At 35.8% G+C, this 72,089-nt stretch overlaps 1 long non-coding RNA gene across 1 annotated transcript; it reads right to left on the bottom strand.

The window, feature by feature from the left end:
* Positions 1–48,044: 48,044 nt before the first annotated feature.
* Positions 48,045–49,702, bottom strand: LOC131801253 (uncharacterized). Its single transcript, XR_009341751.1, has 3 exons — positions 49,335–49,702; positions 48,628–49,252; positions 48,045–48,266 (listed from the first exon to the last, which is right to left on the bottom strand). It is a non-coding gene; the product is annotated as an uncharacterized LOC131801253 (long non-coding RNA).
* Between the last annotated feature and the right edge of the window lie 22,387 nt (positions 49,703–72,089).

The raw sequence follows: 72,089 nt of genomic DNA, 5'->3' as shown, positions 1-72,089 counted from the left end.
CATGAAGACGTTCGTTCGTTCGTTCAGAAAACATCTTTGTTTTCTTCGCCTTATTTTTGTTGTTTGCAAAATACCAGCTGATGCCTGTTTTGTGTTTGAAAAGTTTCCAGTTTGAAATTTTGGTCTATTGTGTAGAGTTGTTGTTGTTGCTGTTCTATTGCCTGTTGTATACGAGCATTCATTGAAATCAAAATTGATTAAATTCTTATTGTATTGGTGGGAAATATGAAAATCTTAACCTACAGACATATTGCACAGTGGTATGAAAATGAAATTGAAATTGCGCAGAATAGAAGAAATCATATGCTGAGGACATAGCTAAATCGGCAAATTGCCAGAAAAAAAAAAAAAAAAAAAAACAAGATAAAAGGATCAGTCGGTTCAGCCGACAGTTGTATACCATCAGCCAATGTTCGATTATTTAAATCTATTCTGAATGAGCCAATATTGTCCATTTCGTATTGGACCTAAAATGTGATATAAATATTGAGAATTGCCAGATTCGGACCTTACCAACTACTTCCTTTACTTTTCTTTCACAAGCGATGACAGATGAATATATTGAAAATTGTGACCCTTGTGGGTGAGGTACCAGAAGGGGTTTGCAGATATATATCATGTTCACAACAGATCTAAAGAAGAGAGTTGGATGCTTATTTCGCTTTCTTTGGGCGTTATTTTTTCTAGAACCCTTTGTGAGGGAGTTACCAGAAGATATGGACCGATCTCTACCATCTTTTTAACAGATCCTGTGTTGATAAAAAATTTCAGCAGTGCTAAGTCTGAATGAAACTGGATGCTAATTTTGCGTTTTATGAGCTTCAGGGATATTCAGAATGTTTACTCTTTGTGGGGGAGGTACCAGAAGGAGTGTACCGATATATTCCATATTTACAAGAGACCTTGGGTTATTAAAAGTGTAGTGATTCGTGTAATTTGAAGACACATCTTATAATTATTCAAAATATTGACCCTTTTTTGGAGAGATTCTTGATGATGTGGACCGATACTGTCCATTTTCGCTCCAGGCTGATGCAAATATTAGAATTTGCAACGCTGGAGTAATATCGGATTATATTTTCTCTTTCTGTGCAGAAAAAATATTTTTTTTTTGAAAATTTAGAACTTTTGTGGGGGAGGTACCAGAAGGAGTGGACCGATATATGCCATCTTAACACCAGACCTTGGGTTAATATAAATTTTGAGATATGTGAAATTTAAAGACAATTAAACTTTTAAATCGCATTTTATGAGAGTTGTAATTATTCAAAATTTTGACCATTTATGGGGGAGGTACTTGATGGCGTGGACCGATATTGTCCATTTTCGCACCTAACCTAGCACTGACGCAAATATTAGGATATGCAAAGTTGGAGCAAAATCGGATTATACTTTCTCTTTCTGTACAAAAAATATATTTTTTGGAAATTTCGACCTTTTGTGGCGGAGGTACCAAAGGGAGTAGACCGATACTGTCCATCTTAAATTTGAAGACAATCTGAGTCTTTCATCACATTTTATGAGAGTTGTAATTGTTCAAAATTTTAACCATTTGTGGGGAAGGTACTTGATGGAGTAGACCGATATTGTCAGGTGTGAAAGCTGACCTAGCACCGACGCAAATATTGGTACTTTCAAAGTTGGAGCAAAATATTACGATGTACCATATTTGGACCAAATCGGATACTCAATTCGAGAGTTATCGTGCGCACCAACAAGACAGAAAGGCGGACGGACGGACATTGCTAGATCTACTCCAAATGTTCTGACATGGATTTGGTCCAAAGAGAACTGTTATTTCGACTAGACACGCTTTGACTGTGTCAAATGATATACCCTCTCTAGCCTTATGACTGAGAGTATAAAAAATTAGCTGCTAATTGACAGTATGAGTTCTCAAAAAAAAAAAAAAAAACGTCGGAACTAGTTCCCGATTTTCATTGCCTTGAAATTCCCGGCCACAATATTTAAAGGAAATTGTTCCAATTAGGAGTCTCGCATTCTCGTAGAATAAAAATTTAAAAAAAAAGTTTGCAATTTCGGTTTTGGCAACAACCCATATAGCGAATCCTCTCTTTGTGTGGAAAGATCTATCCGCATTATGTTTTAAATCTATCTGTGAAATATTTATATAAGTTATTTCGTGTCTTCTAAATAGAAAATGGACAGTAGGACTTTCATCGTGAAAATCCTTTTTTAATACTTTTAACCACTGTCCGGCGAGCATAGCGGAATAAGGACTCACCCTCCCCCAGTTTTTATTCTTAAGAAATGGTGTTCTCAATTTTTTTTCGTTTTTGCCATTAAAAATAAAATCAATTTGTTTTTGTATTTTACATCGCATATATCTGGAGTGTATTTATGTTATGTTCTTTCTTTTATTCTTTATGCCATAAGTTGTTTGGTTGTTTAGTGTTAGATCTCAAAACAAAACACAACACACACACAGACACATAGAGGAAAACAATACTTTGCTGACATAAAAGAAAAATAAAATCGTGTGCCACATGTCAGCATCTGTTTTGGCTCCTGACAAATATTGCTTTTATTGTTGCAAAATTTTATTTAGCGTCGACAAAATTATGGATTATTTTTAACCTTGACATAATCACCGTCGTCGTCTACGCCATCATCAGCGCCATCAGATGTTCAAACAGTTGTGCTCTTTTGTATTTCGATGGCAAAGTTGTTGTTCGATTTTCCGATATCCAATGTGGCATTTTAAAGCAATGTAAAGGAACAAAAGGATATGCGCATGACGTACTCGCTTTACACTTGATATCAAATGGAGATTTTATTATTTAAATCATATCATTTATTACTCAATTCTTTTAATGAGAATCCCATTTTTTTCATTACACAAACAGGATAAAATTTGGTGTAATGAAAAAATTCGGATTCTCATTAAAAGAAAATCAGGAAATTAAAAGACTGGCTAAAATTGCAATGGAATACACAAAAAATTTTAATCCCACATTTCAATGCAAGCCTCATAAAAGAGGAACAAAACAAACATGGAAAAAGTAGATATTTTAGAGTGAACTCCATGACATATCAACATTAGAACTCCGAACCTAATAAGTCCTAAAACTCGAAATGTTAATACAAATTTGCAATTTCGAATGGCTTGACTTTTAGATAACCATTAAGCCTAGTATTTGTATTTGATTGCATATGTCGTTGTTTTCCGAATTATTTTGATTTTCCCATTGTCCTTTCTATTGAAATAATGTCCAAATAAAAAACCAGGACTTTTTTGATACTTTTTTTTAATCAATTGTAGCACATTTACTGGACAACGAATAAATCAAACATTAATGGCCAAAGGCATCCCAAATGGGATGATATTTCAAGTGAAATTAGATCCTGAAAGGATATTGGAACAGAAAAATAGATAAAAAAAAATAAGAATGGGACTTAGTTTGACAGTAGGAAAAGGCGATGTAAACATCAAACTTAATTTATGGTAAAAAAAAAAACACTTAGTCAGAACGAGAGCCGAATATGTTTTTTTCAATTCTCATATTCTTTATTACATTAACTTCGGAATAAATCCTATTTTTCAAAGTGCGCTCCTGGTCACACCTTTCACACTTGATGAAACACAAAAAGAGTCGTATATTGATGAGTGTGCAATGTGGCTCCCAGGCAATCTTCTTTCGCCACAGATTTCAGTCTCCAAAAAGGAAAAAAAAAATCGAAATAGAATTGTTTTTTGAAAAAATGAAACATGTAAATTTAATATTGGAAATAATTTGTTTTATATCAGAAAAAAAAACTAGAAAGAACAAGTTAAAAAGTAGTAAGTTCGGCCGGGCCGAACTTTGAATACCCTCCACCATTTGGAACGAATTTGGAAATTTTCAGAAAATAAAATCATTAAAACATTCTGTTAATATTTTAAAAATGCCAAATATAGCCGTTATATTGAGGTGTATACGACGTGGGCCTACATAGGCATTGTTTGTCATAAGCCATTACCATATTCAAATTCGAAACTTAAAATAAACGGTGAATAATGTAGCTAAAATCATCAATATATCGTATATAGGGAGGTACCGTTATATCGGATCTGGCGAAGACATGGACCTGCATAGACAATTTTCTGTCACTAAAATGTCACTAAAATCGCTAAAATCATCAAAATACCGAATATCGGGAGGTACCGTTATATGGGGGCTATATTAAAACGTGGACCTACATGGCCCATTCACGAACTTAACCTGCCTACTGGAAAACTAAACATGTGTGCAAAATTTTAGCCATCTATCTCAATTCATTCGAAAGATAGCGTGATTACAACAGACAGACAGACGGACAGACAGACAGACAGGCAGACAGACGGACATCCCTAAATCGACTTAGAATTTTACGCTGATCAAGAATATATATACTTTGTTGGGTCTGACATGAGTATTTCGAGGAGTTACAAACGGAATGACAAAGTTAATATACCCTCCATAGTATGGTGGAGGGTATAATAAAAACATGAGCTTCATGGATGTACAAAATTTTGAGCGTTTGCGAGGGAGGTAACAGAAAGAGCGGACCGAAATTGTCAATTTTCGCACCAGACCTATCACCGACGCAAATATTAGGATATGCAAAGTTGGAGCAAAATCCGATTATAGGATTATAGGTAACAGGAGGTTCTGTTGATAGGGGTTACGCCAGATAGTGGAACTATCATCTAGCCTCTAAGAACTTGTGGCCCCAACTAATTATCATTATAATAATTTATATCCTCGTAATGATATATAAATATATATAACCCACTTTCCCCATTTTAACTTGACGGACAAATATAGGGTGAGATAAAAAAACTGCAACAAAGTCAAACGCCATAAATTTTACTTTTGTTCAAATGTTATTGAATGAAAGCAAAAAATGTCTGAAATAACATTATTTTTTTAGAATAAGTTTAGATTTGTTTGAATTGGCTACATTTGGCACGAATTATGGCATTCAAACAGCCAATGAAACTGTCACACGCTGCCAGAATGTTGCCCTGCGGTATTTTGGCCCATTCCCGTCGAAGCGCTTGCTTGAGATGATCGACACTATGGTATTTTTATACCCTCCACCTCCATACATAGTATGGAGGGTATATTAAGTTCGTTATTCCGTTTGTAACTCATCGAAATAATATTTTTAGACCCAATAAAGTATATATTTCCTTGATCAGCGTAAAATTCTAAGATGATTTAGCCCTGTTCGTCCGCCCGTCTGTTGTAATCACGCTATAGCCCCCATATTACGGTACCCCCGATATTTGGTATTTTGACGATTTTAGCCACAATTTTCAACGCAATTATATGACATTCTACACAAGGAGTTTTTTTGTGAGCACTTTACCGCCTGAAAAAGATTTGTCTGTATAGGTCCACGATATCGTATAGCCCCCATATAACGGTACCCCCGATATTCAGTATCCCCGGTACCCCTCAAAAATTCCACAGAAGTTTATTGTGCGTACATATTCCCTCAACGATATTCGGTATTTTTAGGATTTTAATAGACTTTTTAATGGATTCTATTTTTTTGAAAATTTCCTAATTCGTTCCAAATGGTGGAGGGTATTCAAAGTTCGGCCCGGCTGAACTTACTGGTTTTTTACTTGTTTTTTTTTTTAGCGCCAACCTTGCTTTCCAAAATACTCCAGACACAATAGCTCAACGTATTAGTATCCGGAGATTTTGGAGGCCATTTTGCGCAGGAAATGAAGCGAGGGACCTCATTTTGTAACCATTCTTGGGTGGCGCGATGGTACTGAGACCTGTTGGAATGTCCAATCGACTGTTAGGGCGGCCCACACAATCACCATGGCCGGCGCTTGATATCTGGTGACCAACCGAAGGTGCACATTCTGGCAGGTGCACCTCTTTGGCAAGTAAACACGATCATTTTGTTTGTTTACAAACTGCTGGACAACGAATGTTTTCTCATCGGAGAAAACCAAATTCGGCAGTTCACCATTTTCCGTCAAGCGAAGCAACTCTTTAGCTTTTTTGAGTCTATTTTCTTTCTGTTGCGGTGTAAGTTCTTGCACTTTTTGGAATTTCAATGACTATACCCCGAACTTATTTTTCTATATTTGAAGAAAGGAATATTGCGATATGTTCAGCTCACGAGCCATTTTTCGGCAACTGCGACTGGGTTTCGATCAAGTCGCTTCTTTACTTTTCGAACTATTTCTGCAGATTTTGTGGAATTTTTCGACCTTTAGATGTTGGTGTTTTCTTCCGTCCACTTCCTTGACGTCGGGTTACGCTGCCAGTATCACGGTAATGAGTGATGGTACGAGACACAAAAGAGTTATTCACATTTATATGCTGGAGTGCTGTAACAATAGCCACTTGTGGTTTTCCACTTGTGAATTCCATCACAAATAACTTTTTTTGGAAAATGGTTACCCTGAGCCCATTTAAATTCCATGCCATGCAAGAACTTACACCAGAAGGAAAATAAACTCAAAAGAGCTAAAGAGTTGCTTTGCTTGGCCGAAAGTGGTGAACTGCCGAATTTTGTTATTTCCGATGAGAAAAAATTAGTTTTTTTATCTCACCTTGTATATACTTTCGAAAGAGAGTATTTCAAAGAATGACAAAATTATTATAAAGATAAAATTGTGCTTAATTTTTTTCAAATTTAATAGTTTTTTTCTGAATATTGGTGTAGTATTTTAATTTGTATACTAACTATATATGTACAGAAAATGCTCATAGATTATGAATATGGTTTCTAAGTATTGTGCAAGTCAATGCGAAAAGTTTTTTTACGTTTGCTTTTTCCTTATTGTCGAGCCTAAATATACCGCAAAATGCTCTGTGAACAATAGTTCCAATGAATTACAACATCTCTTCAATTAATAAATTCCGTCTTGCAAGTCATTGTAAGAAATACGATACGAATTGTTTAATTGCGGAACACAATAAAAACAAAATGGATAATTGCTTGAGGAATAGAAAGACTGAATTTCTATCATCTAAAAATTACTCAGTTGAAACATAATCGCAATAAGACCATTTCCAAAAAGGAGCCCCAATAAAGCCGTTAGGAAATGCAAATGCAAAAGTATTGAATGAATGCCTTCAAATCAACTTGTTTTAGTCAATAAAATCTATTAAAATATTGGTTTACCTCTTTCATTGAATATGCCCACCCACCAAATGGTGTCATTGCCTCTTTGCGGCCATTGCAAACGGTGACCATCAAATTACTTGCCGTTGTTTTTGCCTTCGATTGTTGAGCTTCAATGGCCTGCCAAAAAAAATATTCGATTCTGCCCTTTTCGATATTAATAATATTTGATATCTTATGTTTTATGGTGTCTTAATTGAGTTTGGCACTTTAAGTGCTTCTTTGGTTTATTGATAAGTGCTGATTGACTGGCTGGCTGACTGACTGCGTAGCTGGCAATTGGTGCGGCTGCATGCTCCCTTGCCTTGTTCATGTAAACGGAAACAACACAAATATCGACAATTATATTTGTGCCACACTTTTTGGTGCGGCACCGCTTACTTAGTGCGATCTCGTCCAAATGTTAGTAATTCGATACTTTTTGCAAAAACGAAATGTTTCCTCTTTTATTTCGCAAAAGAATAAAGACAACAAAGACCAAGTGAATAGGCCTCAGAGGAAATATCAACAGTCAGTTGTAGTTATTCAGGCGAACACACGCTTAAATCGATACAATGGCAGCTCCTGGAAAATGGCAAGGATGTTCTAATCGCACTACATATGATTAAGTGTCGGATATACAACATTTATCCAGCCATCCATTCGGAGTCATAAAAACTGTGTTCATGTGTGTGTGTGTGTAGCAGAGAGACCATCAAATCAGAATTGAGTAAAGAAAACGTCAGTCACTCCAGACCACCGCCGCATACAGATTGCCTTTCTTTCCCCTCGGGGCATTGTGGCATTTTCATATGGACGGACGGTCGGAGGGAAACAATTGGAATGTGCACATATGGCCACTGAAGCAGTTGTGTGGTTGATTATGTTTTAAAATTTTCTTCCTACGAGTTTTCCTCTCCCGTTTGCTGTGGCAAATTCAGGTAGTGAGTTTTCCCTAAGCAGAGAACCTAAAGCCATCGTTAGTGGTGTTGGCCGCTAGGAAACCCCTAAATGTCCTGTGCCTAGTAGATTTTTTTAGAAATTTTGAAAAACCAGTTTAGAGTTCAAAGACCTTAGAATGGTTGGCTGAGCTGTGTGCATGCAACAAATTTGACATGCTGTGTCTAGGATATGAGTGAGTGAGCGAGTCTGTATGTCCGTCCATTTGATGCATTTCCTAGGTAGATGAAAATAACACACAGGAACCCAACTAGGACTCGTAATGATTTGATCGATATTGTTTTGGCTTAATGCTCGTTGTCTAATTTATGATCGAGGGAGAAGGAGCGGCGTTAAAGGAGACTTGGCAAAGGGCGCGTGCGCGCCTTTTTTCTGACCCTTGGCGCAGAGTAGAGCAGCTGTTCGTTTTTTTCCTGTTCATCAATGCAATGCGTTTTTTGTGAATTTGTGAGGTATTAACGTGTGTTTGTGTACTCTAGGCCTGGGCTGTCGAGCAACAATTTTACCTATTTAAAAATTCAAACATCTTGTGCCAAGCTGCTAAAGGTGAATCCCCTTAACATTATACGCTGGCATTTGGGAAGCTGCGACTGTTGCAGAAGATAACATATTCGATCCGTCGTCGTTTGCGATATAATTGATTGTGATAAAGAGTTTCTGAGAATAACACCTTCTTATGTTGTCATCTGATGAGAGGTAGACAATTTTTTTGAGATAGGATGTTATCGTACTAAGACGATTGAACAAGGAAACATTTTTATAGAAAAATTAAATAGAATATTTTTTTCTTGGTATTTTCTTATAGTACATGGTCTATATCCTCTAATTCTACGTCCTTTGATCGCAGATTATAAGTACTTTTATGCTCATAGCCAATTTCCCATTAGCGATTTTTATACCCTTCTGCATTCATTGTCACCTCCCGATATTCGGTATTTTGATGATTTTAGCGACATTAGGCATCGAAATTGTTTATAATTTTGTATTTGAAGTTCGTAATAAGTACTACAACTTATGACCGAAAATTGTATATGCAGGTCCAAGTCTTCGCATAGCACCACATATAACGGTACCTGCCTTTATTCAGTATTTTGATGATACTATCGAAATTATTCTCCGGAATTATTATTTTGAATTTTGTATTTGAAGTTCGGAATCGGTACTACAGCTGTGGCAGAAAAATACCAAGGCAGGACATCGTTTTCGTATAGCCCCATACAACAGTTTCATTTAAGGGATTTTTTCTTTTTTTTTGAGGGATTTTTTCAAAAAAAAAAAAAATTCAAGTCCCTTCCAAAATGTTCGGCCCGACCGAATTTAGCTTCTTTTTTACTTGCTTTATTTAAATTTTGGGAAAGAATTGCCGTTTGAGTTTGTTCAGCCGAAAACCTGTTGAATTTCTTCTACAGCGAGGAGACCCTGTATGCTCTACTATGATCATCTCCTAAAGCTCTCCTTTAGGCAGTCGACGTTTGAGAAATTCTCCAAAAGGGGTAGTTTTTAATAAAGAGAGAAGACTGTTAAGGTTTTTTAGAGAGGAGGCGTTTCTAAACTCTTCTAATGATAGAAAACTATTAAAATATAGAAACCTCTCAATCATTTAGCTCTAAACAGAGGACCTTTCAAATTTGTCCATGGAGAAAATTTATTTAAAGGTCTTCTGTGGAAGATGGAAAGGAGAATAAACAAATTACAAGTCTTCTATAGACCGGGAAACTCTCTTCCTTGGAAAAACCTCTTTGAAAGGAAAATACGTTTTTTTTATAGAAAAAGGCCTAATGCGAGAAGGCTGTTTAAAGGTCCTTTTTAGATCTCCTTTAAAATCAAAAAGACCTTTAAATTCTTCTTCTACAGACCGAAATTCATGTAAATTTCTTATATATACAGAAGATCTTCTGAAAATCTTTCATAGGGAGCGGTCTTCTATAGAGAAAAGGACTTCGAAATATAGAAACCCTTCTAGTTTTTTTACAGGGAGTATATATTTTGAATATTTTCCACAGAAAAGGGCCTTTGAAAAAGTCCTCTCAAGAGAAGGTTTTTCATAGGACTTCTAGAGAGAGAAAGAAGATTTTAAAGACCTTCTGTAGAAAGACAACCTTTCAAGGGCGTTCTATAGAAGGAAGACCTATCAAAGGATTTCCATAAAAAAATACATTCAAAGATCTTCAACAGAGAGAAGGCCTTTAAAAGATCTTTAATAAAGAGACGGTCCTCCAAAGATTCTCTATAGAGAGAAAGCCTTTGAAGATCTTCTTTGGGCAGAAGAATGTTCTATAGAGAGAAAAATTTAAAACACTTTCTGTAGAAAGAATACATTTCGAAGGTATTTTAAGGGTTTCTATAGAGAACCTTTGGATTGCCTTCTCTTTTTAGAATATCTTTAAAAGGCTTTCCCTGTGCTGAAGATATCTAAAAGGTATTTTAAACGTCTGTTGTAGAGAGAAGATCTTTCAAGTTAATCTACAGACAGACGTCCTTATAAGGTTTCTATGAACGGAGCAATCTTTGACACAGTCCTATACGCAGAATACCAATGATAAGATCTTGTATAGGGAGGCAGGTCTATTATAGGAAAAAGACAAATTGTTGGAAGTTGTCTACAGACATTAGGTCAATTGAGGTATTCAATAGACAGAGGGAGATGGTTCTTTACGAATACATTTTGTTAAAGAAAAAAGGTCTTTGAGAGGATGTCTTGCAAAGATCTTCTGTAGACTGAATACCGGATAAGGGTCTCCTAATTTTAAAACTGCGAACTTTATATTCCCAACAACTAAACAACTTACTACAACAAACTTACAATTGTAATAGCGCACAAAAATGATTTTTTCGAAAAAATTGGTCAATCGGTAATCCTCAAAATCTGAACATTTAAAAGTTACGTTGCAGAGACAAACATATATAATTATACAGCTGAAGTGGGGGTCAAAACCTTTAAAATACCAAAATCATAGGATATTATGAGGATTTGACCTACCCTCTTAGAAACCGAAAGCTGTCTTGGTGTGAAATTGGCACAGAAATAATTTTAGAGTTTTCTGCCCAAATTTCACAAGAACTCCTTATATCAGAAGTTAACGTTAAGGATGTACCAAAAAGTGGTTATACATTGAATATGTTAAAGAAGGAGTAAACCGGCCACAGAGAAACCTATGTATTAATTAAAATTGGGACAGTAACCGAAACTCACTATGTAGCGTTATACGGGCTATACCAGAACGTGGACAATGAAAAACTACAAATTCAACATTTGTACAGACGGACAGAGAAAAGAACATGAATAGAATGACATAGTATTTTATGCTGTTCCTGAATATATACATTTTATAGGGTCTCCGGCGAATATTTCGAGATGTTCTCAAAGGAATGATACATTTATTTTCTTTTTGTATGGTATAAAATATATAAAATTTGAAGATGTTTTAAATAAGTAATTTTGGAACTCAAAAGAAAATTGCAGAAAATCAGAAGAATTTTTGGGTGTTCTGCATAAATGGTAACAATCCTCAAAGTAAAGATATCCAACGAAAGCGGAATATTATATTAAGAAAAACGTCTTTGTAATTTATCAGATTAAGTAGTGGCCAATAGGACTACGTCCTTACTCCTTTATTGTAATTGTGTTCAACAAATGAATAAAATCTCCACAATAAATAGACAATACGTATGAAATATTTAAATCAATTCAAATATTTTAGATTTCTAATTTTAAGCAGCATTTTCAAGATTGAAGGTCATTATAAAAATCCTAATGTGTTCTTTAGACATTAAATGCAAAGGATTCCGACATCGAATGAACTACCATCAAATTTAATTATTTAAGTTGTCTCACCCCAATTTAGTTATTGAAAGATGAAATCAGTTTACTTTGTATTATATACAACAGTTTTCCGTTCTATTTAATTCTGACCAATTTAACGCCGAAAAAGGATTTTTTTCAAAACAATATGATATCTCCTCACTTCGAAAATACACTATTAAATTTCAAATTGAAACATACATCGCAAAACGCTGTACATCAATTCTAATAATTCTCCACTCACAGCTCCATTAGAGATTTCTGTAATCTCTTTTATTTAAAATATCCAAAAAACAATGCCAACAACATTTTAAGTTTAATTGCCTAGTTGTTTCTGTGGTGGATAATACCGAGAGCATGTGTCGGATATATTTTCTCAATTAAAAAACTGTTGTTCAGTCATTATTTTGTTCATCCATTTGCATTAGAAACATAAATACCAGGCATTTTGTGTGTGTGTGTGTGTGTGTGTGTGTGTGAACATGTATGTACTCTGAAATGGAAAGTATTTGAACAAATCCTCAATTACAGTTTTTGGAAGGGAAACATCATGCGCCACATACAACCACCAGGACGGAGAACTGCAAATAAATCTCGTTACAAACAAAAGCACTTGCGATTTGTGAAAATGAAATGCAGTTTGCAAACAACGCAGATGACTACGGCGGGGATGACAAGGACGATGTCGTTGATAACAACAGACTGTTGTTAAAATGGCACGAGAATAAAATGTTTGAATGTTTTTGTGTGTGCGTTGCATGCCACCTGACATGCAACAACTATAACGACTCCTCACATGAGCCCAATCCACACAACACTTTGTTGCTGTTATTGTTGATGTCAGAGTTGCTGTTGTTGCTGCTTCTTTTTCGTCTACTTATTGGTAATCCAACACAAACACAACTCTTTACTTACCGAGCAACAAAAACAATTGTTGTTGCCTGCATGTTTGTTGTGATTCTCCAAGGAATCGAGAGAATGACTACAAAGTAATGTTACTACTGAAAATATCGGCAACAATAACAAAAACACAACAATTCTGCTGCAAATAGTTGTTATTGGATCAATTGCACAGTAAATTTATAACATCAAATTCCAGTGAGATTTCGATAAGCGCAGAATAGTTTTAACCAAATTTGGAGACATTGGTATTCCGCAGAGGAGGCGATTAGTTTTTAAAACTTGAAATGTTTTTAAATGTCCAAATCGGGATTAAGGCTATTGCATATGAAAAAATTATTGAGTGAACATTTATTGTGAATGGAGCCCTGAAATCGCGATATTCGGAGAGCCACAAGTAGTAGCATTGGAGTGAATATGGGTAGAACTGAGATTGTGATGTTCCACGCAAATACTATGCTTAACATCTAATTGAAATTCATAAATATACTTTTAAAGAACTTCTTCACTGATGTACTTTATTTGGTACTTCTCTGAATATATTCCGCCTGATATCTCCCTCCAATATGTATACCGTCAATTAATCAAGCGATATCGAAAACATAGTGATTAAACTGCATATGTCTGAACGATATATTTTAAGTGTATGTCGACAATATGGACTTATTGATTCACACTGTTGGACCTCTCGACTTAGTTCGCACTTTTCCCTCTTTTTAGTCCAAGTAAGGCAATTTTTATATCCTCAGCCTCATGATTGTATAATGTATATATCGCTTGTTATGGTTAATCTTGTTATGTGACAGAATTTTCTATCTCAACGGCCAGACGAAACAGTTGGGGCAGAGGTGCAAGTTAAGGCTGTTTTTTCGAAATTCGTAAAACAAAGGAACGAAAAGTATAAACAAATAAAATTTATGCAAGTATAATATTGAGCGGTAGGAAGATGTTAGAGCTATACCAATGTTGGAGCTATACCATACAATGGAGGGTATATTAAATTTGTCGTTCCGTTTGCTACACCTCCAAATATTCGTCGAAGGCCCCTGATCAGAATAAAATTATAAGGTGATGATCTTAGCAAAATGTTTACAGTGTTGTTGGTCTTTGAGACTCGATACCCGATATTGGGCGATCGAGAATAGATAAATCTCTGAAATCGTTCTATATATAAGTTCTAAGGGTGAGATGAAAAAAACTGCAACCAACCTCAGACTGCTGTCATTTCCAAGCCGCTCGTCCGACAGCTTTTAAAATTATTCCAGTGACAGCTCACTATATTGTTTAAAAGCGTACGAAAGCACTTTGGTGAGTATTTTCCAGAAAAAAAAAGAAATCTTGATGGAATTCAAGCGTGATAGTGCGATTTCTTTACATTAGGCTGGAAAACAACAAGTGGCTATCGTTGGAGCACTCCATCATTTAAATGTGAATAAATCTTTTATGTCTCGTACAATCGCTCATTATCGCAACATCAGCAGAAATGGATCGAAAAGTAAAGATGCGACTTGATCGTAACTTGAAAATGGTCGTATTTACTTGTCAAAGAGGTCAGCTAAAAATGTGCCAACCAGAACTCAAGCGCTGGCCATAGTGATGGTGTGGGCCGCTCGTATTAATCGACCGTGGCATCAAAATAAATGCCGAACATTATCGCGAAAATATTCTGGAGTATTGGACATTCCGACAGGATTCAGCACAATCGCACTCAGCACGCGCCACCCATGAATGGTTACAAAATGAGGTTCCCAACTTCATTTCCAGTGCACAATGGCCATTAAAATCACCGGATACAAACCTGTTGGACTATTGTGTCTGGAGTATTTTGGAAAGCAACATTGGCACTAAAAACAACCAAAGTGTCGATCACCTCAAGCAAGCGCTTCATTGGGAATGAACCAAAAAACCGCAGAGAAACATTCAGACAGTGGGTGACGCTTTCATTGGCCGTTTGAAGGACATAATTCGTGCCAAAGGGGACCAATTCGAACAAAACTGAACTTATTCTAACATTTGATGCTATTTCCGACATTTTTTCTTTCATTGGCGTTTGACTTTGTTGCAGTTTTTTATCTCACATTGTAGATTAAGTTTTGAATGCTTCGTCATGTCATAATAACAAGGATGTTTGGAAAATCTTTTTAGGCGTTGTTAATTGGTAAAATATATACTTATGTTTCTAAATTCTATCCTCAGGTATTCAAATGAAGTACTTGAAAAAAATGAACTTTTTAGTATGGACATATCAAACAAAACATGGACACGTTGCCATACTTTCCTGCAATGAGCTGTTGAGAGCATAAAGTCCGATATTATAAATTTTTGAATTTCAACTGTATAAGTTCCCATCATGGCAACTACTTTCAAAATTTCTTATGTTAAGTTCTGACAAAGGTAAACAATTCCATACATATATTATTTATTACATCAATGATGTAATTTTCGATTCTTTCAAATGGAATGACAAACTTAATACACCTTTATTTATTTGGCCGAATAATCATAACTTTAATTCCTGATATATATTCAAACTCTTCTTTATTCTGATTTTTGTAATTAAATACATTCTCGGCAGTTAGAAAAAATCAAACGTGTGAAAATTTCATATCAATTCCACAAACATTTTTGAACTCTGAAATACGTTTAGTGCAGGTATATCGATACAATCTCTGAAATCTGAACTAAGTTTATTGGAAGTATATCGATATAGTCTCCTGGCAATCAGGCAACCAACTGATACATATTTAATATTTTACCGTACATAGTTCACCCCAAGGTCATATAGATACCGAATTTAGACCTAAGTCTTTTCTGGCTCCAAATTTTGAGAATTATATTAACTTTGCTTCGGAATGTAACTCTGTATATCCCTCTGAAAACACAATGCAACGACGGCGTTTCAGTAGAGAACTACAACATTTCTCTGCTTAAGAGCTTTGTGGCAAATAAACTACAATTTGAGCTGAAAACAACTTCAACGGTAAATGTCACAACAAAATGGACACATTGAGTAAAACACAACACACACATTTCTTTTCGTTTAGGATTGTGTTTTTTTAACAATTCTATAAAACACTTAATCAAAGTTTAGCTAGCTTTTTTTATCAGATTGCCCAGAAATGTAAGTGGGTTGACAGGACCCGCTCCGTCCGTAAATGGAAACATTTATTAGAGCTGTGTTGTGATTTCTCCCTTCTGTTTCCTATCACAATTGATGTAACATTTGATTGCCAGCAATTTTTGACGCCTTTTTCCGGTTTGCATTTCCTTTTACATCTGCCAAACAACTCTCGGCTGGTTCACTCACGGCTGGGCTGGGCTCGGCTTGGCTCTTCATATGTTAAATTGTATTTCTTCCGATTCATGTTGGATGACTGGCTGGTTGGATGGGCGGCTGGTGGTGTTGTCTTTTTTTATTGCTGCTGCCGCCGAGCCTTTGAATTGCTGGAGTAATGAAAGTGTTAAATGCCTTTGTAGAATTGCCAACGTTAAGAGTTCTGGCCAGGGGGAGGAAAACAAGGACAGCTCAGAGGGGAAGTGAATTTTCATTTTATAATCCCGGCAACAAAGGGGTGGAGGAAAATGAGTATATGAGTTTTTCCTGTTTTGGTTGAGTAACCTATCGTTAAGTATTTGATTGGCATTTGTTGCTTTGACTTGCATGCTGAGGCAAAATTTGCCAGTATAGGGTTTCAATACTGCCGGGAAAAGAGGGAGATTTTCATGCTTGAATTTCAACGCTTTGGAGTAAGTTGTAGCTTGTTGATGTCATTGTTGTTTCATATTCTTCATAGTTTCCGTTGTTGTTGCTATTGTAGAAGTTTTGTTTTAAATTTCCAAATCGAGTTTCGTTGTAGTTGGCCTTATAGTTGCCTCTGCCTGCCTGCCATTGGCATTGTCATTACCATGTCTAATGCTGATGGCTCTACCGCTACTTGGGATTAAAGTCTGATATTGACATTGACGTCTGATGCAGTGGATGATGTTTCCTTCTATTATTTGATAGATTAAATATGTCCTCTTTGTACGGGGGGGTTATTTTTTCATAGTTGAAATATTGGAAACTAGATTTTTTTTTAGATTCTTGCACAAAGGGTTGCAAGGACATTGATAATTCTGCTGTGTTTTTTTTGTTTTAATATTTCCATAGAAGGTATATAATAAGATATGCATGTGTGTATGTGTGGCGGATGGGTAAATGTGGTTTGACAAATGTTTTGTTTTACGGAAATATTTGGTATATCGTTGACATTGTTTATGTTCGCTTTGAGCTATGCCATTTTGAAAGGGCTAATACGGCGAGGGATAACGAGGTCTGAAAATGTTTGTATGGGGAGAGATGACACTTTGTGATGTTCAAATTTGTCTCTCGAATTTTACTTTTTTATTCTTCAATGCTAACCAGTGGAGTTTTGAAAAACTTTTTTTTCCATAGAGAAATCATTGATAGATTTTTAGGACTCAATCAAAACCTTTCCAATTCTGATTTTTCTAAGAAACCTTACATATTATCGCTCAACTACCATGCCGTATCCCCTTTCGAAACCGAAATGCTTATATAAATCGTTCAGGTTCGGTGACAGAACATTCTATATATAGATCCTCATTTTCGTAGAGACCCTATAAAAGGGTATCTTCCAATATTCGGTATTTTGATGGTTTTACCCACATTTTTCCACTGATTTCTCTACAAAATTGGTATTTGTAGTGTGTAATGGGCTTTAGCTCCGGTAGCAGAACATTGAATATCTAGGTCCACTTTTGGATATTCTGAATTAATGTACCCTCCTTTCCAAGGGGAGGGTATAACATTTTTGTAATCGACGTAGAAGTTAACGTCTTGTTTTTAGTATTCCGGCGAACTGAAGGATTATTGCCGGTTCAGTGTCGGAAAATGAAAACAGACCATGTACAATTTGATGCCCCAAAAGCCTACTCACTCAAGAGAGTTTCAGAGTAGATGCTCGATCGTTTCAGTTTTCGCCTCATCTTGACAGTTAGTAATGGCATTTACAGGGTGAGATGAAAAAACTGCATCCAACTTCAGACTGCTGTCATTTCTAAGCTACTCGTCCGACAGCTTTTAAAATTATTCCAGTGACAGCTCATTATATCGTTTACAAGTGTACAAAAGCATTTTGGTGAAAATTTTCCAGAAAAAAAGTTATTCGTGATCGAATTCAAGCGATATATTGTGATTTCTTTATATTTGGCTGGAAAACCACAAGTGGCAATCGGTAGAGGACTCCAGCATTTAAATGTGAATACATTTTTTGTGTCTCGTTACATCGCTCGTTACCGTGATACTGGTAGCGTAGCCCGACGTCAAGGAAGTGGACGGAAGAAAACAGCAACATCAGAGAAAATGGTTCGAAAAGTAAAGAAGCGACTTGGTCGAAACCCGTGTCGCAGTGGCCGAAAAATGGCTCGTGAGCTGAACATATCGCAATATTCCATTCGATATATTTTGAAAAATGAGCTCGGGGTAAAGCCACTGAAATTCCAAAAAGTGCAAGAACTTACACCGCAACAGAAAGAAAATAGACTCAAAAGAGCTAAAGACTTGCTTCACTTGACAGAAAGTGGTGAACTGCCGAATTTGGTTTTATCCAATGAGAAAACATTCGTTGTCCAGCAGTTTGTAAACAAACAAAATTACCGTGTTTACTTGCCACAGAGGTCAGCTGAAAATGTGTACCTTCGGTTGGTCACCAAAACTCAAGCGCTGTCCATGGTGATGGTGTGGGCCGCCATATCAGCCGATGGTTGGTCTCCGCTCGTATTAATCGACCGTGGCATCAGAATAAATGCCAAATATTATTGTGGCCGCATACCTTGGACATTCTAACAGGACTCAGCACCATCGCACTCAGCACGCGCCACCCAACAATGGTTACACAATGGGATTCCTCGCTTCATTTCCAGAGCACAATGGCCACCAAAAAGCTCCGGATACCAATCCGTTGGACTATTGTGTCTGGGGTATTTTGGAAAGCAAGGTTGACACTAAAAAACACCAAAGTGTCGATCACCTCAAGCAAGAGCTTCGCCGGGAATGTGTCAAAATACCGCCGAGCAACATCCGAGCAGCGTGTGGCGGTTTCATTGGCCGTCTGAAGGCCATAATTCGTGCCAAAGGTGACCAATTCGAACAAATCTAAACTTATTCTAAAATTTTATGCTATTTCCGACATTTTTTTCTTTCATTCAATAAAATTTAGAAAAAAAGTAAAAATTATGGCGTTTGACTTTGTTGCAGTTTTTTTTCTCACCCTGTATTTAACAGTGACCTTTGATGATTCCCATCACAAGTTTTAGGTCTGATTTCGCCTTAAAAATGAGTGACCTTTATCTCTTCCTAGAGAGTGGGGCTCAGGTGCTTTGACCGGGTTGTTGATCTCAAAATCGATTGACTCGGATCCAAATTTTGCCAACTCTTCTGCTGCTTCATTACCAAATATGTTATAATAGCCTGGAAGCATAGTTGAGTACTATCAAACTCGTCCATAGGCTGCGGATAGTCCAATATATATATTGGGTAGCTGCGAATTATATAAGCAGTCACGGACAGCTTATCGGTTCTCAGGGGGAGAGTCTCGGACCACATATCCGGGTGCTTGTTACCCTTGGACTTGAGAAATTAACTAGTAACCAGTGTTTGTGTATGGCCTTAATAGACCGCCTAACGCTATGGGTGTTATGTAAACCCTGCCCATCAGTGTTCCTATGTTTACAGAACGGTTGTCTCACTGATAATGTGGGAGTATTGGCAAGTGGCAGCCTTAGCTGCCATAGTCCTGAGTTGGTTAAATATTGTAGCGGAAGTCTTTCAAATATCGAAAATACGAAGGTATTATCGTAAAGGTATTAAAGATACATAAAGATATTGCACCTATGACAGCCGTACAAACGGTTTTTTGTTATAACTATGTTTTACGTAACTGGAGATTTACATTTAGAGCCTAAAACTTTAATGTTTTAATTTCGGATTTTCCTTTCTTGAGCCATTCGATGGAATTATTTTAATCCTAATTACATCCTTAAAAGAAGCCCTTAAGACGTTCACGCATCACTGTACATTAATTATTTAATTTTACAACAAAGTCCTTGAAACGGGAACTCATTACAGCTCTACCTTCCAGTCCCAAAAAAAGGGATGATATTTTCGAAAGTTAAATTCAAAATAGTTCTAATGAAGCCAAATATTTTGTATGACATTAAGGATGGAACAATAACAGAGACCTTTTCAAGAAGTTGCATATCAAGAATTTTTAATGAGAGAAAAGAAAAGAAAAAAACTCAAACTAGTTTGCCATTCCACCCTGCTTTCCACAGCAAAGAAAACGGAAAAACATTGACAATGAGCGTGTGCGCTGACAAAAAATTGAAAATTCGCTTATTTCGAAAGTAAATTATGGCAAACCTTTTTTTTTAACAAACAAATACATTCACACTCCGAGTGACAGGGAAGGACAGACTTGCACGAACCCATAATAAGACAACTATAACAACAACCAACAACTAGCTGTCATAGGCTCAAATAATAGAGCAGTGGTGGCAATGGCACGGTTCAACGAATAGTACAATCGAAGAAAAAAGGATCAGCTGCGATTGCCACGCGATTGTCACACTTTGTAGCATGGCAGGACCAACACACACACAAACACACGAGCAATTAGAGTTTGGTTGTTTGGAAAACTTGTGCGGTTCGCTGCTCTACATTCCATGTTGTTGTCGTCCTTACTTTCGGTCTTGGCCATTGTTCTTCGCATAACCAACCAACCATTCACCCAACCAACCGTTCATTCATTCATTACTTGGCATTGTTGGGTGATCTATCGGTTTGCCATACCAAGTGGAAAACAATTGACGTTTTTTGGGTGCCCAGCCACGCCAGCAGTAACACGATCTGCGCGATACACATTTCCGTTTTTTTCCAGTTTGCAATTCTTGCCATTCTGCAATACCCAGCCCCTCTCTTGAGCAGAGAATGTTTGTGTTTGCTGCAGTGTTGTTTTTTTATAACCAAATTAAGGAAACATCTCCACATCTAGGGTAAAAGCAAACATTCATTCTCTGCTTTTATTGTTATTGTTATTTCAAAATTATATTCCTGGTGCTCGCACAGGACACTGTTCTGTTCTGCTGCGTTCTATTTTTTGGCAATCAACAAAATTCGGGCATTCTTTGTTTTTTACACTTATTCCCTTTTTTTTGCATTCAGGATATTTGAGTGTGCATTTAAAATTTGGGTGTGTGTGTGCGTGCGTGCATTATTATAGAGCATCCTTATGCTGTCAGTTGTTGTTGCTGATGCTGCTGGTGGTGTTAGTTCTGTTCCACTCTATTTACGAAGGGAAAACATGCATTTATCATTCTTCCACGCACTCCTATTCCCTTTCGCATTCGCATTCACATTTGCATTAAGCAACGGAGAAATATTGCAGCTACTGCAACAGCTGCAAATACAGCAAATGTTATTAAGTAATATTTGATTGTCTTGTTATTGTTGTTGTTGTTGCATTTATTGTTGTTGAAAACTAAATCAAACGAACGAAGGGGTGTGATAGAGCAATAGAAAACTTAAATCGAGGGTCATACCAACTATTTGACATTGCAAATGCTACCATATGTTGGACGTTGTAATGGGAGGGAAGGTCTCTTAAAAAATGAAGAAAATCTTGCATTTGAAAGAATTTATATTTTTAGTTCAAAGTATAGAAATATAATTTGTTTTTTTTTTTCGAATTTTAATAATCCCTGAAAACCCCTAGTAGATTATCAATGTGGAGCTTAAAATAGAAGACACGTGTATCGGAGTCTGGAGGCATAAGTTCGCTCTATTTAAAAGTTTTCGAATTGAGGTTTTTAAGAATCCATACATTTAGGATATATAGTGTTTTCAGTAATATTACTGATATCAATACAAGGATTATTTTGGTCGAAAGTTTTAACCGTCGAGTCACCAAATTCGTCTTTTAGTTCTTTTTCTACTTATGACTAAAAACGTCCATTTAAACGGGATGACAGCAAGTCAAAATATTCAGCAAAGTAATTTACCTAAAATTGATAAATATAAAGAATACCCTTAAAAAGTTCAACTTACATAGGTTTTTTCCACCGATCATTATTATTATTATTATTTTTTTTTTTTGGGACACTATGTTATATTTTAAACGATGCAGTGAATAATCCTAACGGCTGATTTAAACCGAACAAACATTCGTCACTTTTGAACTGAATGGTAAACATCGATCGAAAAATAAGATCTATGACTCTTCATTAATTTGATCTTTTGTAGTTGATATCTTTAAAACAAGAGCTGTTTGTTATGGTTACATATTTCCTTTCTTCAGAGACTAATAATGATAATTGATTTGAAATATTGTTTCTTTTGATAAAAATTAAGTTTCTATGGAAATTGTTGATTCAATGTTAGAATATTTATTATTAGCCCTTAAAAATAATTTTTAATTTTTAAAATAGAAATTTTTAAATAATTAAAAATTGTTATATATTTAGTTTATTCCGAGACTTATAGAGAAATTTTTCGTCAACGTGGAAAAAGAACAATAAACATTTTATATACCGATTTGCCTTGTATTGTGCACCAAATAAGTAATATCAGCATGAATAGTATAGAATTTTGCACATACAACCAAATTAGGCCTGAAAATAAGTATGCCAAATTTGATAGAAATCGCTTCAGATATAGCTATAGCTCCAATATATATTGTTCATGCAATTTGTTATTTTAGTCTTCCGCAGCCGTAATATGCACTCTGTAACAACAATATTTGGGGAAATATATCAAATACAGCTCAGAAATACATTTGCTACATTTTACCGAGATCGGTTCAGGCGTTTGAGATCTGATGGTCAACCGAGGGTGCACATTTACAGCTGACCTCTTTGGCAAGTAAACACGATCATTTTGTTTGTTTACAAGCTGCTGGACAACGAATGTTTTCTCATCGAAGAAAATCAAATTCGGCAGTTCACCACTTTCGGCCACTCTTTAGAGTATATTTTCTTTCTGTCGCGGGGTAACTTCTTGCACTTTTTGGAATTTCAATGGCTTTACCCCGAATTCATTTTTCAATATTTGCCGAATGGAATATTGCGATATGTTCATCTCACGAGCCATTTTCGGCCACTGCGAAACGGGTTTCGATCAAGTCGCTTCTTTATTTTTCGAACCATTTCTGCTGATGTTGCTGTTTTCTTCCGTCCGTCACGGTAATGAGCGATGGTACGAGACACAAAAGATTTATTCACATTTAAATGATGGAGTGTTTTAACGATAGCCGCTTGTAGCCGCTAAATATAAAGATATCACACTATCAAGCTTGAATTCCATCACAAATATCTTTTTTTCTGAAAATCGATCGATTTCGGAGATGATAACACTGATGTAAATCAGTATTGGATAAAGCAGAATACTTTGGTCCATTGGCTTAGGCTATGATTCTGTCGACAAAACTGAAAACCAGAAATTGGATTTTAGAGGAAATTTGAAGTTTTGGTATAAATTATCAAAAAGTCCCAATGACTCGATTGAGGAATAATTTGTTCTACAAATATATTCTCTGGATTTGTGTCTGTAATATTTCCGAATACACTATACATGCGCGGAAAAATATGGGTGTGAAGATAAAAATGTTAAGGGCTTAACAGAGCTTTGTTAAAGACTGAGTAAAAAAGAAAATTTTGAAAAATATAATTATCGGTAATCGGTAATAAAATAGCTTGAATACAAATTAAATAAATACTATGAAGCACCAACTATAGAACAAACCGTTCCAGACACCCAAATTGGGTCATATCTTTATTATGATGTAAAAAAACGGAATGGATCACTGTGCAAAGCCTATAAAACCTGCGCGGATCAAACTAGGCTTAAATGAAAGGTCTCTCCGAGCACTTTCAGCCCATATATAGGTTATAGTCCAAAACCGTTTCAGAGACCCAAATTGGACCCATCCTTAATAATAATAAGGTCCTAACAGATTGAACCACTGTGCAAAGCCTATAAAACCTGCGCGGATCAAACTAGGCTTAAATGAAAGGTCTCTCCGAGCACTTTCAGCCCATATATAGGTTAGTTTGAACTGAGTGGTTCAATCTGTTAGGACCTTATTATTATTAAGGATGCATCCAATTTGGGTCTCTGAAACGGTTTTGGACTATAACCTATATATGGGCTGAAAGTGCTCGGACAGACCTTTCATTTAAGCCCAGTTTGATCCGCGCAGGTTTTATAGGCTTTGCACAGTGGTTCAATCTGTTAGGACCTTATTATTATTAAGGATGGGTCCAATTTGGGTCTCTGAAACGGTTTTGGACTATAACCTATATATGGGCTGAAAGTGCTCGGAGAGACCTTTCATTTAAGCCTAGTTTGATCCGCGCAGGTTTTATAGGCTTTGCACAGTGGTTCAATCTGTTAGGACCTTATTATTATTAAGGATGGGTCCAATTTGGGTCTCTGAAACGGTTTTGGACTATAACCTATATATGGGCTGAAAGTGCTCGGAGAGACCTTTCATTTAAGCCTAGTTTGATCCGCGCAGGTTTTATAGGCTTTGCATAGTGGTTCAATCTGTTAGGACCTTATTATTATTAAGGATGGGTCCAATTTGGGTCTCTGAAACGGTTTAGGACTATAACCTATATATGGGCTGAAAGTGCTCGGAGAGACCTTTCATTTAAGCCTAGTTTGATCTGCGCAGGTTTTATAGGCTTTGCACAGTGATCCATTCCGTTTTTTTACATCATAATAAAGATATGACCCAATTTGGGTGTCTGGAACGGTTTGTTCTATAGTTGGTGCTTCATAGTATTTATTTAATTTGTATTCAAGCTATTTTATTACCGAAGTAATAAATTTTAATATAATAATTAACAAATAATTATATTTTTCAAAATTTTCTTTTTTACTCAGTCTTTAACAAAGCTCTGTTAAGCCCTTAACAGAGCTCTGTTAAGTAACTGTGTCTGTTAACATCCAATTTAACTTTCCAATTTATCTTCACACCCATGGAAAAATGGACGAAATTTTGTCGGTCGACTTTGTTGACTTCCTTATGTTAAATTTCAAAACCCCGATATATGTGTTTTATATTTTAAGCTCTACTTTTATGATTAATTCCGATTTCCTTGAGATTATTTTTTGAGTCGCAATAGTATTATAAATGCAATATTTCTTTATTTCTAATTCAGGGGCATAATCAAACAAATCGCTTGGAGCTATATCCATATTTGATCTGATTTCTATGTAATTTGACAAATTTATTTTTGTAGGAAATTCCGTTACTCATCCCAAATTTTATTTGAACCGGATGTAAATATCGCTTTTGGTGCATCATATACACGAAATCAGCCGAATGGACTAATTTCAATATAATTTGGGAAAGAGAGCATAAATTAATTTTAATTTAATTCCGTAATAAATAATTCCGACCATCCCCAAATAAATTCCCATAAAATATATATATATTTATGGTCAGCATTAAAATTCTAAGCAGATCTGTCTGTTGAAATCGCGATACAGCCCACAATATTGGACGTAGACCTGCAAAATTTTGAAAATCTATTTGAATTGTGTCTAGGATGGTTGGTGTTAAAAATGAGGTAACGGTACCTCTCGATATTTAGTACTTTTTCCACGGATTTGTCTAAAAATGGTATCTCCTTCTGCCATTAGTCCACAATATGTACATATAGGTTCTGGGTGTTAACTCCTCTATCAACATATCTCTTCAACCATTTAACTTCCCCAAAATTCTTGCAAATCGTGTTTACAACCACAAATTTTAATCCATTTAATAATAACAACAACAAAATTACAAATCACACCCAAAAATTCCTCTTCCAAATCTCTCTCTCTGGGCGTGAGTGTATGTGTGAATGTGAGTCTAGTTCTGATAATGTTTACAATCACTTTGAAGTTTCTTTTCCGGGGATTAACTAAACAGACAAAAATTACGTGAAAATTGTTATAATGCCAATAATAAAAACTTTGTTTTGCACCTGTGTGAGTGTGAAATGCTTACCACACCTTTGGCAATTTTTGATTTAGAAACAAAATTGACACATTCAAATGACAGGAACACTCGCGCGCACACACTCGCACGCCTTATTGGACGTGTAAGAGTGTGTGTTTTTGGCCATGTTGAAAACAGTAATCAGCATTTCGGTTTGCGAGGGGAAATACTAAACTGATTTTGTTAAACGTCCATGGGGGAACAAGGGTGCGGCGGAAACACGGAAAGCGTGCAGCAATTGTGCATAATTTGCCAAGTTTACATTTTGGGTTTTTTGGTCGTTGCCAAAAAAAGTGTGAGAGAGAGCGACAATCAACATTACATCCAGTCAGTCAGCCAGCCAACAAGCCGATATGCGGTTGTGTGGATAGACTGCAAGTGTATTTGTTCATACAATGTTCCCGTTGTTGTTGTTGCTGCTCGCTCCGAAAACAATCTATAGATGGGTACATTTTATTCACTAAAGTCAACTACGGCGTCACCACTACTCTGCTTTGCCGGCAACAATGACAACTACTAACAAGCATTATGAAAACCGCATCAGCTAATCTCTGTGTGAATATCCTTGTCGAGTGAATTTGCAAATGGTGTACGGGTGTGTGTGCGCACTCCTGGGTGTGCCTGTGTGCAACGACAACGTTCCATAGGTAGTACCAGGAGATTATTGAAAATGCAAAACAATAAGTTTTGTTTTTGCATTCGGCGGGTATGGGACGTGACATTGGCGTAATTGCATGTGAGGATTTAAAATTTGTTCAACGTGAAGTGCGCTTTTATTCGCATAATTTGGTAATGCATTTTTGTTGGTATTTGTTTGAAATTGTTGGAAGGTTTTAGAAATCGGAAAATATTCGCATGCCAAAAGGAACGTTTTATAGCTGGGAAATGCAACTGGATTGAAGTTTTGGGAGTTAAACGAATTCGATGTGTGTGACTTAAATATCAAAAATTTCAGTTAAATAGCCTAGGATTATAGATCAGGTCTGATTAGAAGTGATCGAATAGCCTTGATGGAAACGAATTAAAAAATGCTCCAAATTTCCAGGTGCAAGAGATTGGGAACATATGTATTTGGTTCGGGAGAAGGAATGTAAGACATATTCCAACAACTTTTAAAATAGCTTTTAGCGTGGAATTTTGTAAGGTTATATAGGAGCTTAAAGTCCTTACAAAGAGGTACTGCAAGATTTTCTTTAAAGGGAAAGGACAAGATCATTATTTTTGAAAAACTGTTGACTGTTTATAAATAAGGAATCCGAAAAAATTAACCGAAGTGTTCAATTTTCGCCTTAGCTTAAAAGTGTTCACAAATGGGCGTGCGTGTTTATTTAATATTATGTAGTGCCACATTAAAATTGATTAGATAATTTTGACATTTCGAAACAGTTGACCCCATTTTCGAACTCAGTTAAAGTTTGCAAAAACAAGTCAAAAAGCACCAGTCGACAGATTTATACCCTCAGCATTTTGTGTGGGAGGTACCACAAAGATTGGACCAACATATCCTATATTTACATCAGATTTTTTGTTGATAAAGATATCAAGATATTGATTGCAGAGGGGAAGATACCAGGAGAAGTGGGTGGATAAATTCATAATTCACATCTGATCTCGGGTTGGAAAAAGTGTTGTGATATTTTTTTGGCCCTTTGGTGGACCGATATGTTGACCTTTTGTGCGGGGGTTACCAGAAGGAGAGGTTCGATATTGCCCATCTCCGAACTCGTTCCAAGTTTGACAACAGTATTACGATGTACCAAGTTTGGATCAAATCGGATACTCCCTTCGAGAGTTATCGTGCGCACCAGCCAGCCGGACGGACACCCCTAGGTCGACTGAAAAAAGAAACAATTCCAGGCTTTAGACCATTTGGAGACCATTTTTGATAAATGTTGACCAAAATATTGCCAAAAAATGTTCAGGAACCAACATTTAAGCAATATAACAAATGTCCGATTGAATTTTTTTCACTGTTCTTTCTCAAAGACTTGTTAACGTCGAATGTCAACATACACGTATTTTTAAGATAGTTTTAAATGCTTTAAGCCCATTTGCTTTTACCAAATGTATTATCCGTAGATATGTATGTATGTGCAATATTTCTGTCTGACTGTATGTACATCCTTTTCTGTGAGAAGGATACAGAATTTTAGAATGTTACTCTGTGGCTGTTGATTATTGCTGTTGCTGACTTTGCTTAGAATAGCCCAACAGCTTAAAACTACAAACGTAATGCAACATTAGAGTTGTTTGGATATGTCTGCATGTGTGTGTATGTGCGCGTTTAATGCCAACAATCATCCACGCACACATTCATAGATAGCTAATGTCATTTGCTATTCCCACAATGCTAATGCAGTGAGACACAAAACCACCAACAACGACAACAAACACATCAACATCAATAACAAAGAAAACTAAACATCAAGCGTGGAAACTAAAACACCCAACGAAACTCAAACTCATCTCTGTTTAGCTACGCTTAATTTTGGGCATTATAAATGTGAAAATATTATGTTCGAAAGTTTGGTAACATTGCCGCTGCAGATGCTGCATTTGACGTTGCTTGGTTGACTGTTTGGGGAGGGGGAGAAAATGACAAAATAAATATGAGGTGTGGGAATTTTCACACACCCAGACAGATGCAAGGGATCTTTCACACAACCAAATTGTCGCAGTTTATAAAATAGGTTTTTTCTGCCTCGGATTTTGCATGGATATGGGGTTTATGGTTTTAAGCCGTTATTAACTGCCGCCGAAAGGGGGAGGAGTTTGCCATGTTTGTTTGTTGTTTTTTTTTGCGATGTCAAATGTCAAACTGCACTGCAAATGACTGAATGATCGGCGATACGTTGCGAATTGTTATTGCTTATAAATTATTTAGCATTAACGGCCATATGACAAGCTTGTCAAACAGGCGATATGCAGTTTATGTATTTGACTGGATATTTTAGCTATTTGCTAAACGTTATGGTGTTTTCAGAATTTTCATAAATGGTTAAGGAGGAGAACTCAATGCGTACAAGCATGGGAAGGTTCTACAAACTAGCAACATTAGATGGGATAGTTCTCAAATTAGAATTTAAGAATGATACAAGTTTTATTGCACTTTGAATGATTTTCACAAACATAATATTAAACGTCATGAGGACATTTCCTCAAAGTATTTTTTAAAATCCCCGTAAAATAGTAATGCACAACACAAAAAATAATTACAGGAGATTTTAAATGTAGAACTTAAAAATGAAGACACGTATATCGGGGGTTTTAAAGATCCCCTCCCCCCTCTTCGAATATTTACAATTTTTCGGATTAGGATTCCTCGGAATCCGTGCATTATAGCCATATAGTGTCCCGGGCAATATTACAGATCAAAATACGAAGAATATCTTGGTTAAAATGTTGACCCTCAGGGGGCGTCAATTTTCAAAAAAAAAAAAAAAAAATAAATAAATAAATAAATAAAATATATTAAAATACCGAATATATTCCCTAATTTATATACCCTCCACCATAAATAGTATGGATGGTATTTGAAGTTCGTCATTCCCTTTGTAACTCATCGAAAAAATCGTTTTAGATCTAACAAAGTATATATATTTTTGACCATCGTAAAATTTAATGACGATTTAGCTGGGTCTATACATCCGTCTGTTGTACACACACTAGAGTCAAGACGATTTAAGAAAGGAAGCTAAAATATTGAACAGATCAGTCTTTTGTCTGCAAGGAGGTCAACTCCGAAGATGGGCTACATCGGTCCACGGTATCGTATACCCCTAATAACGGTACCTCCCAATATTCAGTATTTTGATTATTTTAGCCATGTTTTTCAATTCTTTGAAATTGTTAGAAATTCTACACATGGAGTTCTTTACCCCCTGAAAGAGAATTATCTATATAGGTCCAAGATATCGAATAGCTCCTGATATTTTTGCTATTTTGACGATTTTACCGACATTTTTGGGCGGAATTGTTCCAAATATTATATTTAAAGTTCATTACGGGTACTGAACGTCCGTCTTCGTATAGCCCCCTTATAACGATATTCGGTATTTTGATGATTTTAGGGATATTTTTGACCGGAATTATTTCTAATTTCGCATTTGTCACTCGTAATGGGTACTACAATCTATGGCGGAAAATTGTCTATGTAGGTTTACGTCTTCATACAGCCCACATATAACAGCACTACATATAAAGTACATGATATCATATATTCGGTATTTTTATGATTTTAGCCACATTTTTTCAATGGATTTGTCTGAAAATCCACACAAGGAGTTCCGGTACCACCCGATATTCGCTATTTTGATGATATTAGAGACATTTTTACAGTAATTTTTTCAAATTCCGTATTTCAAGTTTGTAATGTGTACTACAGATTATAAAAAAAAATTGGTTTGCATATCCACATTCTCGTATAGCTCTCATATAACGATACCCCCTCATTTCTGATGATTTTAAGAACATTTTTCTCCGGAATAATTTCAAATTTCGTATTTGAAGCTCGTAATGTAAAATTGCGTATGTAGGCTCCCATATAACCGTTTTCCATTTAGCGGTATTTTTCCCACTTTTTTTGTAAATTTTCTAGTTCGTTAAAAATAGTGTAGGGTATTAAAAGTTCGGCCATTGTTGCGCTTGTTTTTTTATACCCTCCACCTTGGAAAGGAGGGTATATTAACTTTGTCATTCCGTTTGTAACATCCCTAAATATTCGTTTTAGACCCCATAAAGTATATATATTCATAATCAGCATAAAATTCTAAGTCGATTTAACGATGTCCGTCTGTCTGTCTGTCTGTCCGTCTGTCTGTCTGTTGAAATCACGATACAGCCCACATTATTTGACGTAGAGCTCCAAAATTTAGCAGAGCTATTTGCATTGTGTCTAGGATGGTTGGTATTGAAAATGAGATATATCGGTCCACGTTCTGGTATAGTCCCCATATAACGGTACCTCCCGATATTCGGTATTTTGATGATTTATGCCACATTTTTTCACGGATTTGTCTTAAAATTGGTATTTGTAGGTCATAGCGGGTCCCTGAGCATGTGGCAAAACATTGCATGTATAGGTCCACGTTGTGGTATAGCCCCCATATAAAGGTACCTCCCGATATTTAGTATTTTAGTTTTTTTTACCACATTTTTTCACCGATTTGTCTAAAAATTGGTATTTGTGGGTCATAATGGTTTCCAGATCCGGTGGCGGAACATTGCATGTATGGGTCCATAATTTGGTATAGTCCCCATATAACGGTACCTCCCGATATTCGGTATTTTGATGATTTATGCCACATTTTTTCACGGATTTGTCTTAAAATTGGTATTTGTAGGTCATAGCGGGTCCCTGAGCGTGTGGCAAAACATTGCATGTATAGGTCCACGTTGTGGTATAGCCCCCATATAAAGGTACCTCCCGATATTTAGTATTTTAGTTTTTTTACCACATTTTTCACGGATTTGTCTGAAAATCGGTATTTGTTGGTCATAATGGGTTCCAGCTCCGGTGGCGAAACATTGTAATTATAGGTCCACGTTTTGGTATAGCCCCCATATAACGGTACCTCCCGATATTCGGTAATTTGATGATTTTTGCCACATTTTTTCAGGGATTTGTTCCAAAAATTGGTATTTGTTGGTCATAATTGGTTCCAGCTTCGGTGGCGAAACATTGCATGCATGGGTCCATGATTTGATATAGCCCCCATATAACGGTACCTCCCGATATTCGGTATTTTGATGGTTTTTGCCACATTTTTTCACTGATTTGTCTAAAAATTGGTATTTGTGGGTCATAATGGGTTCCAGCTCCGGTGGCGAAACATTGTAATTATAGGTCCACGTTTTGGTATAGCCCCCATATAACGGTACCTCCCCATAATCGGCATTTTAATGGTTTTTGCCACATTCCTTCTAATGTTTCTTTTACCCTAAGGTGGAGGGTATTAAAAGTTTGGCCCGGCCGAACTTAATGTTTTTTTACTTGTTTTTTTGAAAAAAATATCATTTCTCTCAATTCGTTGCAAATTTTCTTATAATTTCACTGTACCAGCCAGTCTGGGTTGTGAAGAATACCAAATGGACTTGATAGTACTCGTTTTTAGATCAAAACCCCAAAGAAGTTTCGAGGTCTCATACCAAATATTGTTAAGACCCTTATATATATTTTACCATTTACGAAGGGACTATGGACTATGTCGGTCAACTTTTTATACCCTACAACACTATGTCTTGGGTTTATTGTAAGTTTGATTGGGCCAAAAATTATGTAACACCTCGAAATATTGGTTTCCCACATAGGAAAGTATATATGGATCTTCCTATCTGGCCGAGATGAGTCGATCTAGCTATGTATGTCCGTCCGTCTGTCCATGTTTATTTGTGATCACTCTACAGCTCGCAATTATAGTCCGATCGTCACGAAATTTAGCATGGATGTGAGATAGGGTCAGAATAGCACCCTATTGTTTTTGGAGATGATCACATAGTATTTAGGGGTTGAAATGGACCAAAAACAGAAACATTTCCAGATTTTGCAGTTGCTCTATATGCTTTACAATATCGCATATAAAGCAAAATATCAACAATCTCCTATAGTTAGACCGCTTATAACTCAAGAACGGCTCGGTGAATTCTGACAATTCTCACAAATTTGGAATGGATTCTTTTAAGAAAATGATAAAACATAAGAAAATCGCGTGAAAATATATCAATAAAAAGTGAATATTTTTATATTTTTTATCGCATGCGATTTTTTCATATTTATTATAACACTATATTTTTGAATTATTATATTCAAGTCGATTCTCAAAAAATTTAGGATGTGGATAGAATTGGAGTTAGAATTGAAGCCTATTGTTTTTTAAGATATATATTTAGGGGATCAAATGAACCAAAAATTAAAACTTTCCTGATCTTGAAGATTACCAATCGAAACGGAATTTTGAATTAAGTTAGTTAAATTCACTAAATTGAAAAAAATATTTTTGATGTTACCTACAATTTAAAATATGCTTCTGGTATTTAACTCTTCCACAAAATTTTAACGAATAAATCTATCAAGATCTGTTGTTATTTAGACTTTCTATTCTCATATTACATTATATTACTTATATCAAAAGGAGAATTTTTCATTTGCATTATGTATGAATTCCAATCGAAACTCCTGCTTTCCTTTTACTAAGCTATATATGTATGCACATGGAAATTTCATGTGAAACACACAACTTTTTCCCATACTACCCACCAAAAAAGTGATGATGTCTTCAATACCTCTCAACTCACCTTTAGCTTTACCCTCTGTTACTAATTTCCATCTAACATTTCAATATCGCATTACGTTGTTATTAAAATACCCATGGCTCTTAAGTAAATATGACCGTTGCCAAATAATTATTTATGATTTTCTTCCGCCAAAGAAATCTCAAAGTCGAGTCACGTAATTATTAAGGAAAATTAATTTATTTGACTATTGATTTCGCCCCTTTTTAAAGTCTCAATACTGTTACCACCCCTTGGAGACGAAAACAGCAGCATCTGAGTGTTGCCGTGTTCAATGGCCCATACCTAAGATTTCCCGCTCTTGAGCAAAACAATGGAATCCGTATACAAATTAGTAAATTATCACCCATAAATTAGAAACCCCGGACAAAAGGAGAAGAAGAAAAGGAAAGCAATCTCATTCTTGGCAAAATGTTTAACTCAAATAATTTTTGACAGAATTTTGTTTTTGTTTGTTTTGTTGTTGTGGTGAATTTGAAGTGAAAAACAACCGTGGAACCCTTAAGACTGCCATGTTAACCATAAATTAATAATAGCCACAATGTCAGTCAAGATGCAACCATAGCCGACAGACAGTGAGACACAGGGGGGTTTTGGACAATCAGACATAAGAGTGCGGATGTTACGAAATGTAATTCGATAAGGCTGCAACCAAGAGTGGCAAGAGAACAGTAGCAGCGTCTGGCAAAGCTAAAACAAAAACGTATTTTTGTTATTTGAACAAAACAAATCTTATTCGTCATATTCTGCCGAATCGAAACCAATTGCTTGGATGGTGCGTCAATGTGTCTGTCCATTTATCCTCTCGCCTCATGCGGTAGTAGAAATCCTTCCGTTCCAGGCCAATGGAGCTGCTTTAAAGGGCAGAAGCATGCAAGCCTGTTGGATTAAAAAAATCCATTGACGTTCCTACTAAGTTTTGACTCTTTTTATTAAATTTTAAGATTATTTGTTTGCAACGCTGGAGTGAAAAAGGGTTGTAAAGGTGCTGCTCGGAAAGACTGTGGGCCAGTGGTGGCATTGAGTCGTCGTTAATGACGTCTGCTAATGCCATATTTCATATGGCTTTGTTTAATGTTGGCTTTGAATTGTTGGTTGTATGAATAGTTGTGGTAGTTGTTGTTGTTTTATAACCTTAATTAGAGTCCTGACACCACAGCGTCATACCTTTTGGCTTTGCGTGTTTGGTTGGTTGCTTAGCGCTTCGTGCAATGGTAGTAGGTACGGTAAGTACACACACACAAATATTTCCTCCTCCTGGCCGGATGGCTGGCTGGCTGGATGGGAGTTTCATTAAATTCCATATTCGCATTTCACGAAACGAAACTTGGCAAGAGAGTCAATAATTACTATTCACAGGGGGTGGTCTTTGATTTTCCGCGGTGCTACTACTACCAACAACACCAGCACCACTATTACTTTCTCAATGGTTGAGAAAATTTGTGGGAAAATTTTAATTTAAATGAAATTCAATAAAAGTTCAATGCCGCGTTTCATTTCGAAATTTCAAGTAATCGTTGTTGCGGTTAGGAAATCATAGGTTTTTAATTTTAATTAGAAAATTGTATATCAGAACTAATACCCCTGAATGTATAAAATGAGTCGATTTTCGCTTTTAAAATGGAACAGTCAAATTATGGCGGACGGGAACAAAACCTAGATCTATATTATTTTTTTTTCTAGTAGCCTATACAATAAGAACATAAAATATGAAAAATTGGCGGAAATAAATGTAAAATAAGTCTAAAGCGTAAAAAACTGTTGACATCTGTGTTTAATCTTATAGGGACTATAACAAAAAGTGGACCGACATGATCCGCTTTTAAACTAATTATTTTTGTATTGTTCATTCGATTTGTTATTTTTGTCCTCCGGACCTGTAATAAGCACCCTGTGACAACGATGTTTGGGGAAATATATCAAATACACCTCAGAAATACATTTACCAAATTTCATCGAGATCGGGTCGGATTTGGATATAGCTCCGACAAATATCTTTGTCTGATTTGCCATTTATTGTGCACCAAACGTGTAATGTTTGCCCAATTGGTTTGGAATTTGGCACAAATTGATACTAGAAACAAGTATGTCAAATTTGGTGAAAATCGGTTCATTCAGGGTGAGCTGAAAAAACTGCAACCAATTTCAGACTGCTGTCATTTCCAAGTTACTCGTCCGACAGCTGTTAAAATTATTCCAGTGATAGCTCATTATATTGTTAACAAGCGTCGAAAAAGCATGTTGGTGAGAATTTTCCAGAAAAAAGTTATTCGTTGTTCGATAGAATTCAAGCGTGATAGTGTGATTTCTTTATACTTGGCTGAAAACCCAGAAGTGGCTATCGTTAGAGCACTCCAACATTTAAATGTGAATAAATTTTTTTATGTCTCGTTGCATCGCTCGTTACCGTGATACACATCACCACAACAGCAACATCAGCAGAAATGGTTCGAAAAGTAAATAAGCGACTTGATCGAAACCCGCGTCGCACTGGCCGAAAAATAACTCGTGAGCTGAACATATCGCAATATTCCATTCGCCAAATATTGAAAAATGAGACCGGGGTAAGACCATTAAAATTTCAAAAAGTGCTAGATCTTTCACGGCAACGGAAAGAAAATAGACACAAAAGAGCTAAAGAGTTGCTTCGCTTGGCCGAAAGTGGTGGAATTTGGTTTACTCCGATGAGAAAACATTCGTTGTCCAGTAGTTTGTAAACAAACAATATTATCGTGTTTACTTGCTAAAGAGGTCAGCTGAAAACGTGAACATTCGGTTGGCCACCAGAACTCAAGCGCCGGCCATAGTGATGGTGATGGTATGGGCCGCCATAACAGCCGAAGGTCGCTCTCTGCTCGTATTTATCGATGGTGGCATCAGAATAAATGCCGAATATTATCGCGAAACTATTTTGGAGGGTCAATTAAGCCTTGGGCACGCAAACATTTTGGCCGCGGACCTAGGACCTTCCAACAGGACTCAGCACCAGGACACGCCACCCAAGAATGTATACAAAATGAGGTTCCTCGCTGCATTTCCAGCGCACAATGGCCATCAAAATCTCCGGATAACAATCCGTTAGACTATTGTGTCTAAAGTATTTTGAAAAGCAAGGTTGGCACTAAAAAATACCAAAGTGTCGATCACCTCAAGCAAGCGCTTCGGCCCATTCCCGCCAAAATACTGCAGAACAACATTCGGGCAGCGTGTGACGGTTTTATTGACCGTTTGAAGTTCATAATTCGCGCCATAGGTGACCAATTCGAACAAATCTAAACTCATTCTAAAATTTGATGATATTTCCGACATTTTTTGCTTTCATTTAATAAAATTAAAAAAAAAAAATAAAAAAGAAACAGTAAAAAAGTAGCTAAGTTCGGCCGGGTCGAACCTGTAATACCCTCTACAATTTCGAATGAAAATGAAAATTTTCAAAAAAATCTGAAAACTACCACTTGAATGAAAACCGTTAAATGGGGACTATACGAAGACGTGAACCTGTATACACATTTTTTTGTCATAGGCTGTAGTGCCCATTACGAACTTCAAATACGAAAATTGTTACATTTGCGGTGAATAATGTCTCAAAAATTATGACAATACGCAGTATCGGGAGGTACCGAAGACGTGGACTAGCACAGACAATTTTTTGTCTTAGGTTGTAGTACTCATTAGGATCTTCCAGGGGGAAATTTGAAACAAATCCGGTGAACAATGTTGCTGAAATCATCAAAATACCGAATATCGGGAGGTATCGTTATATGGGAACTATACGAAGACGTGGACGTGCATACAAAAATTTCTGTCATAGGCTGTAGTTCCCATTAGGAAATTCGAAATGATTCCGGTGTATAATGTTGCTGAAATCGTCATAATACCGAGTATCGGGAGGTACGTGAACCTGCATATAAATTTTTTTGTCGTAGGCTGTAGTACCCATAGCGAACTTCAAATACCATATTTGAAACAATTCCGGTGAATAATATTGCTGAAATCATTAAAATACCGAATATCGGGAGGTACCGTTATATGGAGGCTATACGAAGACTTGGACCTGCATACAAAAATTGTTGGCATATACTGTAGTAAAATTCAAATAATTCCGGCAAATAAAAAATCATGAAAATACCGAATATCGGGAGGTACCATTATATGGGGGCTATACGAAAACTTTGACCGACATGGTCCATTTACGAACTTAACCTGCCTACTGGTAAACTATGCATGTAGCGTGATTACAACAGACAGAAAGGTAGCGTGATTACAACAGACAGACAGAAAGACATCGCTAGATCGTCTTAGAATTTTACGCTGATCCAGAATATATATACCTTGTCGGGTCTATTATGAATATTTCGGGGAGTTACAGACGGAATGACAGAGTTAATATACCCTCCATAGAATGGTGGAGGGTATAAAAATGTAAAAATTATGTGGATGCAAAGGAAAACCCATAACAAAATTTAATTTGTTTAAATTTAAACAAAAATTTGAAAACAGAAACAGCAAATGTTTTTCTGTACGGGAACACACACCAGTGCTGCTAAAGTGCGTTTCCATTTTGGTATAATATTGATTGGCATAGGTAAAATTAGAGAAAAGTGACTGCTTTCGTATTGCTTTAAGTTTCGATTGGTTTGGTAATATGATTGATATACTAAAATAATTTATTTTTATAATTAAAATTTCTCAATATTTCATAGCACAATTGTTAATGTTTAGATAAAGTTTCTAAGATACTTCATTTACATTCTATACAGAAAGGGTGAATTTCAAACCGAAAGCATTTCTTTGGAAACAACCCAACAGCCGAGCCAGAGACACTCATAAATGCATGCACCCCTCTCAGTGTCCTTTGAATTTTGTCAATACTCTTAGCTAGTCCTCAAATTTCGTTGGCTGGCCATAAAAAAGACAAAAACGAAGCAGACGGGAAAAAAAGACAGCGGTGGCTAGAGTGAATGTAAAATGAATAAAGTCCTTTTAATCGTGTCCAATTTTTGATGAAAAATTAAAACAAAACAAAACAATAAGGATCACAGCAATGCGGACAGGAAAGGGTGACACGGAAATGTAACCAAACAGGAACCAGGTGGTGTAGAATGAGTGTTCATTGATTTCGTTGCCTGGTTAAGGGACCAAGGACTTGGCTTGGGTGTTGTCTGTTTAGAGGGCTAGCGGACGGCAATGGTTGCTTGGTTCCATTACATGACGACTGCTATTACTGTTCACAATGTGTGAGTGTGTGTGTGTCCGTATGTTTATAGCTCTTGCCATCTTTGTGTCTGTTGTAGCATATAACGTCTGTATGTATGGTTGGTGTTGTTGTTGGGTTATACACTGAATGGTATGCACGCTTTAAAGCCAGCCTTCTGCTCGCCGGAGGGGGGGGTTCCAAAAATATCAATGTCCCAATGCCATTGTGCTACATGAACTATATATTATTTGCGTGCATGAAAAAGATGTTGATAAATACATAAATCTCAAAAGTGTATGTTAGGAAACGGAAGACACTACCTACGCATGCCTAGATGTTTGGAGAGAAAGATGTAGAAAGAGGAAACGGACATAAACCAAAATGTTGCAGAGCGAACTGATGTTGTGTTGCTCGACATGCCCACCCAACCTAGTTGCAACAAAACAAATTCCATTAATACAAGTCGTGTTGCAACCCTTAATTGCTACAGGAAACCTTCGCCTACATCCGAGAGATATCAAACAGATATTTTTATTCTATTATTCGCAACACATGCTTGCGCTTTTATTAATATTAAATTTGAACATGATTAACTGGTAATCTTAAGAATCAGATTAACAAAGTAAAGAAAAAAAATAAAAATGAAAATATTTGACTTAATCTAACACCTTATAGTAAAATTAAATATATAAAACAAGAAACAAGATAACAAGTCTAAATTGTTTGTAAGAAAGAGTACCATTTCTTGGCATAATTTTTTTTTTAAAATAAAATCACTTCTTTTACTTCAAACTCTGATCTCAAAAAAATTTCCCCATCAAACATTTAAAGGTCAACAAAATCACCATTTAATACTCATATCACAGTTAAATAAGAGTATATTCACAGGCTTATACATAACTCTATACAGATTTATCAAAGAGAATAACAAAATAATTATTCGGGATTAAAGAAAGGTGGCCAAATCATATTTAAAAAAAAACGACATAATATTTTTGATTGTATTTCCTTCATTCATAATCTTTCAATTCATTTAAATTATTAAAATGACGAATTCTAAGTAATTTCATTTCAAATATCAAATCATATGTTCACCTTTCTTTTGGATTGCTATTCTCTTTTCTTTATCGTATTCTCACCAAAAAAAAATCAAAATAAGAGGTTAATGACTTACGTGCTTTGTTGATATGCTCCCTCGTTGAAAGTACTTTCTCAGAGATGAAGTTACAGCAACAACAGCTTAATGGTGTAAATGTGCATGTAATAAGAGATGCGGATAATTCAGACGTAAGAGACTGTGATAATTGAAATTGTTGTGTCATGCATGTTGGGTCGTTGTATGTTTGACTGACATGTTGAGATCAAACAATAATCTTTAGTGGAGATTTTTATGATATCAACCGCAACGTTTGAAATCGAACATAACTGCACACACAGCACATTCAACTGACAGGTTTAATGATCATTATTAATTTTGTAATCAGGTGATAAATATGTAATTCGAGTGTGTAGCAGCTAATGTTCTATACCAAACGCCACGGAATTTACAAAATTCTTGTTTTGTTGTTTCTTTTTTTTTATACTTTTGCAAAGAAAAAAAAAACAAAAGAATGCAGAAAAATTAATTTAAATCAAAGAAATGAAAGTAACACTTTTTTAAAGAAAAATTAGGATTCACAATATTCACTAAATATTATAATGAAGTTTACGTTGTTTCGCTTGAGTTTTTTCTTAATATTTCGAACGTGGGAACTATTTCTTTTGCAGAATTAAATATCATTTTGTCGCCATTCCAATTTTCGGTCACATTCTAGTTTATGTATATATGTAGATTTCCGCTTGCATTTTTGCTTTAGTTTTGAGAATTTTATGATGGAAATTGCAGATTTTTGTACACGACAACGCTGTACCGTCTTTCCTTATTTTTTTCGTAGCTCTTCTCTAGCTTATTTACTCACTACTAATCGTTGCTAAATGAAACCAATGATCAAGCCTAGGTATGTTGGGACGAATTATGATGTGGAACAACAATAATGATCATAAAAAATGAGTGAGGATAAAGCACATGTGATTGCAGCACAGTTGTTCCAATTTCGGTTCTCTCCTTCCATACGAAGTTACGATAAATACCTGACAAACCAAATGATATTGCGTATTAATTTCTGAGAATACAAAATTTAGTAAAGGAAGGAATATAGACAATATCAAAAACAAATCCATTTACCTTGTTAATAGGCCAATGCGGGAAGATGGAAGCGAAGTAAAATAGATGATCAACTGAGCTTACGATTTTAATAAAAAGTATGAAATTACGATACTGCGCGAAGGTATATTCTGAGAATAAGAAAATTTTTAAGCAAAAATATATACACTTTCTTTAATATTAATTCGAATCGGCAACGGGCAGAGTACTTACAGAAAATTAAAATCTTTTTCCACAATATAAAAAAAAAAAACTGCAATTAACCAAATTATCTACTGATAAATGACAGGGAAATTTGCACCACTTCAGAAATTTTTGTAATTGAAGGTGTTGATCGCTGGACTCTGTTACGGCAAAATGGACGATTCTTATGATTTTTGGTGAGATGAAACCTTCTTTAATCTTCCAAGCAATCATTGTTTCCAAAAACTTTAGAAAATGGCTAGCATGAATGTGCAGAAAAACGACAAAAGGGTTGATAGAAATCTTTCGCAATTCCATTGAAACCTGTCGTATAGAGGTCGCCTATTCAAAAAAGCAGTTGAAAAAAATTGGATTTAAAAAAAAATAAATAATAATAACGAAAGTTTTGAAATATTTTAACAAGTTGCAAGCGCCATTACAATTCCCCCCACCAAAATCAGACTTTGGGGGTAAGGATATTTACAACCAAAGCTGATAACGCTTGCATAAAGAACTATTGCCGTATATCCTTGGTATGATAAATACCGACGAGATTACCACGGAGATCCTCTAGTTCATAAGTAGAGTTACCAAGTTTTCGACGAACTCGGGCCTTTATAAAATTTGGAGCCAATTTGGAATTATATCCCTGTGCAAAATTGCTTTGCTTAAAATTCCGGCGAAATACTTCTTGGCCTACAACATATGATACCTCTTTGGATCGCAGATTATAGGCTTTCTCATTTCTCTGGAATTGTTTCTGGATAAGATTTCTAGCTCTATTCCCCATTATGGCTAGAGAGTCATTTTTATTAAATCTTACTGTTCTATCTTCCAACATGTTTAATTGTCTCAAAAGCGGATACGTCGAACCATTGGTTATCATATGCTGGCCGAAAACAAGATAATAAGGAGTGGTTCCTATTGAAGAGTGGATTGAGGATCTGAGGGCACAGCATATATTGCTCAACATTTGGTCCCAAGTCTTCTGGTCTGGAGTTACATACGATTTTATTGCTGCCAGAACAGAGCGATTCACACGTTCTGAGGCATTAGCCTGAGGAGAATGTGTTGCAGTAAATAAATGATTAACACCGAAGCGCCGAAGAAAGCTACCAAACTGATTGGATTTGAATTGGGATCCATTGTCCGATACTATCGTCTCTGGTACGCCATATGTATAAAATAACTCATTCTCTAAGTAGTCTACTACAATATCTGAAGAAAACTTCTTCACTGCCTTTAAAAATGGAAATTTCGTAAAGTGATCCAATACCACAAATATACCTATATTACCCGCTTTAGATCTTGGATATGGACCTAAAAAATCAATATATAACTTCTGAAAGAATCGGTGGGTCTCTGACGTCTTACCCATTGGTGTCCTTATGGGTTGGTTTGGGTGTTTGGATGTCTTACAAATTTCGCAGTTGTTGACGTAATTTCTTACGTCAACCACCATATTTGGCCAAAAGTAAAATTTTCTTAGGGTATATAATGTTTTGTTAATTCCTCCATGAGCAGATAAGGGGTTGTCATGTGCCCTGTTCAATACATCAGGGATCATTTCCTCTGGAATCCACAATTTCCATGATAGATCATCTTGCACCTGATCCCCTGTTGCGTGCTCCGTGCGTCTATACAGAAACCCATCTACTATTCTCAAATCGGGCATCTTATCCAAACTTTTCCCCACTTTTACCAAAAGTTGTTTATAAGAATCCGACTTAAAACATTCCGAGCTAAGATCCACGAAAACACCACTTGATAACTGAGAACTTAAAGAGCTATCTACCTCAAAAATTTGACCTAGTTCCGACAAGTCCTCAGTGTTAGTCCTAGAAAGTGCATCTGGGACCACGTTCTGACAACCACGCCTATGTTGAATTGAGAATTTATACCCTTGAAGCTTCAAGGCCCATCGAGCTAGCCGCGTGCTGAGGTCTGTTTGGGACATGAGCCACTTCAATGACGCATGGTCAGTGATGACAGTAAACTCATGTCCTTCCACATACGCTCTGAATTTTTTAATGCTCAGCATTGCTGCCAAGCATTCCTGTTCGGTCACCGAATAGTTTCGTTGGGCTTGATTGAGTTTCTTTGACATAAATGCTATAGGAAACTCTTCACCCTCCGAATCTCTCTGGACCAGTACACCTCCTATTCCAGTTTTACTAGCGTCACAGTGTATGAAAAACGGCTGTGAGAAATCTGGGCTATGTAAAACTGGCGCGGTACTCAGACAGGTTTTTAAAGCTTCAAACGATTTCTGAGCTTCCTCATTCCAAATAAACTTTCTTTTGGTTTTAGTCAAATCGGTAAGAGGCGTGGCTATCGACGCGTAGTCCCTGATGAATTTCCTATACCAACCCGTCATGCCTAGGAATCGCCTTACTTGTTTAACAGACTTGGGCGTTGGAAAATCTGATATAGCGGAAACTTTATCCGGATCTGTTCTTATTACACCGCCACCAACCAGGTGACCCAGATACCTAACTTCTGAAACACAGAAGTTGCTCTTCTCCACATTAATAGTTAAGCCGGACTCCTTAATTTTGCCTGCAACGAGCCTTAGAACGTCCAAATGCCTTTCAAAAGATTCCGAAACAATCAACAAATCGTCGAGATAAACGAACACCTCTGTCCTGAGAGCCGGTGGTATGACCTTGTCCATCAAACGTGACATCGTCTGAGGCGCATTACAAAGGCCGAAAGGCATGACCGTGTAATGGTACAACGGCCTCCCAGGAACAGTAAATGCAGTTTTCTCTCTCGATTGTTGATCCAACGGAATCTGCCAAAAGGCATCCTTCAGATCCAAGGCCGTTATAAATTCAGCTTTCGGCAAACGACTTAGAATGCCATCAATGTGGGGCAGAGGATATGCATCCCCAACAGTCACGGAATTTAACTTCCTGCTGTCTAGACAGAGTCTGTTTTTCCCCGGTTTTCTATGAAGAACCACAGGTGACGACCACGGACTATTGGATTCCTCAATGACCCCGAGTTCAAGCATCCTGTCTAATTCTGCGTATATTAGCTTCTCCACAGCGGGAGACACTGGAAAATGCCTCTGTTTAATTGGTTTGGCGGATCCTGTGTCTATGACATGATTTATAACATGGGTTTTACCTAAACCTTGCTTGGAAAATGATGGAAACAAGCTAACAATTCTATCTAATTGCAGTCTCTGTTTATCTGACAACTGAACTTGTGGAGCCATTTCGGAAATAAATGACGAATTGTCTGAAATATAGTCATTCAGGACCAAACCAGGAGGAAGAAGATCAAAAAGATTCCAAAAGTCTACTCCCAAAAAGAGGTCTCTATCTAAGCTTGGAATAATAAAAATCGTAATATTCCTTTCTGATCCCTTAAATATTATCTTTGTATCTACGCATCCAACAATGTCTTGATTCTTTCCATCCGCTGTTCTAACAAAGGAACTTATCTTTTTATAAGGTTTACCTGAATCTAGATAGTTTCTAGCAGCTGTAGCCCCTATGCAACTCAGAGAGGCACCGGTATCCATTAAGCCTAGCATTGTTTGACCAAAAAGAATGACTTCAGCATACGGCCGGATATCGGAGGGTTTGTCCAATACAGAGCACATGAATTTTCTATTAAAACTCTTTATATTCCTCCAAAATTCTCGAATTCTCTTGGCCGATCTAGATGGTGCACTTTTCTTGTTGAAAATCCTATCCCTGGCTTCATAGTATTCCTTTATACGAATATGCAAAGGCTTAAATTTAAGGATCGAATCGGTCGTATCGCATTCGGGAGTAATCTTTGTAAATTTGTTGTCACATTTGGGTGTAGGGTTGGTTTCTGGTCTTTTTAGAATATTTATTCTGAATCCGGTTTCCTTTTCGGTGCACTTGCCAGCGCACCCGATCGGGAGTTTTTTGGATTGCACTTCTTACAAGATGGCTTGTAAGTGTCTGGAGTTCCGCATCCGTAACAAAAAATAGTCCTATCTGATAGACAATCTTGGTATCGATGCCCTATCTGGCGGCAATTCCAACAACTAAGGCTAATCGATGCAACATGATCATTTTCAGTACTTGATGATTCCATGTCATCTTCGACCAAAACTTCTTCCAGTCCATAAACTTTCTTTGTCATAAGAGATGGTTTCGATAAACCACTGGAATGTTTCCGGCGGATATCCTGAAGGAAAAACTCTCGTCTCCTACATATGTCTCTAAGCTCCTGAATAGAAGTTATACGTATGTTCAATATTTCGTGTTGTATTTCCGGCAAAAGATTTCGCCGTAAAATTTCGACCAACATATCGTTTGATAGAGATTCTTTTAATCTGTCAGTCAATTCCACTACAGAGTCATAGATGCTATCAAAGCTTTCGCCTTGCTTCTGCTTTCGGTCCCGGATCAATTCCCTTATGTCAACATCGGAACGGGAATCGCTAAACTGCTGTTTTAATGCCATACACAAATCATTCCACGAAACCCTGGAAACTGATCTGTGATATCGCCAAAACCAGTCAGCAGCCTTACCTTCAAAAAGGGAACTAGCATTTCGACAGAGTAAATCAAAATCCCCTTGAAGTGTTTGTACTGTCAGGGCCTTCACTCTATATATAAAATTCTCTACCGTCAAACCATTCGGACTCCCTGAGAATTTTATCCTCCAATTGGACATAATATTTAAAACTTTATCAGGTCTTGATGACAAATCCGATGACGAAGAGTGACTAGACGCAGAAGGTCCACAACGGCTAACGTTTAAATTTACATTACTCTGAGAGTGATTGTGGGATAAACCTAACATTTCACGGAAAGTTTGTTCCTCAACTGCAGGCAAAGTATGCATTTGCCTCTGTGGAGTGTTATGAGTATTCGGTTGTGGAACAACACCTGTAGAAATACTCGCACCGTTTTGACTGAGTCCCTCCAATTTAGACTCAATACTATTCTGGACAATTCGCGATATTTGATCTCCTAAGCTAGCTAATAACTGTTCTTGCTGCGCAAACACAATAGATCTAACCATCTCCTGAAGTTCGCTAGGACGCATGCTCACATCATTGCCAGCGGCATCCCCACTTGGACGTACATTTGCAGCAGTACTGGGCTGCTCAATACTAGATTTATTACTTGTTAGCTGAGCTGATGTGGATCTGGATTGAGATCTAGTACTAATCCCCGATGTACTAGGGGTAGAGGGTTCATTAAACAACCTGGCATTACAGATGGGGCAATAGGGTCTAATTTTCTCACATTTCGATAGACACGCCTTATGAAAGGTATGTCCACAATTTGTTCTGAAAAACTGTGTTTTCACATTAATTAATGCAGAGCATGCTCCACATGTTGGGATAGTTTGTCCAGAGGCTTCGTGAACAACGTCCTCACTATTCTGTTCAACTGACATCTTGTATGAATATCCTAATAGACCGCAGACAAAATTCCACAACCCAGTAGACCAACGACTATAATCCTGATAAAAATAAAATGTATGATTTGTAAAACTAAAAATATATTCTAATTTCGAATGAACGAAAAAATCATTAGAATCATATAAAATTAAATGATAGAGAAAATTTCCAACACCTAATTGAGAAAATTAACAAAGATTGTAATTATGTTAGCAACAATAATAATATAATTCCCTTAAAAACTGATATTATGAAAAATACATATAAATGTATATAATGTATCGAAATACGATTGACAATTTTGGAAATTCAAAAAACCAAAACAAAAATTGGGAACATATTTCAACTGTACTCAATTCTGATATGAATATCGGATTACCAAAATTCAAATTTATTTACAAATTTATTTCTATCTGTTTGATTACTCTCTTTAGCTAGACAGGTTTCCCTTTAACATCAACATTTGGTGGTGAAGAAAATATAAGATATATTAGAAGAGAAAAAGAATTCAAACTCCGGTACAGAAATCCCGAGAATTTCCTATAAATCCCGAGAATGAGACAGATTTAGATTTTGTCAGTCTAAAATATTTGAGGCCAGATCTAGTACAAAACCCCAGAAAACTGTATTCCATCAAGTCTCTTAGAATTGACAAGTAGCGAACTGATAAAATATAGAAATATGCTGGTTATCACAGGATATTCCAACCCTAAATAAATTCCAAGCAGTTCCTAATATTTTAATAATGACAAAAGGATTGGTAAATCCAAGAAAAGAAAGTTAAAGAGACACAATTATGAGATTACTTTATAACTTTTGTGAAGCCGAACATTTGTGACAATCAGTCAGGTGGAAAAAAATATTAAAAATTATTGTTCGGGCCGACACGTTGGGCGCCATTTATAATTCTGTAGCATATAACGTCTGTATGTATGGTTGGTGTTGTTGTTGGGTTATACACTGAATGGTATGCACGCTTTAAAGCCAGCCTTCTGCTCGCCGGAGGGGGGGGTTCCAAAAATATCAATGTCCCAATGCCATTGTGCTACATGAACTATATATTATTTGCGTGCATGAAAAAGATGTTGATAAATACATAAATCTCAAAAGTGTATGTTAGGAAACGGAAGACACTACCTACGCATGCCTAGATGTTTGGAGAGAAAGATGTAGAAAGAGGAAACGGACATAAACCAAAATGTTGCAGAGCGAACTGATGTTGTGTTGCTCGACATGCCCACCCAACCTAGTTGCAACAAAACAAATTCCATTAATACAAGTCGTGTTGCAACCCTTAATTGCTACAGGAAACCTTCGCCTACATCCGAGAGATATCAAACAGATATTTTTATTCTATTATTCGCAACACATGCTTGCGCTTTTATTAATATTAAATTTGAACATGATTAACTGGTAATCTTAAGAATCAGATTAACAAAGTAAAGAAAAAAAATAAAAATGAAAATATTTGACTTAATCTAACACCTTATAGTAAAATTAAATATATAAAACAAGAAACAAGATAACAAGTCTAAATTGTTTGTAAGAAAGAGTACCATTTCTTGGCATAATTTTTTTTTTAAAATAAAATCACTTCTTTTACTTCAAACTCTGATCTCAAAAAAATTTCCCCATCAAACATTTAAAGGTCAACAAAATCACCATTTAATACTCATATCACAGTTAAATAAGAGTATATTCACAGGCTTATACATAACTCTATACAGATTTATCAAAGAGAATAACAAAATAATTATTCGGGATTAAAGAAAGGTGGCCAAATCATATTTAAAAAAAAAACGACATAATATTTTTGATTGTATTTCCTTCATTCATAATCTTTCAATTCATTTAAATTATTAAAATGACGAATTCTAAGTAATTTCATTTCAAATATCAAATCATATGTTCACCTTTCTTTTGGATTGCTATTCTCTTTTCTTTATCGTATTCTCACCAAAAAAAAATCAAAATAAGAGGTTAATGACTTACGTGCTTTGTTGATATGCTCCCTCGTTGAAAGTACTTTCTCAGAGATGAAGTTACAGCAACAACAGCTTAATGGTGTAAATGTGCATGTAATAAGAGATGCGGATAATTCAGACGTAAGAGACTGTGATAATTGAAATTGTTGTGTCATGCATGTTGGGTCGTTGTATGTTTGACTGACATGTTGAGATCAAACAATAATCTTTAGTGGAGATTTTTATGATATCAACCGCAACGTTTGAAATCGAACATAACTGCACACACAGCACATTCAACTGACAGGTTTAATGATCATTATTAATTTTGTAATCAGGTGATAAATATGTAATTCGAGTGTGTAGCAGCTAATGTTCTATACCAAACGCCACGGAATTTACAAAATTCTTGTTTTGTTGTTTCTTTTTTTTTATACTTTTGCAAAGAAAAAAAAAACAAAAGAATGCAGAAAAATTAATTTAAATCAAAGAAATGAAAGTAACACTTTTTAAAGAAAAATTAGGATTCACAATATTCACTAAATATTATAATGAAGTTTACGTTGTTTCGCTTGAGTTTTTTCTTAATATTTCGAACGTGGGAACTATTTCTTTTGCAGAATTAAATATCATTTTGTCGCCATTCCAATTTTCGGTCACATTCTAGTTTATGTATATATGTAGATTTCCGCTTGCATTTTTGCTTTAGTTTTGAGAATTTTATGATGGAAATTGCAGATTTTTGTACACGACAACGCTGTACCGTCTTTCCTTATTTTTTTCGTAGCTCTTCTCTAGCTTATTTACTCACTACTAATCGTTGCTAAATGAAACCAATGATCAAGCCTAGGTATGTTGGGACGAATTATGATGTGGAACAACAATAATGATCATAAAAAATGAGTGAGGATAAAGCACATGTGATTGCAGCACAGTTGTTCCAATTTCGGTTCTCTCCTTCCATACGAAGTTACGATAAATACCTGACAAACCAAATGATATTGCGTATTAATTTCTGAGAATACAAAATTTAGTAAAGGAAGGAATATAGACAATATCAAAAACAAATCCATTTACCTTGTTAATAGGCCAATGCGGGAAGATGGAAGCGAAGTAAAATAGATGATCAACTGAGCTTACGATTTTAATAAAAAGTATGAAATTACGATACTGCGCGAAGGTATATTCTGAGAATAAGAAAATTTTTAAGCAAAAATATATACACTTTCTTTAATATTAATTCGAATCAGCAACGGGCAGAGTACTTACAGAAAATTAAAATCTTTTTCCACAATATAAAAAAAAAAACTGCAATTAACCAAATTATCTACTGATAAATGACAGGGAAATTTGCACCACTTCAGAAATTTTTGTAATTGAAGGTGTTGATCGCTGGACTCTGTTACGGCAAAATGGACGATTCTTATGATTTTTGGTGAGATGAAACCTTCTTTAATCTTCCAAGCAATCATTGTTTCCAAAAACTTTAGAAAATGGCTAGCATGAATGTGCAGAAAAACGACAAAAGGGTTGATAGAAATCTTTCGCAATTCCATTGAAACCTGTCGTATAGAGGTCGCCTATTCAAAAAAGCAGTTGAAAAAAATTGGATTTAAAAAAAAATAAATAATAATAACGAAAGTTTTGAAATATTTTAACAAGTTGCAAGCGCCATTACACTGTTTTAGTTGTTTGTGCCAAATACAAAGTTGCATTTAATAAAATCAACATCCCAACCTAGCCAACGTCCGGGCAAAACAAAGTATTTCACATGTGAATGTAAGCTTTTTTACGACTGCTCCTTTGTTGCTCTGGTTTTCGATTCCACTTCGTTTCCTTTAGGATTTCAATGAAAATTTAATTTAAAAATTTCCCTAACAACCAGACAATTCTATACGACTGTCAGTCAGTCAGCCAGCCAGTCGCATGTATGCATATGCCCAATGAAGAAGAGTGTTGTTGGCACCCACCTTCCTTTCTTTCTCTCCAATAATCTCCAGTCAACAGCTGAATATTTTCCATGCCATGTAGAGCTCAGAGTGGTTGGAGAAGCAACAGTCGTATGTCCATTGATTAGAAATAACTGCCTTTCATCGATTGATCATCTTGTTGGTAGTGTTGTTGTTGTTTGTCTGCTGCGACGGCTGCTGCTGCAAAAGTCAGACAGTCAGCCACAGCCAGACAAATCAATAAGCAGAGACTAAAGGTTAATAGACCTTCCAACACCTGGTTTAAAAGGTCTGTTTTATTTAACTTCTAATGCTTGGGTTACACAACCACACATCGTGTCTTCGTTTTTTTTTATCCCTGTTTTGCATTTTTATTTTCATCTTTGATGATTTCTTTTATCTATTTCTCCTTTAGATGGAAAACCAACCACAATATGTTGATTGCATTACAAAGCGATCATCAATGGTTACATCTTCAACTGTGTGTTTGCGTGTGTGTGTGCGGTTACGTTGTTTAGAATTTTCAAATATTATTACTGATATTCGATACTTTCGTTTGAATTTTTTAAGGATTCTTTTCGGACGTTTTTTAACTGAATTTCGTTTAGAGTGCATTCACACAGCTGTCTAGTTTGTGAGAGTTTGTTGTTTTTAGTTTTTTTTTTTTCAATTTGACATCCTTTCAATATATCCCAAAACCACTTAATTAAACAAATATTGACTTTTTTCGCCGGAATAAATTTGAAGTAGTTTTCATTTCATCGCATCGCATCAACAAAATGTCGCTGAAATTTTAGTTGGAAAAGGTTCAAGTTCTGATGGCTAAATTACTTGATGAGGTTTGAAGGCATAAGGAATGTCAAAAAAAAAAAAAAAAAAAAAAAAAAAAAAAAAAAAAAAAAAAACAGAGAAGTAAATAAAACCTGTAGGATTTTTAGAGTTCATTGAACGGTATGGAAATTTGGCAGAATTATTAGGCATAGAGGGATTAAAACGTGGGAAATTTTATAATCAATTGTATTCGAATTTGACTTGAAAATTTCTAATATTCAAATGTCGATATTCCTGAAAAAAATTATTTTATAAAAAGGTCACGAGCTACGAAGGACCTAGAAAATATTTATTTTTCAGATGATATCGGCATATCGACATAAAAAGATTATATATAAGTACGATTACCTAAAATATTAACTTTGTGCTTCCGTTTGTAACTCCTCCATATATCCGTTAGACCTTACAGTGTAAATTTCTAAGTCAATTAAGCGATTTCCGTCTGTCTCTTCTTTTGTTGTAATCAGGCTATATTTGAAGGAAATGGTATAGAAGGCTAACATTTTGATCTCCTGTGTATTTGTCCCGTAGGCAGGTTAAGTTCATTAATGGACCACGTAGGTCCTCGTTTTCCTCTAGCTCCAATATAAAGTCCTAATATTCACTATTTGGACGATTCAAGTCCCATTTTGAAATTACTTGTTTAAAAGTCGCTAATTAAAGTTTGTAGCGGGTTCAACCTCTTGTGGCAGATTATTGCCTTGTATAAGTCCCCGTTTTCCCATAACCCTTCATGTTATTCCCGACCTTCTATATTGAATTTAGCTTCATTTTTCAGGGGAATCTTTTAAAATTCTGTCTGTCACTTATGAAGAGGTAACTCCGAATATTTCGTATTTTGATGATTTTAGCAATATTTTTTAGAGATTTTTTTTTTTAAATTTGGTATTTAAAACTCACAATATGTAACATCCACTGCCGATTTCACTGGCAAAAATGGAAGTAGACCTAATATTTCATCCCGTTTTCTTTACCTTCTGGGGGAGTTTATTAAAAGGATTAAGAATTAAACAAAGTGCACTTCGCATTTATTGCCAGATTGAGATGAAATTTTTCACAAATAATTTTTTTGACACAAGGACGAACCCTATGAAATTTATGAAAATCGGTCCAGTTTTAGATATAGTACTCATATATATCTTCATCGGATATCAATTTTATTGTGCCGAAATTGTTCGTCCTAATAGGATGGATTTCGGTACATCCAACCGAATTATGCATGGAAGGAAATACTTTAAATTTCGTAAAAATGGCTTCAAATATAGCTATATCCCCCTATATACGTTTCATCCGATTTGGTGTTTAAGTCCCTCACACCCGTAATGTGTGCTCCAAAACAATGATATTTGGTGCCAAAAATTTCATACAGCTCTACAATGTCTATGCCAAATTTAATCGAGATCTGTTCAGACTTGGATGCGTCACCCGAATATATGTTTATTTATTTTCACGTCTATTGTGGTTACAATTAACCCAAATAGATTCTCACACATACGGCCGAACTCAGCTCAGAAGCCAGTACTTCAAATTTCTTGAAAATCGCTTAAGATATACCTGTATCCCCCATATACGGGTGGGGTAAAAAAAAAACTGCAACAAAGCTAAACGCCATAAATTTTACATTTTTTTTTTAAATGTTATTGAACAAAAGCAAAATATGTCGGAAATAGCATAAAATTTTAGAATAAGTTTAGATTTGTTCGAATTGGTCATCTTTGGCACGAATTATGGCCCTCAAAAGGCCAATGAAAATGTCACACGCTGCCCGAATGTTGTTCTGCGGTATTTTGGCCCATTCCCGGCGAAGCGCTTGCTTGAGGTGATCGACACTTTGATATTTTTTAGTACCAACCTTGCTTTCCAAAGTACTCCGCACACAATAGTCTAAGGGATTGGTATCCGGAGATTTTGGTGGCCATTGTGCGCTGGAAATGATGCGAGGAACCTTAGTTTGTAACCATTTTTTGCTGGCGCATGCTGTTGGAATGTCCAAGGTCTGCGGCCAAAATGTTTGTGTGCCCAAGGCTTGAATACACCCTCCAGGATATTTTCGCGATAATATTCGACATTTATTCTGATGCCACGTCGATTACTACGAGCGGAGAGCGACCATCGGCTGTTATGGCGGCCCACACCATCACCACGATCATTTTGTTTGTTTACAAACTGCTGGACAACGATCGGAGAAAACCAAATTCGGCAGTTTACCACTATCGGCCAAGCAAAGCATGGTATATGGAACCATATATCAGATGTGGCTCAGAAAAACCTCAGGCAAACAATTCCATCTGCGTCGGTGCCCGACGCCAATTGGACGTCATTTTAAACACTTCAGAACTTTTTGTGAATTTAGCGTACTCTTAAGTACAAAGTTCTAGAAGCCTTCCATTACACGATTTTATAAATGTAAGTAAGATATGCAATAATTTTAAGTCTCAGCTCTTTTCGATGCCTCAAAACCAATTGTACCATATTAAGTACCTAGGGATCACTTTTTGTAGTTGAAGTACCAATTTCAAATCACAAATTAAACAATTTGAAGAATATTGTCATTTTATTGCTCCTTTCAGAGAAATTTGAGAAGATACATTCATCTGGCCAAAGTTTTTCCACTAATGTGAGTCAATTGCTAAATTTTCAAATTAATTATTTTAATGCACTCATATTTAAAAACTAAGTAAATAATGTTAGATTTTCATCTTAACCATATTTCGAAATCGTTACCTCGTCGCCTCTCTTGAGGCCGCCGAAATTTATGATCCTTAATTTATCAATGACTGAATGTATTCATTCATTGAAAGTCTTCCGGAAATAAATTAAACCACAGTCAAACAACATCTACATGGGAATGGTTTGCCCAAGGTTATTGGTCAATATCCTCATGAGGAAATTGAAGGCAAACATATAGCGGTATTTGCAAAAAACACACGCACTCACATCCTGAAGTCCTCTCAAATAATCGTTTTATCTTAATTCAAATCTTAATCAGCAAGACACACCAGAACTGGAGTTTAGTTAAGAAAAAAAAAAGGAAGACGGAAGCCCCAAAATAAATGTCCTTACCTATGCTTAACACGGGAGGAGCATAAAGGTAAACAAACACAAACGCCACAACCAAATAATACAACATCCTTTGCACATAATCACATAATCCAACTTAAGAGCTCCACTTAATGACTAATGTCTGCATATTTGCTTAACGCCTTCCTGAAGGATCACAGTAATATCCGGTCCAATTGTTCGCCCTGGCCAGGGGTTGGGGGGGAAGGATGGAATGGCAAAAGCAGGGGAGATCTTAAATCAAGTTTAGTGAACCCCCATATACCTATGGCCAACGACCAGACAGGATAGGACATCAAAACTCAAAGCAACTGAAAGAAGGAAACAAAACTGGATAAGAAATTCACATAACTGATTATACGGCAATGACTCATGCAACAATTGGTTCCACATGAGCAGTAGCGCTGGTGGCGGCGACAGTAAAAAGAGGAAAAAATACGAATTGAGAAGCAAATGAAATACGAGTCCCAGCTAAACAGGACGTCCGCAGCAAATGTTTAGACGTTTGCCGAACCAAGACGAAATGAATCGACAAAAGGAACGAAAAAACGGAATCAGTGCAAATTATTGCAAGCGATTAAAATCTAAATGGCCAATGCATAAGGTGGTTGCTATTGTCCATAGATAGACATATACTCACTCGTATGCTTTGGTAAAGGGTGTGTGTGCGTGTGCGCCTAAATACGCATTCAAATACAGTGTATCAGAAAAAATACTAAAAAATAGGGAAAATAAAATATAAATTTCAATTTCTTAAAAAAGATTAAAAAATCGGAACAAAACCAATGAAGAAGGTCAAAAGTCGGGCTGGGCCGACTATAAATATTTATATTAGGAATGTTTGTGAAGAATATCATACTAACTATGAACCTGTTTGTTTTTGCAAAAGTCGATCCAAACCTGAACTCCGATCTCGTTAAATTTTGGCAGATACCTCTAAGCTGTATCTGATATCTGGAACAAATATCCTTATTGTATAGTGCATATTACAAACGTGAGGGACATAAACATCAAATCGGTTGCAACATATGGGAGCTATAGCCATATATTAACCGATTTTCACCAAATTTGTAGGAGCTAAAATTAACTTTACAGATATTTACGATTTGGCACACAATAAACGTGAATTCGGATAGGGATATATATAGGAGCTATACTAAAATCTGAACCGGTGTCTATTTTTAAAAAAATTTAGCAGAGGTATCTCTAAGCTTTATGCGATACCTGGTACCAAATATCATTGTTTTGGTGTGCATAGTGCAAATGTGAGGGACTTAAACATCGAATCGGATGAAACTTATGTGTAGGAGCTATAGCTATATCTAAACCGATTTTCACCAAATTGAAAGTACTTGCTTCTAGATTGAATATCACACATAAGTGCACAATAAAATTAAAATCGAATGAAGACAAATATGAGAGCTAAATCTAAATTTGAACGACTTTCACCAATTCAAATAGGATTTGTCCTTGGGCCAACAAATTATTTGTGGACAATCTCATTGCAATCGGACAATAAATTCGTACATAGGGTATTAAAAGCTATAAATATTGGTATATAAAAGTAAAAAAAAAAACGAAAACTTTTTAGTTATGGAGTCTAAGGACAAAATTAAATATACGATTGGTTCTGCAGATTATTTAAAAAAAATGTAAGAATTCTGAATACAGTCAAAGTAACCAGTTATATGCCTTAAAATCCACCACTCTTTGTCAGGGCGCCTTCAAAAAATCGCGAAGAAGTTTGGCATTCACTCATTCAACGAATTTGTTTTAAAATGTCTGAAGGTCCTTAAAGAATTTTGCTTAAAAAATCCGCAATTTTTGGTAAGAAGGTCTTTAAAAAAATTTTCCTAAATAATCAACGATACTTGGTCAGGAGGCCCTAAAAGAATTTTTCTAAAAAATGCACAATTACAGGCTAGGAGGTCCTTGAAGAAATTTTATCAAAAAATCTATGGTTCTTGGTCAGGAGGTCCTTAAAGAAGTTTTTTAAGGAAGTCAAAATTGTTGGTCATGAGTTTTCTAAAAAAAAAAATCACTATCGTCTGTAAGCCCTAAGATTTTTTTTAAATCAATCTTTCTTTATTATTGGATCCTAAAAAGTGCATTAAAAATCAGCGATTCATCATTCTTGGACAGGAGGACATAAAGAAATATTCTTAAAAATTCGCAAATTGGGGTAATTTCTAAAAAAATAAACGATTCTTGGTCATGAAGCCCCTGAAATTATTTTCCTAAGCCATGACCAAAATTCTAGAGTTTCTATTCGTCTGCTGGCCCTTAAATAATTTTCCTTAAAACACCACGATTTCAGTTTAGGATTCATTCATTCAAGAAATTTGTGAAATGCACAATTCTTCGTCAGGAGATCCTTGAAGAATTTTTTTCAAAATATCCACAATTCTTGGTCGAATGGTCTTTTAAGAATTTTTCCTAAATAATCAACGACACTTGGTCAGGAGGTCCTTACATAAATTTTCTTTAAAAAAAAACACAGTTCCTGACCAGAAGGTCCTTGAAGAAATGTTCTCAAAAAATATTAGATTCTTTACTAGGAGATCTTTAAAGAAGTTCAAGAAATCCCTTTAGGATCCCTTTGGTTAAGAGATCCCTTTGTTAAAAAATCAGAAGATTCGCCAGAAGACCCTAAAATATGCTTTAACTCAACTATTGTTCATTATTCTTGGCCAGGAGGACCTGAAGAAATATTCTTAAAAAAATCACAAATCAACGATTCTCGGTTATGAAACCCTTGCATTTTTTTCTTAAGCCATAATCAAAATTCTTGAGGTCCTTAAGGTTTTCTTCTTCAAAAATTAAAGATTATTTGTCTTGTGGTCCTTAAAAAATTCTCCTTTAAAACTACAAGATTTCAGGTGAGCAAGTTGTTAAATAATTTACCTAAAAAATTCGCATTTCTTGGTTATTAAACATTTTTTAGTCGATTGAATTTTCAAAATATTTTGTAATTGTGGTTAGGTAACAGAAATAATGGATCAAAAGATCCCATTTCCACACATGATTTTATATTGTCAATGTCGGAGATGTAGGTAGTGTACCCTAAACCCCGGTACGAAGTTATTGCTTTTCTGCCACTATTTGAATATTTTTTTCATGAAAATGTTAATTTTTTGCTAGTTGCAAAGACCCAACTTGTTTTCTCATCCTCCACCCCACTTTGAAACACTGTGCCCATCGAACATGTTGATAATATTTAATATTTTGTACGCTAAGCTATTATTTGGCAAAAATGAATCGAATTTCGAAAGTGCGAAGGATTATTTTGGCAACAAAGTTATAAACGTTTATCAGGATAAGGGAGTGTAGCGTGTATAATGTGGCCTGCAACACGCTGTCAGGGAAAAAAGGAAAAGATGACGCTGATAATGATTCGTGTTGCCGTTTAGGGCACGTGCAGGAAACAGCAGCATTGGTTGCGTACCCAGGAGTGGGTGTGTGTGTTTGTGCATGTGTCTCGGTTACACCCATGCAATGCAAAGATATTTTAAAATATTCCTTCATTACTTTCTAGTTGAGCGGGCGAGTAAGTGAGTGAGCGAGCTTGTGTGCTGTGGCAAGCACAGCATGTTTTTAATGTGAGAAACCACAAGTAGCTTTTTGTCCTTCTCTCTTAAGCTATCCTTGCTATTGTCTTTCTATCTACTTGCCAGTCTGATTCTCTGTCTGTACGTCTGTCTAATGTTTTGTGTGACAGTCTATCCATCCATCCATTCATTCGTTTATCCTTCCATCTGCTGGCAGGTCGCTGTGGTTACCAGGCAGCCAAATGTGTTAGACTCATTAGAAGAAAACAAAGAATTGCATTCAAAGCAAATTTGTGCCAACAACGGCAACAACAACAGCAATTCGCCTCCTTTTCACATGCAAACGGGGCAACGGAGAGGGCGAGAGGTCTGGTGGGCGGCGGTTGGCATGAATGCATCTGCGGCGTGTTGTTTTTGTGACTTTGCAATGATTTCTAGTTTGCCTTTGTTGTTGTTGTTGTTTTTTGTTGCCTATTCCTCAAAGAACATGGTATGAACGAACGTACCACAGAAAAAAGCAAAAAACGAAAATCAACATTAACGCGTGCTGTCCCATGACTTTTGCCATACATTTGTAATCGAGCGTAAAGATAATTTAAACCCCAAAATTCAGGGTATGATTTTGGCCTTGTTGCATAAATCGCATGAATTATTACGTCTGATCAGATAGTCAACAAAGGGATTATTAAATATTTTTTTTTTGTTTCGGTGTGAAATGCTAGACAAGCGGGTGGAATTAATGTAAGTGAGGTTAAACTGTGAATTTTGTTGGTGGTAGATCGAAAGTAAATATACGTAGAATTGGTTGGATTTAAAGCATTGCTGAGGAATTGGACTTTTTGGCTTTGACTGAGCGATATTTACCTCTGAAGCATAACTGCCAGAAAACAGAAGCATTTGTTTAACGTCTTTATTTTTGTTAGCCTTTAAAGAAATGCAATAGAGTTATGACTTTTTGAAAATCCCATATCACATGCTTCATATCATATCATATGCTTGATGAGGTTTTACTTAAAATTAAATAAGATTAGGGCAAAAACCTGAAAATGATTTGAAAAGGATTGATATTCGCTTTTTTTAAATCTATCAGACATAAAATTGGACATAAGTTTAAGCACATATCTGTAACATTAAATAGGATCATTAAACAAACAAAGAAATACAAAAGTAACGAGAGATGACAAATCTCCGTGGAAGTTGAACCAACGTTCCTTCTAAAGAGAAAGATTATATTGAACGTGAGATACTTTCACTTAATTGTGAATAAAAATCCAAGTTGTTCAAACGTGTTCATGTTCATGTCAACGTTATAGGTTTCAGATTTTACCTATTTCCAATTTTAATTAAAAAAGAAAAATTAAAAAAAAAAAATCAAAAACTACCACTTAAATGAAAACTGTTATATGGGGCTATACGAAGACGTGGACCAGCTTACGAACTTTTTTATCATAGGCTGTAGTATCCATTAATAATCATTAAAATATCGTATATCGGGAGGTACCGTCATATGGGGGCTATACGAAAACGTAGACCTGCATACGAATTTTTTTTTGCCATAGGTTGTAGTACGCATTAAGATCTTCAATAGGAAATTTGAAACGATTCCTGTGAAAAATATTACTGAAGTCATCAAAATACCGACTAACGGGAGGCACCGTTATATGGGGGCTATACGAAGGCGTGGACCGAATACAAAATTTTTTGTCATAGGCTGTAGTACTCATTACGAACTTCAAATACGAAATTCGAAATAAAACCGTTAAATAATGTCGCTAAAATCATGAAAAATACCGAATATCGGGAGGTATCGTTATATGGGGGCTATTCGAAGACGTGAACCTGCATACGAAATTTTTGTGCCATAGGTTGTAGTACTCATTACGAACTTTAAATATGAAATTTGAAATAATTTCGGTAAATAATGCCGCTAAAATCATGAAAATACCGAATATCGGAAGGTACCCGGTGAAGAGCTTGCTTGAGGTGATCGGCACTTTAGTATTTTTTAGTGTCAACCTTGTTTTCTCAAATAATTCAGGCGAAATAGTCCCACGGATTGGTATCCGGAGATTTTGGTGGCCATTGTGCGCTGGAAATGAAGCGAAGAAACTAATTTTGTAACAATTCTTGGGTGCGCGTGCTGGGTTCGATGGTCCTGAGTCCTGTTGGAATGTCCCGGGTCTACGGCAAAAATGTTTGCATGCCCAAGGATTTAATACACCCTCCAGAATATTCTCGCGATAATATTCGGCATTTGTTATGATACCACGGTCGATTAATACGAGTGGAGAGCGACCATCGGCAGTTTTGGCGGCCCACTCCATCACCATGGCCGGCGCTTGAGTTCTGGTGGCCAACTAAAGGTGCACATTTTCAACTAACCTCTTTGACAAGTAAACACGATAATTTTGTTCGTTTAAAAGCTGCTGGACAACGAATGTTTTCTCATCGGAGAAAACCAAATTCGACAGTTCACCACTTTCAGCCAAGCAAAGCAACTCTTTAGATCTTTTGAGTCTATTTTCTTTCATTTGCGGTGCAAGTTCCTGCACTTTTTGGAATTTCAATGGCTTTACCTCGAGCTCATATTTCAACGGAATATTGCGATATGTTCAGCTCACTAGCCATTTATCGGCAACTGCGACGCGAGTTTCGATCAAGTCGCTTCTTTACATTTCGAACCTTTTCTGCTGATGTTTCTGTTTTCTTCCGTCCACTTCCTTGACGTCGGGCTACGTTACCAGTATTACGGTAACGAGCGATGGTACAATACACAAAAGATTTATTCACACTATCACGAATAACAATTCCATCACGAGTAACTTTTTTTCTGGAAAATTCCCACCAAAATGCTTTTGTACGCTTGTAAATAATATAATGAGCAGTCACTGAAATAATTTTAACAGCTATCGGACGAGTGGCTTAGAAATGACAGCAGTCTGAAGTTGGTTGCAGTTTTTTCATCTCACCCTATAAATTGAAAACAATTTTTGTAGAATATTTCTTTTTCTGACACCCCTTGCCTTGAGCGAAATTTTGTTTTACTTTCAAACTATAATTCGCGAAAAAGGCTGACGAAAAATTTATCAATGGAATAATGAAATAATTTTGTTTTTTTTTTTTTTTTTTTTTTTTTTAATATTCATGCAAATATTTCCATATGGTCTGTTCAAGAATCTGCAATTTTTTGATATCTTATGGAATACCGGACTTCTAGAAAACGCCAATGAAAATTTTTTACTGTCCGAAAAATGATTGTTACCCATTTAATGATTTATGGTGAAAAAAAAAGTTTAAAGTAGTAATAGGTATTCGAAAATTCCTGAGTGTATCCTTAACACATTACGGAAAATTATTTTAGACAGATGTGGTATGACACGTCTCAAAATCAATTTATGTAAATTCCCAGTTTTTCACTTAATTCGAAACCCTCGAAAGAATACAAAATTAACAATAACTACGAAAGAGTAAAGTTCAAGTTAAAGGACATTTTCACGGTAATTTGCATGGTTTTTTAATTGTTTCATTTGATTACAATTCCTTAAAAAAAACATAGTTCACATTTGCCTAGCATGGGTGTTAGGCATATCCAATATTTCATTTACATTGGCTTTGGCAAACGAACACATGTTGTCCTTTTTGTCGTAGCTACTGATGCAACAACGATTTTCAGCCATTGCTGGGATAGACATGTGCAATGCAAGAAACAATAATTCTCAATGTTATCAGCAAAGGCAACTGAAGAGAAAAAAACGAACTGAAATGATTTGGAAAAAGGAAGCAGTGATAACGTCGCAGCATAAATTAGTTCCATTCGAACGAAGCTTGGGCACGGAAAAACGGTAACAGCGGAAGCGGTAAAGGGAAAAAGCTGCTGTTAATGTTAAATGAAAATCATAAAAAAACACAATCCGCACGTGCTGAGCATAGAAAACCAGCCGATCACAAGTTGCAGTACCACACAACACTCATAAGCGTGTTTGGAAACCCTCTCGCTGAGGGGTTGTTGCTGTTCAATTTGGGGGTTTATTTGTCTTTGTTATTGGCCTGGCTTGGTGGCAGGGCATTACAAGCCAATCCCTTAAAAAAACAGAGCTGAACAAAATTGCACCTTGAGGCTGTGTGATTTAATTATTTACAAAACGTACATAAATCCTGAGTCATGCATTCAAAATCATATGATCATATGGATACACATACATAAAGCATATTTGAGGGAAACATGATCTTTGGAGGGCTGTATAATAATTTAGGGTTGAAATTATGTTAGATAATATTTTTCAAGAAAAAAAACAATAACATTAGAGTCTCTGCAAAAAGTCTCGTCGAAATTCTGTGAAAAGATCCACAAAAATGGGGATTATGTCGATTTTTTTGGTAATAACTCCCATAATAAAGTGTGGATTATGTTCGCCTCTAAAACAGACACAATGTCTATGGGAAATATGGCCGTTTGCTATCGGGATTATGTGAGAAAGAAAGCAAGGCTTACATTGAGTTTACAAAATTTATAAATTTTAGTCATACCCCAGAGGAGAAATTCTCAAGCCCCACTAATATCTTCCCTACTACAAGATAAGGGGTATATATAATCCCATAATGGGAATTATGCACCACAATCGGACAAAAAAGAATTGTAGAAGATTTTGAATTACCTATGTGCAATTTCTGTTTATTCATGATTTGCAATTTTTTAGAAAACAAAAGTTTGTAAAAACAAAGTTTTTAAGAAAATAACATATGGGACATCGTTAAGAGGAAAATTTTCATAAAAAACGGTAGATCAGAAGATCGGTAGATCTTCTCATAAAAGAACAACTTAAAAAGCAGTAAGCAGTAAGAAATTTGAACATCCCCCACCATTTGAAACGAATTTGGAAAATTTCAAAAAATAAAGAAGTCAGTTAAAATCTTAAAAATACAGAATATAGCAGTTATATTGGGGTCTCTACTGCGTGAACCTACATCGGTTTTATTTGTCATAAGCCACTACCATATTCAAATTCGAAACTTGAAATAAACGATGAGTAATGTAGCTAAAAATCATCAAAATACCGAATATCGGGAGGTACCGTTATATGGGTTCTATATGAAGACGTGGACCTGCTTAGACAGTTTTTTGTCTTAGGCTGTAGTATCCATTTCGAACTTAAAATACCAAATTTAAAACAATTCCGGTGAATAATGTCACTAAAATCATCAAAATACCGAATATCGGGAGGTACCGTTATATGGGGGCTATATGAAAACGTGAACCTACTGGCCCATTTACGAACTTAACCTGCCTACTGGAAAAATAAACATGTGTACAAAATTTTAGCCTTCTATCTCAATTCGTTCGAAAGATAGCGTGATTACAACAGACAGACGGAAATAAAGACAGGCGGACATCTCTAGATCGACTTATAATTTTACGCTGACCAAGAATATATATACTTTGTTGGGTCTGACATGACTATTACGAGGAGTTACAAACAAATGACAAAGTTAATATACCTTCCATAGTATGGTGGAGGGTATAATAAAATATCTGTACATCTAGATGTTGAATTCTCCATAAAAACGTTTATTCGTTATCGATAGCCCTACTAAATATCTAAATACCATAACGTCGGCTCACACGACTTTTAGCCTTTCTTTATTGGTTTATACAAAATTTTCATCCTCTCATAGGCGATCTGTATAACAATCTCTTATAACGGATTTTCCCAAAAGATCAATTCATATTCTTCTCACAAAAAATTAGTAGACTTTCCCTACGAATATCATGTCATTACATAAGACAAGTTGATTTTCTCATAGAAGATTAATAGTTCTTCTCGAAGAAGATTCTAATAGAAGATCTGTAGACCGTCATCTTTTCATAGCATGCCGGTAGATCTTTTAATAAAAGATCCTTAGATGATATCTTATTAGACCTGTAGATGACTCTGTAAAATTACGGTTGTGATTCTCAAAGAAGGCTTGTCAATGTTCTCATAGAAGATAATTCGATTTGTTCAAAGCCGATTTTCTTATATAAAATCTATTATCCTTACTTCCATTTCTGCGAAACCATATAACATTTTCCAACTTATTGATCTGCCTCTCGTATAGTCATCAAAACCGGATTTATTTGTAGTGAAGCTTAAAAAATTCAATAATTCCATAAAACACACGCTATCCCTCTCCATTTAGTTAGGAACAACAATGGTGATCGTACAAAAAAAACATAAACCTCAAGGAAATAACCTTCGATCCCTACACAGCGCTCCCGAAACACCCATAAATCGAATTTGTTCTACAGAACGTGCTACGGCTGTTTGGTACTCTCCTTTTCTCTCTCTCCACATAGTGGAAGTACTACGGCTGCGTTGTGTGGTGGTGGTTTTATCAATTGGCTAAGCGAGTGGTCACTGGAGCATGTAACGCACACGTATGTTGGGCTGGCGATCAACGCCGAAAACTTGTTTCCATTTTTTACGAGTTCCTTTTTTTTCTCTTAACAAAATTATGAATATCGAACACCACCAACACAATAAGGAGCAAAGCGACTTGCACAAATAAATGCTATGTTAATTATTAAAAAATGGGGTTCAAATATGCCAACCAAGCAGCCTGCCTGCCAGCTTGATGATGGGTTGCTTGTTCGGTTGGTTGGTAGGCTGCTTTCGTTTTTGAGGTGGTTTTTGGTGTTTGAAACTCCTTTTTTAACGATGACGCGTGCCTGTTGTTGCCATATGGTAGGTCAGTCCACGTTCTAAACTAATTTGCTTAAAACACCCAGCGCACCACAGCGTGCTATGGCACAACAACAACAATCACATTGCTTTCGGGTGCGCAGTAAACTTAAGCCGCCTGTTACGTTCCTCAATGCTTCAATGCTTAAGCGATCATTAAGGAAACCAAAACGAAAGGTGGTGTTGGTGGTGCAGTGCAAAACGCGTTGTTGTTGTTGCTGTTATTGTTGGTGGTGGCACATTTTTGTGTCCTTTGTTAATGTCCTTTAAACTTGCCAGGATACAAGGCGTTTAAAAGCAACAACTGCGCCTACTAATCAAATATTACACATCAGCAAATGTAGCCAAGCGCAACATTTTCACGTCTGCTTTTTTGTAGTTTTCATTAAAAATGTTGGAAAATTAAGGAAAAATTTACATTTCTTTGGGTGTGTTGGATAAATGAAAGAATAAAAAAGGACATTTGTTGATCGCTTTAATAGGATCGCCAGTGGTGTTTTTTTTAATATTAAAAGTAGGGTCGCCTTACCCCCTACTCAATCATTTAGAGTTTTATATTTGTTTGTTGTTGGTGTTTTGGGTGGAAGGACTTTTAAGAGTTTGAATTTCATTTAATTGTGAAGTTTCATTCAAGCCGGAGTTTCTTTGTTACGTCGAATTTCGTAGGGTTTCTTATGTCATGCGCCTCCTTTTCACGTTTTTTTATTTTTTTTTTCTGTAACAGCTGCCAAGATCGTTACAGAATTTTGGTTTAAGTTGTCCTGCCAGCCAGCTCCTTATGTCATTTCTTGGGTAGCAAAGAAACCCCACTTGAAAATGGAATTTCTTTAGAATTTTGAGCGTCCATAATTTGAATAGAGGAAAAATATACGTTATATTTTTGAGAAAATGTTTTTTTTGGAATTACAGACAACAGATGACTGATTGAGAAACATTACCGTGAATTTGTAAAAATAATGTTTTTAAGGGCTATAAGAACTTGGAGCGCAGGCTCTTCAGGTATTGCAAAGAATTATTTTTGAAGCTATAAATGTTGCTTTTAAGGATATTTTCTTCTTCATTCAACTAGAATTGTAAATAATAATTTCTTAAGGACTTTTCGAAACATAGATTTCAAGAGCAATTTTAAGGAGTATTTAAGCTTGGCGATATATGTTTTCTTAACAGAATTTTGAAACTATAAAAGTGGAGTTTAAATAGAAATTATTGGATTTTGGAGCTATAATCAGGGATTTTTAAGAATAACTTAATGAGAGATATAACCGAAGAATCAAAAACATATATCTTTTAAGTTAGAAGCGTAGTGAAATATCTCATTGATTGATACAGCATCAACGTTAAGACGAAACGGTTGAAGCTAGAATTTTTCACGAATGCCAGGTTTGGTGCATAGACGTGTGATACGGCTGGGTTTTTGTAAATACGTACTAAAATGGTACGAAAAGTACTGTAGTACTATATATTATATAAAATGAGAGCAACAGAGAGAAGGAGCTGGTTTTAAATATGCGTACTAAAATTGTACTAACATTGGTAATGGGAAAAATTAAAGAGCTGAAATTCTGAAATTTTATATTAAGGTCACTGTTGGTATCTGAAATTTATATTTGGAGAGTGTTTTGGAGATGCGTACTATAATTGTTCGAAAAGTACTTAATGCTACTAAATTGTGTGTAGGGATGAGCTAGAATCCTGAAATTTTATATGAATGTCACTGATGGCACTATAGTTGAGAGAAGGACCTGGCGTATTGTACCAAATTTGGTAATGTGATTAAAAGGAATCATTTAAAATGAATAATGAATTAGAGAACCATTCAGATTAAAAGTTAGTACGATGTATGAATTTTTGTACAGGAAATAATGAAGAATTTTTTCATTGAATATTAAAATGCACTGCGGAACAAATGTACAATTTTAGGATAGACTCTTCGTAACGAGTACTTGCTAGTTAAAGAATAATAAGGTCTTCAAAACGAAAATTTTTTGGAACCTTTATACATATTCATAACCGCGAGTTTTTGCTAGCCATATCTGGAAGGACTGCAAGCACTTAAAGCGAGGATTTTTTTAATAATTTTTGTAAGTCAAATAAACATGGATTTTTAAGAAATATTTTTCAAAGGATGAGGAAATTATTGTACATAGACTTTTAAAGAAGTTTTTCTCAAGGACCATGAGAACATTTTTTATTAGGATATGAAGATTTTTTGAGAGTATGTTTAAACAACATTTAAATAAGTTTTGATGTTTTAAGAATATTGTTCAAAGAACGTAAGTCAAATTATATTGGACAATTGAAGATTATATATTCAAGGACCATCTGTCAAACAAACGTGGATTTTTAAAGAATATTTCTTCAAGGACGTAGATTTTTAAAGATTATTTTTTTCAAGGATGTGGCCAAAAAACGTAGATTTTTTTTAATATTATTTCTTCAAGGCCGTGGATTTTTAAAGATTATTTTTTTCAAGGATGTGGCCTAACAAACGTGGATCTTTTAAAAGAATATTTCTTCAAGGATGTGGCCAAATAAACGTGGATTTTTTTTAATAATAAATTTTTCAAGGCCGAGGATTTTTAAAGAATATTTCTTCAAGGATATGGCCAAATAAACGTGGATCTTTTAAAGAATATTTCTTCAAGGATGTGGCCAAATAAACGTGGATTTTTTGAAGAATATTTCTTCAAGGATATGGCCAAATAAACGTGGATCTTTTAAAGAATATTTCTTCAAGGATGTGGCCAAATAAAGGTGGATTTTTTGAAGAATTTTTCTTCAAGGATGTGGCCAAATAAACGTGGATTTTTTAAAGAAAATTTCTTCAAGGATGTGGCCAAATAAACGTGGATTTTTAAAAATATATTTTTATGGACCTTCAGTCAAAAAATCGTGGTTTTTTAAAAAGTATATTTTCAAGGACCACCAGACAAATAAACGTGGATTTTTAAAAAATATATTTTCAAGGACCTTCAGTCAAAAAATCGTAGTTTTTTAAAAAGTATATTTTCAAGGACCACCTGACAAATAAACGTGGATTTTTAAAAATTTTTATTCAAGGACCATCAGTCAAAAAATCGTGGATTTTTAAAAAATATATTTTCAAGGACCTTCAGTCAAAAAATCGTAGTTTTTTAAAAAGTATATTTTCAAGGACCACCTGACAAATAAACGTGGATTTTTAAAAATTTTTATTCAAGGACCATCAGTCAAAAAATCGTGGATTTTTAAAAAATATATTTTTAAGGACCACCTGACAAATAAACGAGGATTTTTTAAAATTTTTATTCAAGGACCACCGTTTGTCGTTTTTTGGAGAATGCTTGCGTCCAAGTGTCATCACAGAAATTATATTTGTGTCAGTGACCTGAGTAAGGGGAGTACCTGTGCGTATTTTTGGGGCAGATGACTTATTACTATCATATAACTACTAGTCCTAATTTCCAAGCCGCTGGTAGCCAAAAACTTTTGGACTTGGCGCTGGACGAAAGGATAGTCCTGGGATGGTAAAGATGTGGCTGTGGAAAATATTCGGGGGGCTGTCAGCGGCTTGGGCAAATCGCTGGTTCAAATAACTGTTGATATTTAAGAATGTTGTTCCTGTTCAAATGTTTCCAATTTTAAATAAGTATAAGGATATGAGTAGAAAAAAGGAGAATATACGATATTGCCTTTCCTAGATTAATTCATTAAACCTCAAAATATTCGTAAGAAACGGAATTGTATACTGCCACAGAGATATTGTACCCACAAAATAGCGGTCCGACATTTCGACTTATTTTTAAATATCGGCTTTGTTCTTCTTATATATTAAATAGTCACTATAAGCTACATTTTTACCGTTATTTTTATTTTAAACAATTTGTGTTTAATGATTTTTTAAAATTTATTTCTAATACAATTTATTTTATTTTTTCACAATTCTTTCGGTGTCCATTATGTCCGTTTTTGATATACCCACAGAACTTAAAATCAATCTACTTTTGATTGAGAACAATTAATTATATTTCTTAAAATTTTGAAATCACCTATTCATGGTAAATAACTTAAAATTTTGCTGTTAATAAATATATGTAGAAGCAAACATCATCTTCCCCACAGAAACTGCAAGAAGTTGCATACGAAGTAATGTTAAATTTTAAGAAATACTCCGCATCTATTAGCAATGACAACCAAGTCTAAAAAACCATGTATGACCAGCAATTTCAGAGAAAACTTTAAACGGGTGTGGGCGGTACAATTTTGTTTATTGATGAACTACATCGTGGTAGGCAACAAATAGTTGGTTAGGTGATGGCTTCTGTTTGAGCTCAAATTGTGATGTGGAAAGGATTAGTTTGTACAGACATACATATGTATCCCCCTTTTCACTTACTCTTGTATCCAATTTACACCAACAGTCATCTCCCCATCTTTGACAGCCATACAAAACGAAAAAAAAGAGAGCTGAAAAAAACGCCTCAAGTCATACTTTGATATTTACAATTGTGTTCGTGTTTCAGCAGCAATTTGTTGATTTTCGATGCAATTTTAAAATGTAACCATTTTCTATTTTGCCCACGCCACTCTGTTTGCCACAGCAATGCCGCTGCCTGCCCGCCCATTGTGTAGTGGATGGGTCAAATGTTAATAAAATTTTTATTTGTAGTGTTGTTGCAATGAAAAAAAGTAGAGGACGAGGTAGGTATGCCAAGGCATGGGATTGTGCATTATTTTCCAAATAATACCGGTAGATTCACAATTGTGTTACAACCTGCTTCTGTTGCCTTTCATTTTCTATTTATTGACTTTACTCTTCCTTTTGTTGAATATACGTTTACCAACCATTCCTCTTACGTCGCCTCTCTATTGACTGGCGGTTGGTTGATGAGCAATTTTAACGGTGGTCCGAGGATGTTTGATTTTTTTCGTAAATGCATTTGCATACAAAGCTTCAGTTCAGCGGTTTGTTGTTTTACTTGTTTTTTCATGTTGTTGCAATGAATTTCTGTATGCAGTTGCTTCATACCGTTGCACTTGGCTGTAAATGTAGGTGTGTGTGCAAGTGTGGGTGGGTGTGTGTGTATGTGAGTCAGTGTTATGAATTATTCAAAGGGCAAATAACGAAATTCATTTGGACGCCTTTGTTACACTAAAAGGTTTGATTTGCTCCTTGCTTTTGATGTTGGAATTGGATTTTTTGGTTGGTTAGTTGAATGGCTGTTTGGTTTGTTAGATTTGCAAACGCTAAAATCTAAACAAGCTGATGGTGAATGGTCTACTTATTGAATATGCGATTTAACCATTTCTTGATGTATTGGGGTAGCCATTGACTACAGAGTGTTTTCAAATTTTAATGCAATTCTGTTAAGATAGACGTGGGAAACAAATAAATTTGGGTGGTGCAATGTTTGTCATAACATATAGTAATAGTAGATAAAGTAGTATATTATTATCATCAACAAAATATTATAAGGTCTTTTAAATGAAATGACAAATAAATATAACCTCCTTTACACGGTGGGGGATATGAATTCATAAGACTTAAGCTGTGTTGGAAGCAATACTATATCGATCAATATCTTTTGACGATTCTCTCGAATTTTTAAATACAGGGTTGCCCATATTCGACGGACCCATCTGGCAACGCCATATCTTTTGACAGAGATGTCACATCACTTAATGACAAACCGCGTTTGAAGCGTCAGTCCAAGCAGATTTTTACCATGAACCAATACATGCCACGCGAAATAGTTGAAATTTACATTCAACAGAAGAAGTCAATTGTGAAAACTCAATGTGCTTTTAAAACATTAAAAAATGTGAGAAGTGCGCCTTCTAAGAACACCATTAAGCGTTTATACGAAAAATTTTCGACTGGTAAGGCTCTTTCTAATCCGAAGAGGCCATATAAAAGTCGACCAAGGCGATCGGCCGAGAATATCGCTGCCGTACGAGCCAGTGTTGAGAGGTCCCCAAGAACATCCCAAAAACGCCGTTCTCAGCAGTTGGACATGGCTCGGTCCATTTTACAACGGATTATTCGCATTGATTTGCATTTGTTCCCGTACAAAATTCAACAGACGCAAAGAATGTTGCCTGTTGAATATGAAAGAATCATGAGTCCATCGAATATGGGCAACCCTGTAGTAAACAACTTTTATACCCTCCACCTTGGAAAGGAGTTTATATTAACTTTGTCATTCCGTTTGTAACATCTCTAAATATTCCTCGTAGACCCCATAAAGTATAATATTCACAATCAGCATAAAATTCTAAGTCGATTAACAGATGTCCGTCTGCATGTCTGTTGAAATCCCGATACAGCCAACATTATTTGATGTAGAGCGTTAAAATTTAGCAGAACAATTTGTTTTGTGTCTGGGATGGTTGGTATTGAAAATGAGACATATGAGACGTTTTGGTATAGTCACCATATAACGGTACCTCCCAATATTCGATATTTTGATGATTATTGACACATTTTTTCACAGATTTGTCTGAAAATTGGTATTTGTGATATTTGTCCCCCTATAATGGTAACTCCCGATATTCGGTATTTGCCACATTTTGTCACAGATTTCTCTAAAAAAAGTATTTGTTGGTCATAATAAGTTCTAACTCCGGTGGCGAAACATTGTATGTATAGGTTCACGTGTTTGTATATCTATCTAAAAATTGGTATTTGTGGGTCATAATGGGTTCTAATGTTTCCTTTACTCTAAGGTGGAGGGTATTTAAAGTTCGGTTTTAAATGTTTAAAATCTCAATATCATATAAATTTCCTAATTTTAAAATTAGTCTGTGATTGGACTAATACTCTATTTGGTCCTTAAATCTATTTCGAACTTGGCTTCCAGAATACAGTGTTACTAACCTGGAATCACTTTTTTATTGCTGGAAGGCATTTTTCAACGCATATATTTCCTATGCATCTCCTTATTTCCTGGCCACCAATAATTTCCTGAAACGAATAAAAATAAAATAAAATTATATACTCATATTCGCTAAATAGCAATTTGAGACAAAAATTGCAAGCTTTTTACTTTTCAAACAGAACACAATTTTAAAGTCTTATTAAATTATTGATTATTTTGCAGAAGGTTTCTATCGATTTTATGTCTCGTGCACGCTGTGTGGCAGCAGCACACCGAAGCAGAGCAGCTTCAAACCAGAGCAGCAATATATATGTGTGTGTGTAACACAATCTATAGACATGGCAAATGTTGAACTCATAAAAATTATTTGCCAACTATAACAACACGCACACACACACACACACTTGTAGTTGCAACTATTAGACAACCCGACATTTAAAGGATTCTGCTACATATGGCTGCCTATTGTGATTTGTGCTGCTGCTGCAGACGCTGCCGATGATGCAGCCACGAATGCATTATTATGAACATGGACTAGGCTACAAGTATATTTTAGAATGTTTGGTGAGCTTCTTTTGTGACTTGCTCTGAAACACAGAAACACTCACACACAGCCATACACACACTGGCAAACATCTGTATTATGTAAAAAATATTCTATATGTGCACTTATATATGAACCATAACTATACAACTAGACAGATTGGGAGACGAGCGGACGTACGACCTGACAGACACTCGGCTAGTATATATCGCTGAGCTCAATCACGAAAAAAGTAAATCGTGCCACAGAATGTTGAACAACAACACCACCAGAAAACAGTGCCAGCAACAGTACCGACATCAGCAACATCAATAATAACAACAATAGCCGCAGCAGTTGCTGCAGCACCAACCAACAATAACAACATCAAGAGCGCACAAAACGGATACAACAAAGTCTGCGATAAACGATAAAACTAAAGAAGAAGAAAACAGACAGCAAAGAGTACAACAAAGGCTAGGTTGGTTAGAGAGATGGATGATTGGATAGATGGATGAACGAATGGATGGATGGATT

The sequence above is a fragment of the Musca domestica genome, unplaced genomic scaffold (genome assembly GCF_030504385.1).
Source record: "Musca domestica strain aabys unplaced genomic scaffold, Musca_domestica.polishedcontigs.V.1.1 15, whole genome shotgun sequence".
Lineage (NCBI taxonomy): Eukaryota > Metazoa > Arthropoda > Insecta > Diptera > Muscidae > Musca > Musca domestica.
The sequence above is the reverse complement of the archived record's forward strand: the minus strand, read 5'-3'. Positions and strand labels throughout refer to the sequence as shown.